Genomic DNA, 71,584 nt, shown 5'->3' on the forward strand with positions numbered 1-71,584 from the left:
ACTATTATTAGAACTTGCATTATCTGATGTGATTGTTAAAATCCTATCAATACCTAATCAATCAAGCAATTCTCTAGTGCTTTCCTAATGGTTTCATTCTTATGATTAAGAACTTGACAAAAGTTTAAAATCTTTTTATACAAGTTTAATCATTATCCACCTAATGAGTTATGACACACATTTGATTGATATTTTGGACAAAATTCCAAGTGTCACTTGAAAGACACTCATACACACATACTTGTTTTTAATGGTTTTCTCTAACTTTTTTTTTTCCAGCATAAAGATTTAAGAAATCTACTACGATAATGATTTGCAAGGAGATAAAAATATAGGTTGCATGACTTAATAAAACTGTTTAAATCCTAAACCTTTTACGATCCTAAAAGAAAACTCACCACAAATAATCATCCTACAAAGTGATTTTTACAAACTTCAAACTAATAACCTTAAGAAATACTCATTTACATCTTTAACTCTCTCAAAGATTTAATCTAATGTCTTTTATTATGTCATCAAACTCAAACTTAATATGAAACTATTTATATAAGTTATATAAATGTGTCCACAAATTACTATTTTTATAAGTTTTTGAAGTACATGTATAATCTTATTGATAATAATTACATGCAAATTTTTTCAATGATGGATCAAAACCCTTTATTATATTAAAATAATTCTAAACTTTAGATATAGTTTTAAAGGTCACATTCCTTTTCTTGTTACCTTTGTTGCATATAGAATTTGTAGGAGTAGCTTAAACAAGTTTGGTCTTTACTAAACCAACCACATTATTTTCCAAAAAAGCACTTAATGGAGCAACATTTATTTCTGGAATAAAAGGTTTTGTATGCTCCATCTAAAGCAACAAAAGTTCATTAATTTCAGTATAATACGTATACAAAAGGATACAAGAATTACTAACATACAACCAAGTGTAAGCTTATAAAATTTATGGTAAACAAAAAAAAAAATAGTCATAAACATGAAGAGAATTAAGAACAAAGATTACATGGCATGATGTGCATAACCTAAAGACTTGCTTACATTATTTTTAAACTTTGACTTGACACTAGGCTTTCCATAAAGAGAAAAAAAGACATGATCTGATTCATGTATTTTATTTTTGTATGCAACCTTAACCTAACACAATATAATAATAATAATAATAATAATAATAATAATAATTTGATAACAAGAAGTGATGAAAGAAGAAAATAAAACAAAACCATAAAAAACATAGCTTAAAAATTAGTTGAACATCAAATAAAGTTAAAAAAAATATAGCAACATATAAATTAAAAAGAGAATAACTAAGGATTCAAGTGTGGTGTTAAAATAAAAAAAAATTAAAAGGGAAAATGAGAGATTTGACATAAGAAAAAGTTTATAGTTAGGGTTTTAATTTTATTAGAAGGTTTTATTGTCAAGTGTATGGTGAAGATTTGTTGAAATCAAGTTACGTGTATGGTGAAGATTTGTTGAAATCAAGTTGGAGCTTTTGGTTATAAAAATAAGAGGAAGGGATTGATAATTTTATTTTGTTAAAACAATAGCTAGAAAAGGTTACTATTTAGATTTAGGGTACATGAGTTGAGAGGGAGATGAGAGAATGTAAGAGATAAAAAAATAAAAAGAAAGAGAAAAAAAATAAGAATATTCATATCTATATATACGATATACAAATTAAGTTGAGTTGATCAAATTTTAAAAAAATTTAATTCATCACTTGACTTATGATATCTATTTTTAAAATTTTTGACTTATTATCATATATATTATTTATTTTATTTGACTTTAATGAGTTAAATTAAATCAAATATTATAAATGAGTTAGTTTTTTAAAACAAAAGCTGATATACCTCCAATCTTAAATTCTACCACATTTTGATAAATGACCTAATAATTCATCCTTTGGTATACGGATCCAATGTATGGTGTTACTTGTCACTCTTATCATATAGTGAGGCCCCTAATAATACAACGTAAACATAAACTATGGTGGAAAAGCTAATTAAGAAAACTTGAAGGGTAAAGAGTGTTTGCACTTTCAAAAGTCATTAAAAAAATAAAAAGAATCACCACCTCCTTTCTCCATTCCCTCACGTACTTTTATGCCAAGAAGAGGATAATATTTTAATTAGGAATAATTAAAAAAAACTGAAATTTTGATTAAATTAAGAAAATTAAAAAATTGAATCATAAAAAAATTGAAAAATTAATTAGATTAAAAAAATTAAATCATAAAAAAAATTAATTAATTTTTTTAAAAAATAATTGGTTCTGTTTCGGTTTTATAAATTTGAAATTAAAACAATCTAGTTAAACTAAAAATATCAAGTCAAATAATAAAAATTTCGAGTCAATCCGAAAAGTATCAAGTCAAACTTATTTAAATTAATTTTTATTTTAAAATAATCCAACTAAACTGAAAATAATTGATTTTAATTTGGTTTTTTTTTTTTAAAAAAAAATAATTTAATTAATTTTTTAAATAAAAAACAAATCAGACGAAAAATGATTATACCTGTCTCAACTTTCAAGCACTATTGAGAATTTTCTTTCAATTATGTGCGGTTTATGTTGTTTAACACCTTTGAAATCAGCTCCAAACGTAATACTACCATGTTCCGATCCTTAAGTACGCCTAGTTTCACCTAATCCACTTTTACACAAACAAACTTAAAAAAACCCTTCAATGTTGAGTGCTCAAAGACCCTCCTCCTCCAGCACCACAACCAGTGGAGATCAAACCAATCAAGACCATGGCCCCGATAATGAAAATGAACAAATCCGTGACATCCATGCTCTAACCCCACCTCATCCACCGCCTCGAAACCGTTGGGAAACAGGCAGCAGTCATCATGGATCATACTCTATGTCCATGAGTGGTGAAGGTGCTTCAAGTGAAAACTTCACTACCATGAGTAGAGAGTTTAATGCTCTTGTGATTGCAGGGTCTGCTATAGGAACTAGTAACACCACCAACAATAGCATCTTTGATCACAGTGATATTGTAAGCAGCGCCTTGTTGTCTAGAATTGGAGAGGATGATCATGACGTGCCTGAAGAAACTAACCCGTTGGCTATTGTGCCCGACAACAACCCTTCAGACCCCGAACCTAGCTCGAGAAGGCTCGGATCCGGTCGTGTGGGTAGTGGTAGCCATGGTGGTGAAGTGTCGGTGATAAGAGTGAAAAAAGAGGAAGTAGAGACTAAGATAACTGCATGGCAAAATGCAAAGATTGCAAAGATCAATAATAGGCTCAAGAGAGAAGATGCTATAATTAATGGGTGGGAGAGTGAGCAGGTGCAAAAGTCTACTTCTTGGATGAAGAAGGTTGAGGTACGTATAGGAGAAATTAATATTGATTAATTTTTGATTATTTGCATGGTGGTTTGGTAGTTAATTTGCTTCTTGTAAACATTTTACATTTTCATGCAGAAAGGCAGGCAATTAGTCTTGTTGTGATGCTTATGATTATGGTGATACTTAAGACTAATTGATCATTAATTTAAGAGACCAAAGACGTAATTCAGACATAATTAGCTATGCAAAGGCTTGATGATGTGGTCAAAGTGCCTCTTATAGCCTTTTACTTCATCAATGCCTGTATTTACCAAGTTACAATGTATGTTCACCACTGGTTGATGGTCAAATGAGCGGGTGGATTTCTTGATTTATATATATTCCAGCAATTATTGTGGTCTAAATAATTGCTGACACTATCTAGTTTGTGGTCTAAAGGGTTTTTTTTTCTGGATTAAGACTTTCTACATTTTGCAATTATTGCCCCCAGAAAAGCACAATAACTAACCTTTTGTGTTTTTGAAGCTTCAAGCGCCAAGTAAAAGAGATAAGCATGCGTGACTTTTACATGTATTCTCATGTGCTGAGGAATTCTATATTAGCTCATAAATCACTATGTTCATTCATTCATTATTTTGGTTGATTTTCAGTCAACTCTCAGTTGATTTGATTACGGGGATGATCTTTTTTTTTCCGCTTAAAGTAGCTGATGTAAAACAATTAACACGCCATTCATTATTTAACAACAAATCTTCAATCTGTGTAGAGGAAGTTAGAGGAGAAAAGAGCAAGAGCCTTAGAGAAGATGCAAAATGAGGTAGCAAAGGCACACAGAAAGGCAGAGGAGAGAAGGGCATCAGCTGAAGCTAAGAGAGGAACCAAGGTTGCTAGAGTTCTTGAAGTAGCCAATTTGATGAGAGCTGTTGGCAGAGCTCCTGCCAAACGATCCTTCTTTTGAGCCATAATTAATAGCACCACATAATAGTACTCCTTGAAACATTTTCAAACAAAAAACAGTGTCCACAATAATTGCTCCAAACTGCTAGGGCCCTGCATCTTTTGAACAGCAGGGCACCCTTTCCAAAATGGGGCATTGAAGAGTAGCACTCGAAGCTGCAAAAGTATTGATTTGGGTAGTTATTATGTGTCTTTTTTGAGTCTTGAACTTTGTAAGTGTGCTAAGAATTTTGAGGGGCCTGTTGGTAATAGTGGTGGAACAACCTTTGTATCTTGTGCAGTTGTATTACTTCATGTTATTGACAGAAAATGGTGCTTAGTTAATAGATATACTTGTTCAAAGATGATTGTAAAGTTTTGGTTAGTGCATGTACTCTAGAGTGTGTAATTGGATATTATACAGAAGAGCCAGCATCTTTGTGTGAATGTGTCTTTTCAACGTGGAGATACTGTCTCTAATGTTTCATACACAACAGATTAACAATCTTGCTCAGCAATTCAGATTTGATTCTTGAAATCTTCAAGGAACATTTTCTGCAAAATCAAGTATAAGCAAGCTCAAAACAACTCTTTGGGAAAAAGATAACAATACCTAGAAGAAACCACACTTGAAGTTTTGAAAACAATCAGTGTTTTCTCAATCTTTATTCCGTTGTCTTTACTTCTGGCGATCGAGCCTCCCCGAATTGCTTAAGTTAGGAATATAACACCAGACATGGAAGCCTTTAACCTGATATCTCAGTGGAAAAACGGGCATGTGCCGAAAAATATCCAAAGTGAAGCTCAAGTGTTTCATGGAAATTAGTGTAGTTATAAACCAGTAACACTATGAAATCTGATGCACCAGAAACCAGAAAAATGGAAATTTTATGCAGCTTTACTAAGGCCAAAAGGCTTGGATTTTGTTAGAAGCATACATATCCAGTGGAAATAAAAGAAATTCCAGAGAGCACGATCTTGATTTATTTAGCGTAACTGATATCTTTACAAGCATGAAAAGCACTTTCTTTCTCTAATGCCATCTTCTTGATTAAAATACAAATATGAAAACCACTCGAAATAATTTTATCGGTGCTTACGAACCGTGATTTGCGTTAACTGCGTCTCGATTTGCAAGAAAAAGACGGGTCAAGATACTGAAACCTTGCCACTAAAATGAATGCTACAGGGAAGGAAGCATTAGCCTTTTTGGAAGAGCATGAAGCATTATTCTCTAGTAAGAAAGTGCCTAAATTTCAAAAAGCAAATAGAACAATAATAAAATAGTACATTCCCTGTCTGTGGGTGCAACGTCAAAAACACGGTACGCTTGTTTTGCCCAGAAAAGAATGGTTAGAAGTCAAAACTGTATCAGCAAGAAACTAAACGACTTTCCCTTTTCACATTTCTCGATAAGGAGGAAGAATTTAAACTTCATGTTCAAGAAATAAAAAGAAGTTGCTCAAAATCTAAATTTCAGAGGAGATTGCTTGGAAAACATGCCATTCTGGTCATGAAATCCTTCACAACAATGCGAAATAACAAACACTTTGATACATGATAGCATGCGATTTGACAATGACAGGGTTTGGTCAGGTGTCGAAAGTCTATGTCTGGCCACTGCTGAGGAGAATTCTCTTGCGAGTTTGGTTGTGAAGCCATTTTATTTAAGGCCTTGATTGAAGCATAGCAGATAACAGTGGATACGATTGACAAAAGAGTCTCAACTGCATTTATGCATACATATATATACATATCACAAGTTTCTTTTGGCCAACTACCTCACTAGACGTACAAAAGCAAAAAGTTCCTGCTTTTTTTTGGATCATCTATCCGACAAGTATCAATTCAAATCTTAGCACCTGCTCTCCAAGACCATTAATAACGCACATGAGTAAGATGGTATTGGGCTAGGAAGCTGTGTTATGGGATCTTGAATAGCAAACCTAAAGCTATAGATAATATAATAATCCAATCATATCACTTTGAAAATCCAACCATATCAATCCTTGTAGAGGGAGGTATCAAAAGCATTTAAAAGCTAGTCAACAGATTGTTCTATAGTTTTTGAATCCAACGATCATGTGACAGAGAACAATGGTCTCACATGCTGGCATTTGTCCAAACCAAATCACCAAGACTAAACTGTAGTGGTATGGTATAGTGCGCGTGAGTGCCCCTATTGTATTTCCCATGGAAACCAAAAATTTTACCAAAACCCTGGTTGACATGGTATTTTCTCCCCTTGACTTGGCTGGATTTTTTGGTTTCTTGTTTTTTGTGATACTTTTCCGTGAGTAGCAGTAAAAAGTGGTTTTCTAGCTTGGAGGTCCAGTTTCCAGTTGTGAAGTTCTCAATTATTTTTTGGTTTCTTGATTGTGTTGATTTTTTGTGTGGTTATTATATCTGAAGAAAATTGTGTAGCACACCTTACTGGAAATAATTATGCTAGCTACGAATCCCAAGGTGGAGTTATGAAGTCATTTGAATGGGTCTTATGGCTCCCAATGATCCCACCAAACTTGGTTCAGTTCATGGGAAGGAAGGGATGCCAAAGTTGCTTCCTGGCTTCGCAACCCCGCTGAACCTTGTATGATCAACAATCTTGGTGGATTAACTACTGCTAACATGATGTGAAATTATTTTTGATAAGTTTATTATCAAGATAATTTTATTTAAAATTTTTAATTGGAATTAGATATTGAAAACTATCATTGTAAAATCTTTTTATTGAAAAATTTTATTCTGAATTTTTTAAATTATGGGATAATTATTCTAGGTTGTTGCATTTTTAAGTCCTAAACATGCTATAAAGGTTCACCTTGAGAGCCAACAAGATAAATTTTTTATGAAGCTTTGATCCAAGTTTGAAAGTGCACGAGCTGTGTTAATCAATCTCCAATAAGTCCTATCTTTTAAGGTTTGTTTGGTTGAACTTTTGTGTGAAGAAAAACATATTACCTCTTATCTTGGGTCTTGCTCAATGTGTTGGTGTTTCTGAAATAATTAACATGGCTTATGTTACTCAAGATAAAGGATGGTCTAGATCTATACCACAGTGTTATAGTTACAATAAAAGTGAGCACATTGCAAAATATTTCAACAAAAACCCTGCAATTATTGTAAGAAGAAAAATCATATTATTAAGGATTGTCATGTATGCCCTTGAAATCAATCTATTTATGCTCTCCATGCTATTGTTCAGTTCATTTTTATGCCTAAACTTTGCACATGACTTGCTATTTCGGGTTCTTCTTTCAATATTACTCCCAAGCAGGTTCAATAAATGATTATTTTGTTTTTTTTGCTAGTGGTTTCTAAGGTAAGAAACATCTTCTTACTTCTCACTGTTTAATTGACTCTATGATTTTCAATCATATAAATGGTAGTTCAATTACTTTATATGATGTTTGTAAGTATGATGGTAAATAACATATTTAAATCGTCGATAACAATATCCTTTTTATTATAATGATTGGTAATCTAGGTTTTCTTTTTACTAATATATTTATCTCTCCTGATTTATCTATTAATCTCTTTTCAGTTGAACAATTAGTAAAGAAAAATTATTCTTCTGATTTTTATCGTTCTAGTTGTTATGTACAAGCTTAAATATTTAGACAAGAGATAGCGAGAGGGCCTCAAGTAGGACATCTTTTTTCTCATAAGTCATTTTCCTTTCCTCATTTAACTTCTATTGGTTGTTTTAGTATTGGTAATAATGATAGCCAATCTTTGCATAAGAAACTAAGTCATACCAACTCTGTAATTCTGACATATTTAATGAAATATGGCTATTTGAATAATTCAAATGAGTTTTCTTTATTGTCATTTGATTGTGCTTCTTGTAAATAGAAAAGCAAATCATTATCCTTTTCTTTACAGGGTAGTTGTGCTTTTACATGTTTTGAAACTATTCATTTTGATATTTGGGTTATGAGCCATATTCTTTCTTATGTTTAATATATATTTTTTATGATATTTATTGATAATTATAGTTGTTTTACTTTTATCTATTTCATTTGTTTTAAAGCTTATGTGTTATTAACCTTCCGAACCTTTATTGTCTATGTGGAAACTCAAATTTATATGTGTATTAAGGTCTTACACCATGATTGTGGGGAGAATACATGCCTTATGCTTTTCAATCTTGTCTCCAATAAAAAGGTATGCTCAATTCATATCCTTATACCTCTCAATAGAATAGTGTCATTGAACGTAAAAAGCATCATATTTTAGATGTTGTTCATACATTCATAATTGAATCTTCTATTCCTTCTAGATTTTTGATAGAAGCCTAATCTACTATTGTAGAATTTCTTTCTATAACTAGCTTTTCAGACGGTAATTCAAATCTTACTCCGATAAAGGTAGATTTAAAATTGTATAAGAAGAATGATGATCTTTTCTCTAACCCTTTGATGTTATAGGTTAACATATGTTTTTTGGTAATGCTGTAATTTATTAGAAAAGTTAAAAACAAGCTCATTTTCCAGAGTCATCGACCAAGTTTAAATATTTAGATATGTTGTTTGCTTGTTTTGAAGTTGTATAACTTCACAGCCTATTAGGTGAATTTTATATCTGATAGCTTACTCATATATATTTTTATGCTAACAATATCATTGCTATTTAGATTCATGTTTTTTTATAATTACACCAAGTATATTGTAATGGATTCTCATTCATGAAGCCTTAGCTTCATATTTTCATTGAATGTCAAACTACTAATGTTTTCACCAAGCTCTCTCAAATTAATAATCGTTTGATTTACAAGTTTGGTGCCACAACTATTGTAATGAAGGGGACCCTGCTCATTAACATATCAAGCTCTCGTGAGGAAGACATTCTATCTTGGTCCAGTTTGAAATGACAAGGACTTGTACTTCCATTAGAAGAAAGCAAGGGAAAAGAATGAATTTTTGAAGAGTGGGATCATTAAACTAGATAAGCTGGAGGGAATGACTCACAAACAAGAGTTTGAGACTTGGTGCCTTGACGATGTTGCGAATTGAAAGTTGCAAACTATCTTTCTTAACCTTATGCTTTTCAATCTTTTCTCCAATAGAAAGATATGCTCTCTTAGAGTTCATACCCTTATACCCCTCAATAGAATAGTGTCGTTAAGCGTGAAAATCATCATATTTTAGATGTTGTTCATACATTCATAATTGAATCTTCTATTCCTTCTAGATTTTTGATAGAAGCCTAATCTACTATTGTAGAATTTCTTTCTATAACTAGCTTTTCAGACGGTAATTCAAATCTTACTCCGATAAAGGTAGATTTAAAATTGTATAAGAAGAATGATGATCTTTTCTCTAACCCTTTGATGTTATAGGTTAACATATGTTTTTTGGTAATGCTGTAATTTATTAGAAAAGTTAAAAACAAGCTCATTTTCCAGAGTCATCGACCAAGTTTAAATATTTAGATATGTTGTTTGCTTGTTTTGAAGTTGTATAACTTCACAGCCTATTAGGTGAATTTTATATCTGATAGCTTACTCATATATATTTTTATGCTAACAATATCATTGCTATTTAGATTCATGTTTTTTTATAATTACACCAAGTATATTGTAATGGATTCTCATTCATGAAGCCTTAGCTTCATATTTTCATTGAATGTCAAACCACTAATGTTTTCACCAAGCTCTCTCAAATTAATAATCGTTTGATTTATGAGTTTGGTGCCACAACTATTGTAATGAAAGGGACCTGCTCATTAACATATCGAGCTCCCGTGAGGAAGACATTCTATATTGGTCCAGTTTGAAAGGATAGGGACTTGTACTTCCATTAGAAGAAAGCAAGGGAAAAGAATGAATTTTTGTAGAGTGGGATCGTTAAGCTAGATAAGCTAGAGGGAATGACTCACAAACAAGAGTTTGAGACTTGACGATGTTACGAATTGAAAGTTGCAAACTATCTTTCTTACGTCTTCTTAATCTCACCTGAAAAGGCCTTTACCACCGAAATAGTTATTATAATTACTTAAGTTGATCTCTTCTTTTCTCCCTGAAAAGGAAATGAATGGGTGAAGGCACTAAGGAGTCATGCTTATCATAGCGAAAAAAGAACTATTTCTACACCTTTCAATTAAGTAATCCAACTTGCAGGCCAAAAAGCAATTGAAAAACCAAAGATGGATGACCATAATCCCAACCTTACTAGCACCAAAGGTGTACCTTGGTAATGCTATAATTTATTAGAAGAGTAAAAAACAAGCTTATTTTTCAAAGTCATCCACCAAGTTTAAATATTTGGATATGTTGTTTTGCTTGTTTTGAAGTTGTATAGCTTCACATGCTATTAAGTGAATTTCATGTCTCATAGCTTACTCATGCTCTTTTTTATGCTAACAATATTAGTGCTATTTAGATTCATGTTTTTTTATAAGTACACCAAGTATATTGAAATGGATTTTCATTCTATTCATGAAGCCTTAGCTTCATATTTTCATTGAATGTCAAACCACTAATGTTTTCACCAAGCTCTCTCAAATTAATAATCGTTTGATTTATGAGTTTGGTGCCACAACTATTGTAATGAAAGGGACCTGCTCATTAACATATCGAGCTCCCGTGAGGAAGACATTCTATATTGGTCCAGTTTGAAAGGATAGGGACTTGTACTTCCATTAGAAGAAAGCAAGGGAAAAGAATGAATTTTTGTAGAGTGGGATCGTTAAGCTAGATAAGCTAGAGGGAATGACTCACAAACAAGAGTTTGAGACTTGACGATGTTACGAATTGAAAGTTGCAAACTATCTTTCTTACGTCTTCTTAATCTCACCTGAAAAGGCCTTTACCACCGAAATAGTTATTATAATTACTTAAGTTGATCTCTTCTTTTCTCCCTGAAAAGGAAATGAATGGGTGAAGGCGCTAAGGAGTCGTGCTTATCATAGTGAAAAAAGAACTATTTCTACACCTTCCAATTAAGTAATCTAACTTGCAGGCTAAGAAGCAACTGAAAAACCAAAGATGGACAACCATGATCCCAACCTTACTAGCACCAAAGGTGTACTAGTCAATGAACCCTTGAAATTGACTTTTTTGACAAAACCAATCAGACATCATGACATTGATATTGATTGATTATCAGATATCGATATCAGTTACAAGTTTAGATCACTAAATTTTCTAGAATTAAGTAGTTAATTAGATGAACACAAAGTTCAAAACAATATCAAACCTTTTGCATCTGATTATTAATATTGGGAGTAATCGTGTCTTCTAAGAGCATGGAGTAACATATTTTTGCTATCAGTTTATGATTGATGAAATTGATAGTTCTAAATAGAACACAATCAATTTGAGAGGGATGTTAGGAGAATTGACGGCTTAATATGTGTTTTCTTATTTAGTCTATATATATATATATATATATATATATATATATAGAGAGAGAGAGAGAGAGAGAGAGAAGAAATATATTGCATATAGGTATATAATTGACAGCTTTACTCTTATCTTGTATAGTAACATGTAATGGCTGATTTTCAGTGTGCAACAATTTCAATACATGAAGGCAATTCTCACAAGGTGAGCCATTCATGCCAAAACCCTTATTGACATCCTAGAGCTTTTTAAAGGTAATCCAACGATCGTAAACCACATACCAGATGAACTAATAATTAAACTGCCATGTACCGTTATGTCATGCCTGATGAAATCATGATCCAAATCAATTGCGACACAAGCACCCTAACTAGTAACAATGTTCTGATGCACGAATATAACTAGTTCAAAGAAGAACTTCCTGTATTTTAAGCACATACTAATTGAACTATAATTTGTAACCAGTAGAATTGTAGGTGATTCATCTGAAAATTCCAGTAGATTTGCTTTCCTTACACCTGAATTAAAATGTCAGTGTAATTACAGTAAAAAAAACTGGAACCGCTGGATCAAGTTTTTTTCTACCAAGAAAAAAAAAATTGCAGCAAAATGTGAGTCAGAATAAATCCAGCATCTCTTAATCCAGTCGAGGCAAGAATGACAATGGTTATAGTCGGGGGAGGTCCATCGGTGATAACATCTAGCATGTTCTCGTCTTTCTCCACAATTTGAACTCTTGATTTATAGGTGCAGCATTCTGTAACTGCTTCATGTATGCAATGTAGTAATTTAAGGGCAGATGCCAAACTGATACCGACCCCAATGAATAAAGAGAACTCTACAAGTGAGATGATTCTGTTTTTTTGTAGTCACACGAATTCTTAAATTAGATTGAGATCAGCTTTGTTATCATATGTCCCTCTCATTTCATTCCTTAATAGATCCAATCTTGCATAAATTTCTATACTTTCTGGATGGTCTGTGCCACTTGCCACGAAATGATGGACCATGTTATCAATCTCAACCCAGCTACTGCCTGCTTCTTTACTCAACTTCAAGTCTTTCATAGTTGTTCTAACCTTCGATGCCTCATCTATCATTCCTTCACCAGCATACATATTTGAAACAAGTACATAAGAACCTGCCTCATCAGGTGACAAATCAAGTAAATGTTTTGAAGCTAACTTGCCAAGATTCAGATCCCCGTGCAACTTACACACATTGACCAAAGCTCTCCAGAGCAAAGTTGACTCTGAAAAGGGACTTCTGTTAATAATATCCATGGCTTGTGATAAATAGCCAGCCCGGCCCAAAAGATCAACCATACAGGCATAGTGCTCAAGCAATGGCTGAATCCCATATTTTGATTCCATTGTGTTGAATAGGTGTAATCCATCTTCAGACAAACCCGAATAAGTGCAAGCTTGAAGGATAACCAATATCGTGATCTCATCAGGAGTAAACCCTTTCTCCTCCATCTCTTGATATAGCAATAAGGCCTTTTCACCTTGACCATGAAGAGAGTAAGCCGAGATTATGGCATTCCAAGATATGCAATCGTTAGCGCTCATTGAATTAAATGCTTGATAAGCATCTTCAACAACTCCACATTTGGCATACATGGTAATTAAAGCATTGGATACTGAAATATCACCTGCAAATCCTGTTTTAATAGAATATGCATGGAGACCTCTCCCTTTTACTAAAGAAGCTCGATTGGCAGATAAACATAGAAGCCGTGAAAAACTCACTGAATCTGGTTTAATACCAGCCAGTCTCAACTGACTAAGAAAAACCATGGGATCTTCTTCGTTGCTATCATTCTCAATAAATCCCACTAGAATGGCATTGAAAGAAGCAGTACTCCTTGGGGAAAGCCCATTAAAAACTGTTCTTGCAGCCTGCAAGTTCTTGCATTTGGCATATAAATCTATTAAAGCAGTCCCAATATAAAGATCACAGGGATAACCAAGCTTGATCACTAATCCATGAATTTGAGTTCCCAATTCCAAGTTTTTGCATTCTGAGCAGCCATCAAGAATTGTAGCTAACAAACCAGAATCACATTCAACACCACAACCACGCAATTCCAGAAAACCATCAACAGCCTTTTCACCATATCCATTCCTTGTGTAGCCTGATATTAAGGCAGTCCAAGAAATCAAATTCTTCTTATTCATCACAGAAAACATTCTTGCTGCCTCCTCGACCATTCCAATTTTCCCATACATAGTAATAACTGCATTTGCCACCGAAGTTTGAAGCAAAACACCATACTTTACGGCAAGCCCATGTAGTTGCTTACCCTCCTCTACATTGCAAGTACTAATTATGTTAGTGAAAGTATAATCATTAGGATCCAAACCAATACTTATCAGATATATAAAAACCCCAATAGCCCTCTTCTCATATCCAGCCTTTCCATATTCCAAAATCATACAATTTAAACACCGAAGATCTTTACAACCCACACCATTAAACACTTTCTCTGCCTCATCAAAGTTCCTGCTTCTCGAGTACATAGAAATCAATGAAGTGCTAACAAAAACATTCTCCTCAAAGCCACTTTTTATTACAAAACCATGAATTTGTTTCCCTAATACCACATCCCCTATCTCGCTACAGGCCTGTAAAATCACCACGCAAGTATGCTCATTGAACTTCTCTCCAAATTCACACATATCACAAACAACACTAAACCCAGACACAAAATCTTCATTCTCTAGACAACCTTTTATTAGTGAAGTCCAAGTAATAGTGTTTCTAATAAGCATTTCATCAAACACCTTCCATGCCAGATCCAATCTGTTAAATTTCGCATACAGATTAATAAGATTATTGCCTTCAAATGGGTCATTTTGGGAGGCTATTTTTACTAAGTAGGCATGGATTGCCTTGCCTAGCAAGAAATCTTTAGACCCAATTGAGATTTTTAGGAGCTGAGGCCAGTCATTAGATAGAAGGGTCTCTTCAGAAGGAGATGCCAAAGAGATATTAGTGCAGTTCTGAGTTGTTTTTAGTTCCGGGGTTTGTGTTTTGTTGCTGTTGCTGTGTTTTAGGGGTTTAAAGGAGGAGGGGAAGGCGGTGCTGGGTGGTTTTGGTTTCAATGGCGGGAAAGGTTGTTGGGATTTTGAGAAACAGGGAAGGGAAATGGCGGGGAGAAGGGCATTCATGGGATTAACTGATGTTTGAAATTTTGGGTACGGAGGTTCTAGTTTCTCTGTACAGCCTTTATGATCCTATGCAACTCAAGGCCCATTTGAAATTAAATTTTCTTTCTCGAAAAGCAAAAATAAAATAAAACAAAAGGAAAAATAAAAATTATCTTTGCATGGAGAATTATTTGATACATTGAATATTTTCTTATTTTTTAATATTATTGACGTTCTCATATCTCACTTTTTCCATTCTTTAAATTAGGCAAACCATATATTTTTTTTAATATAGAAACTCTTCCAAATGAATTATTATTACTATTATTATTGGGAATGAGAAAAAAATATTTTCGATTTATAATAAAACTAAATTACTTTTAATGAGGTCTTAGACAAATCATCTATGTTGATACTCATATATTTATGATAAGTTTTCAAATATAATTTAATAATAAAGATGTGAATCACTTATTATTTAAATAAATAATAAAAATTCAATTGCATAAAAAATAAATTAAATAATTACATCCATAAATAATCACAAATTTGATTTTCTAAGCTAAACTCCTCTTCCTAGCCCTAACCCCACCTCTTCACTTTACTACAAAAAAAATCCAGCCCTAAGGCTCAAATTAAGCATCTTAATTTTCCAAGTTGGGCTTCACTTTACGGAACCATCGTCGACGTGGCCGAAGGAAGGCATCCTTTCTTTCTTCTTAGCTCCATGCTATCACGACCTCTCAAATTTATCGTTAGTTTGTTTCAAAACTAACGGCAGCCGTATAAGTTATAACCTCTCTCTCTCTCTCTCACACACACACACACACGCACACTTAGCCATATTCATTTCTCTTCCACACTCACTGCGAGAGAGAAATGGATATGGCAATTAACATCCGCAGCAGCAGCTCCTCCTTCTCTCTTATAAACCTTAAAACACCTCTGCTTACCAAACAACTCTTCGGTAGTTCCTTCACCTTACCTTCCTTCCCAAACACCTCCAAAACGACATCAACCTTATCACTCCGCTGCCGCCGTTCTCGTTTTTCATTTCACTCTCCGATAAAATGCTCTGTTTCCACCGAAACCTCCACCACCGGTAAGTTTAAATGAATTTCATTTTTATTTTATTTTCCTGTATTTATTTATTTTTATTTGATATATTCAAATTTGTAGAGAAAAAGAGCCAGTTGATGAGAAGAGGAGACATACGGAATATAGCAATAGTCGCTCATGTTGATCATGGTAAAACTACCTTAGTTGATGCCATGTTAAAGCAATCTAAGGTAATTTATTTATTTTGATTAATTAATTATTATTGCTTAACTTACCGTTGTCTTAATAGATAAATTTTGTTTTTAATAATTGTTTAATTTTTTTTCTGCGTAGGTGTTTCGCGATAATCAATTTGTACAAGAGAGAATCATGGACTCCAATGATATAGAACGCGAAAGAGGAATTACAATTTTGAGCAAAAATACTTCAATTACTTATAAGGATACAAAAATCAATATAATTGATACTCCAGGTCACTCTGATTTTGGTGGTGAAGTTGAAAGGATTCTTAATATGGTCGAAGGAGTTCTTCTCGTGGTACATTTTCTCAATTGTTTATGTTGATATTGTTATTTTTATGCTAATGTGTAATGTTAGTGCATTTATGTAATGACTAATGGAGGTCTTGATATTTGTAGGTGGATTCTGTTGAGGGGCCGATGCCGCAGACGAGGTTTGTTTTGAAGAAGGCTTTGGAGTTTGGTCATGCTGTTGTTGTTGTTGTTAATAAGATTGATAGACCGTCTGCACGTCCGGATTTTGTTATCAATTCGACTTTTGAATTGTTTATTGAACTCAATGCGACGGATGAACAGGTATTTTGATGATTGTTATATCATAAGGATTTGCGAGTGTAAGGTTCACACTGAGATGTTCTGCAGTGATTTTTTATAGTCATTGTGGAGAAAGACAGTAATAGAAAACTTACCGAGCCTCAACGAGAATTTGGTGAATGATAATTAGTAGAAGTACTTCTAGACATAGTCTGTTTGAGATTTTTACTATGTTGTTTCAAGGTTTTCTTTAGCCTAGTGCATGCTTTAATATCATCAAAAGATAGCAGTTTAAGGCATGGTCTGATCGCATCTTTAATTTCTGTTGCAGTGTGATTTCCAATCAATATATGCGAGTGGTATAAAAGGGAAGGCAGGATTATCTCCTGATAATTTGGCTGAAGATCTCGGCCCACTTTTTGAGGCTATAATGAGATGCATACCTGGACCACGTATTGAGAAAGACGGTGCTCTGCAAATGCTTGTTAGTGGCCATTCCTTGAATTGATTTTTTTCAAATTTGTTCTCATGCTTTGCTTTTATATTGTTTGGCTTTTGATTTGGAATCTCTCGGAATTGGATGGGACTTTATGGCATAAACCATTAGAAGAACTACATGCCAGCAATATGGGTCGATCATTTACCACTAACCAATAAGATTTTACATGCAAATACCATCACTAAAATAGGCTCTTTTGTGCTGTAACCTATGATGAGAAGGCTCACCGTGCGGTGCAATATTTTAACCAGGGTCAAAGGGATAACTGATTGATGGGGAGTGGCTTTAGCATCAGCAATCACTTGCTTTCTGTTGTTTCATATGAGTGAATTTCATCGAGTTTCTGTCCCTCAAATTCCAGGGTGGCAGGACATAAAAAAAATATTATGACAGATATACTAGCTAAGTTTTTCTTATAAACAAGTATCTTTGGGTAATGCTTAGGATCCTTTGATAATTCTGCAGTAAAGTTTCCAGAGCTTTCTAGACCAAAGTTCTCATTCTTTATGTCCTCAGTCTTGGCCTTTTCTTAACTAAATATGATGTTGCAGGTTGAATGCAAGGATTATTTGTCAAGTTATTATCGTATGCATTGCTAATACAAGTCTTTAACTAATGACAATAAAATTTGAGAAGAAATTTGTCTCATTGCTTGAATTAAATTGAAAGCTGAAAATCCTTGTCAAGAAGATGAAGCAGATCCCATGAGTGGCAATTTTAAAGATGAGCTTTAGTTAATTCATGTATATTATCATCATCTAGGTAGTTGACTCTGTAAATTAAATTGATACATAGCTCATCCTTTTGTTTTGACTTTGATTGGATTTGTTTGCATTTCCTGTATGAACTTACTATCACTTGGATGTGTGTTTATTGTTGAAATTGACATATTGTAGGCCACAAATATCGAGTATGATGAACATAAAGGACGAATAGCTATTGGACGGTTGCATGCTGGGGTTCTGCAGAAAGGAATGGATGTGAGGGTGAGTGCCCTTTCTTTTCTTGTGGCTTCAACATTCTATTTTCCATTAGCATACATGTTGGATAGTCCTGTCTTGATATTGGCAGTTTTGAACTGTAATTGGTAATGCTTTCATACTTTCTCAATCAATTTCTGTTGCATGATGTGGTTTGCTGATGTAAAGATTTTGTTCTGATGATTAATGATCAATCTAAGTTGCATTTGAATGGATAAAGGCTAAAATAATCTGAAAAAAAATAAATCTATAGTGTTGCAAACAGATAACCGTGGTATGATCTCCATATGTCATTTGTTGCTGAACTTCAGCTTTTAGACATTGTAGGTGCTGTACTGTTGTACTGCAAAGCGGCGCCCTGATAATTACTTGAAGAAGTTATTCCAATACAATTGATTCAAGAGCTATACAAAAATACAGGAAAATAGATTCATTTATAAGATATCCTTATTGCTGTAGATGACTGAGAGATCAATCATAATCATTTATTTGATGACTGCCTGCAACACTTAGTTGTAGTTTTCACATATCAAGTATAAGCATAGACGTGTTTCTTCTTTTAACTATGATGATTTGAAGTTAGAGACACCAGTTTCACAGCAATTGTTGAAGTTGAACAAAGAAAGAAGCAAGCAAACCTTTTTCTTAATTTTGTGTTGAGTTTTTTGTAGGTATGCACATCAGAAGATTCGTGTAGATTTGGAAAAGTTAGTGAGCTTTTTGTTTATGAGAAGTTCAGTAGGGTTCCAGCCACAAAAGTGGAAGCTGGTGACATTTGTGCTGTCTGTGGAATTGAGGACATTCAAGTATGCCTTTGCTCTCTTCATTCCTTCATTTTGCTCTATCTTCGTAAATTAAATTTCAGAAGGGGACATTCTTAACTGCTTATACCATGATTAATGAATGTTAGTCTCTTCAAACAAGTGTAATGTTGGAAGCGCATGATTTTGAATGTTACTTTTAGAAACTGTACAAATAAACTGGAAAATATTTAAATGGAATATTGTACCAACAAAATAGGAATGAGGGACTATCAGTGTTCCATGAATCAACTGTTATTCTTATTTCGAGGTCACCTGATTTATCATATGATCTAAATTTGATTCATGCAATAGAGTTGTGTTATATTTATCATGACTGATTTAATTTCATTGTTCAGATTGGGGAGACAATCGCTGATAAAGCATTCGGGAAACCATTACCATCTATCAGAGTGGAAGAACCAACTGTGAAAATGGCCTTTTCCATAAATACATCACCTTTTGTTGGCCGAGAGGTATGTCTATTAAACAGTGACCCAGAACTGTCAGAATCGCATTCTTTCAATAAGTACTTCATAGTCTTTTTTCTTTTTCTTTCTTTGTGAACCTTCACCCAACTTCGTTGGTCAGGCAAGTGGCAACAGTATGCATCCCCCCAACAACCTTAGTTTTCACCTTTGCTTATGATTATTTGAATCTATCCTTGCAAAGTAGCTCAAGTGATGTTTTGACTGAGTGGTTGACTCATCAATTGACTGGCACTGAGATCTCCTTGCAAAGATCTTGTTTACCATGTGTTTTGCTATTTCTTCTATATGTAAGCCATCAATAAAGAGGCTTTAGCTGATATTAGCATATGTATAACTGTGTTAATGTGAACTTCCTAGCATTTTGGTGGCATTGAAGCCTTTGGGTTTTTTCATTTCATTTCAGGGAAAATATGTTACCAGCAGGAATTTACGAGATCGACTCTACCGTGAGCTTGAACGAAATTTAGCTATGAAAGTTGAAGATGGTGAAACTGCTGATACATTTATTGTCAGTGGGCGTGGTACTTTACATATCACCATATTAATAGAGAACATGTAAGTATAACCTATTTTTTCCTTCCTTCCATATCTTCAATGTGGCATGTCTGTGTGTGTTGTGACATACATTCATTTCAGGCGACGAGAAGGATATGAATTCATGGTGGGACCTCCAAAGGTCATCAACAAAAAGGTCGATGACAAAGTGCTAGAACCATATGAGGTGATTTACAGATTGCAATTTTCCTTTCCTTTTGTTTTGGGTTTTATAAAGAACATGAGATATATATGTAAATGCTTCTTGATTGAAAAAGGTGTGGGATGCTTCGATGTTCTTTTCATGAGCATGCTTGTGCTTCTTTTTGTTTATTCTCATGGTTTATTTTAGTATACTATGTTATGTACATATATTTTTGTGTGTGTGTGCGTGTGCGTGCATGTGGATTATTTTAGGAAATAGATAAACTGATAGAGCTCAACCTGTCAAAAGAAGTTTAAATTACTCAAAGTATTGATAGAATGCCCCTGGTCTAGCAACCTTAGTTGGTAAACTCGCCAGTTATCATTCTAAGAAACCTACAATTGAATTCTGCTCACACCTTGTATGGGAGAGATGAAAGTAGAGGGTAGGTAGTTACCCTGTAGCTCCTATTGTGTATCCCAATCATTGGATTGAAAAAAAATGGCCCAGGAGTCTTGCAGCTTCATAAGAGAGCATGCCCTATAGCTGAATTTCATGAGCTTCCATACCATTTCATTCAAAAGCATTTTGCACTGCTTGGGTTTGTATTGACAGACAGAAAAAATGAAGCCCAACATGATTGTAAATTGTAACTGAATGATAAAACAATCATATGATGCTGTGTATTTTGCTTTAGCGTTATGCTATTTTAATTGGTATGAATTTTGAGTGCATATTTTGCTATTAACTGATGATGATGTCCTTGATTTCTTAACTGATGCCAGTGCCCATATATTATGCATAAAAGGTCATACTTTCCATTGCATTACATCAGTTATTTCTAACAATTGATATGCTTGCAGATTGCCACTGTGGAGGTTCCAGAAGAGCACATGGGGGCTGTGGTTGAACTTCTTGGTAGAAGGCGTGGACAGATGTTTGATATGCAAGGGGTTGGGTGCGTAAAATGTTCTCTTTGCTTTAATTTTATTTTTAATGTTCTAGTTGAAGTATTTCAAAATCTTAATGTGCTGTTATGTAAGATTTACTATATATCTATCTTTATACAACACAAATACTGGATAGTTTGAGGTGCAAGAGGCATGGAACTTGTGAAGAAATATGTTTGCATGTGTTCAATCATCCTGTTGACCATAAATAGAAAAGATGAAACTGCTCATATAATAAAATCTTAAGCAGAGATGCCTTGACCTGCAATATCTATATGATATTGGTGTTTCTGTATTTCTACAAACCAACCCTGCCGGTCCTAAGGATCAACTAATACACAACAATTATTTTATACACTTTCACTTATCAAGACAAGCACAAGCATGGTAATCTCTCTCTTAAGTTGTCAGCATGATTATTGAATTCATGTATCTTGAATAATGAAATTCTGTAGTGTTGGTTTTGTTTTCCCTCGCTTTCCTAGGAAGTATTCTACATTTAATTAGCATGATGCGATTTTTCTCACATTACCAGTGTGTGAATAAGCTATAAAGTCAGTTTTTGTTTTTCATTAATGTGCACTTTGGTTATCTGACATTGATGTTATGGACTTCTTTTGTGCTTAGGTCGGAGGGAACAACCCTGCTTAAATATAAGATTCCCACCCGTGGCCTTCTTGGATTGCGTAATGCAATTTTGACAGCTTCTCGTGGCACTGCCATTCTCAACACTATATTTGATAGCTATGGACCTTGGGCTGGTGATATAATTACACGAGATCAGGGTTCATTGGTAATTACCAACTTTCAGGATTTCTTTGAGATCAGACTTTTGAATATAAACTATTCATTATATTTTAGATAAACAATTGACATATCTAAAATATCTCAGGATAAAGTAATGTCCAGCGACTCAACCAAAAATGCCTGCATGTTTACACGTTTGTTCATCTATTTTCATTTTATATACGGCAAGAAATTGATTTTCAGGTTGCCTTTGAGGATGGAACATCTACTTCTTATGCCCTTGCCAGTTCACAAGATAGAGGGCAAATGTTCATTGGACCTGGAGCAGGAGTTTATAAAGGTCAAATAGTTGGCATCCATCAACGAACAGGGGACCTGTCGCTTAATGTGTGCAAGAAAAAGGCTGCTACTAACGTACGTTCAAATAAAGAACAAACGGGTAAGAAACAGCTCACTAAATTGCTTTAATAACTCTCTATATACTGTTTAAATGGGAAATGGGGGATTCGTAAGGCAGTTAAAATTGCTACGATCTAAACCCCACAGCAATTAATAATGTGCATTCATTTATCATATATTCTCCAGAAAATGGATCTTTTATTGAGCTGATCACTAGGAGAGACACCAGGAAAAGGGATGAATGAAAAGATACATTTTTAGTCAAAATAAAAAAGGAAACTACTCTAGATGATCCCCTGCATGCTCTTGTGTATGGCCTAAGCTAAAGTCGTGAACTTGAATACCAAGGAAGTGATTAAGGTGTCAAGAATTAATATCTTTGTCTCCTTACCTTCGTGCAATCTGCCTGCCCCATGTTTACATAGCGATAGAATCATGCTGGAACTCATTCTGCAAGTCATGTCCACGCAATTGGCCATCCTCTCTCTCTCTCTCTCTCTCTCTCTACACACACGCGAACGCACAAACACACACACGCATATATGCAGACGTCTACCACAGTGCCTTGCAGTTAACGATAGATATTCATCTTTTTAATGCAGTGGTTCTTGATACCCCGTTGGATTATAGTCTGGATGACTGTATTGAGTATATTCAAGAAGATGAACTAGTGGAGGTTACTCCCTCAAGCATTCGAATGTGCAAGAATCCAAAGCTTGCAAAAAAGACAAGGTGAGCTGTGTAGACTTGCATCCAGTGGATTCGCCAGCAGAGCATCCTCGTGAACTAATGCGAATACAATAGAAGCCGCACAATTCAATAGTTTAAGTTCAGCCTTTGATGCCATTCTTTTTCTGCACTCTCGTGAAAGTATTTAAAGTTCCCTTCGAATGGCAATTTTACGGAGATTTTGTTTCCTGATATATGGTTGTATATAACTACATGGGACATCCCATTATTCTAGTCTAGAAGATTTCTAGATGTAAGTTATACTGCTAGGAAATGAGCACGTGAAGGTTGTCATTGACTTTGTAATTTGGATCATGTCTCTCCCTCTCTGGAAGGGGTCGAAGATGATACATGTTTTAGCATAATGCTTGTCATTTGATCCGAGCTTCATTCGTTGGCTCGATATTTTTTTTACTAATAAGAAACTTGAACATGCTTTTTCAATGTGTTTTTTTTTTTATGAAAAGATTTCCAAAATATAAATCTAAAATTTTTTATATATATTGAATTAAATAAATTAAGAATTATTTGTATAAATAAATAAATAAAAGTTATTAACAATAAATAAAAATAAATTTGATAAAATTTAAGAGATAAATATAACTTAAGATATAGGTTATTTATCCTGTTATATTAAATGAATTTATTTATTAAAATTATATTTTATTAAATCAAATTAAATTAAGTTGTTTTTCTTATCTTATCCTCTCTCTTTTTTCTTCTTCCCCAACTTCCACCCTTAGCTCTCTTTGAAATATCTAAGTGGAGATCTAATTTGTTTTGATCTCAAATTTAGCCTAATTATTTTAATTATAATTTTTTTTAATATTAGATTGGTTAAATATTGAGCTATTATAGTTTTATATGACTCGAATTTCAAGTTTGGTAAATTTATTCAAGTTTATTTAGGTTTTTTTTTTTTTTTGCTTTTGTTAATTGGTTTCATTTTTATTTTTCTATATTGTATTGGTTGAGATTTAAGTATTATTATTTTTTTAATTTTTTTTAGTTGAGTTATCTTAATCTTGTTAGCCATATTATAGGTTTGACAAGCAAGTTAGGGTGTCTCTAATAATTTTGTTTTTATTTTTAATTAATTTTTTAAACATTTATTGTTTTAGTTTAGTTAAAAATTGAATTATCAGGTTTTCTAATTCAAGTAATGTATTTTACGAGTTATTTACTTGAATTATTTTTTTATTTAGAATTATAAAAATATTTTTAAAATATTATCATATGTTTTCTATGAACACCGATTGCTTTTTAAAAAATTAGGTTTATTAATAGTAGTTGTTTTTTAACATTTAATTAAATAAAGTGAACTCATCAAATACATTTGGATTCATAACTCAAATTGCATATTTGTTTTCTTTTAAAAGACACGCTAACACTGCCTTACTAGTTTTTCATATTAAAAATTATTTTATCCTGCTTTCTCTTCATCGCCATCTCTGGCCCTCTAATTCTCTTGGACGCCATTTGTCTTGGACTAGGCCCGAAGCACTCCTGCCACGTGTAGCTAGCTAGGTGGACAGGGGAGAAGACACAAAATGGAAGCTTCTTCGGATTCCATTCGATGACCTGGGTGGTGATGATTTCAGCCAACAGGATCGAAGAGGGTCGTGCTCATAGGGATTTGATAAGTATAATTAGTACGAGGTGATTGATGACAGCCGTAGACTTTAATGTTAAGATGCGGATTCAACTAAGACTAAAATTATTATTTTTGTCTGCTCTTTTGTTTCTAGAAAGACAATACAGGTGGACCGTCGTCGTTCATTACCTGGGTACATGAATCCTGCGTCTGGCATGTTTCTTCAGCCTAGTTAATTAATTGTCAAACTATATGCGCAGCGACGGCAGATGTCAAAAACAAATTGAGGGATTTGGTGTCATTATTTTAAAAAATATTCTATAAAACAATAAAAAAAATTTAAATCAATTTCTTTACTCCCTAATTTGGAATATATGTAAGAAAATGAGGGAAAAGAAAAAAACATAAATTGGGAAAGGGCAGGTTATGTTCCAGCTTTGTACTCCAGGTACAACATTTTAAAACTAGTATATTTTTCGTTGTAGGTTTTTTAAAAAAATATATTTTTTATTTTATATATTAATTAATACATTAAAATAATTTATAAATATTTAAAAAATAATTTAAAAAACAAGGGGGGCTAAGCCAAAAAAAACAAATGGCTTGTTCCAAAATGCAACTAAAATTATTTTTTTAATATATTAAAATATTTTTTTTATTTTTTTAAATATTTTTTTGTCTTACCGGGAGTATAAAACACCATCAAGGTCTGTAAGCAACCCGATGCTACCACCTATGCACTGATTTGAAGATTTCGTGTGATGGCAGTTCATTGCATTTGGAATAATCAACGAATTAATTATTCGGGGCAAGTCTAGATTACTATATATATATATATATATATAATAGTTCGTAGCACAGGAAGAATTTATCAAATTCAAATATTATAGTTTGGCCTAGCAGTGGCATCTTATGATGCCAGCATTGCAGCAACCCTCTTAAACTCAAATGTTATGAATCCATTACTTAATGATTTTCTTGGAAATCAGTCATAAACTTAAAATATTATTTTTTGTGAATTAAATGTAAGAGCACGAACGCTTATAAAAAGCAATTATAGAGAGCAATCTCGAAAAGAAGTATCTGGCTTTACTTCCACCTTTGACTTTGATTCCTGAAAGTGAAAAACATATAGAATATGTAACCAGATCTTTGACCAATTTGGGATTTTTATTTTTTTTATTTTTTCAAACTGAAAGGCTTTCGCAAAATAGAATTCAAGTATTATATGATTTTAATTCTTGCAATCAAATCTTTCCATATGGGTTGTCTGTTCCCGATGTATATCTTTTTTTTCCTTGCTATGTCCTCTGAAATTGAAATATATATTAAGTTAAATGATAAAATGAAGATTAACAAACTCATTTATCATCTCAGCATATGCAAGGAGAATTAGGGTTATTTCTTTTATGCAATATGCTACTTTTTATCGCCTTGCATGCTGAATCACCATTGTTGCTCTGTACCCCAACCAGAATTCAAAAGTTCATGTGCACTTCCTAGGCATGATGCCGCCTTGAGCCCCCTTTCCTTGCTTATTTGAGCTTGCACTCCTTTTTGCATGGTGACCCGACAAGAATTATGTTTCCTGCGCTGGTTGTAGAAAGAATGTCCCAGAATTGTCTTCAAAGAAACAGCAGCTCGAGAGGGAAGTGACCATGGGTGTCTGTGTTCAATGCTTGATCGTTGTAATTGAGTAGTCCATCGAGAAAATATCTTGCAGTTCCATGTCAGATGAAATATGATTTGTCTTTTAGTAATTAAGTTTAAAGAATAATTATGATTGTATCATGGTGATATGTTTTGCATACAATATAATCACAGGATACAAATAAACGATCGTAATTTAAAAGGAATTAACGTGCTAATTGATTTTATAATATATTATTCAATATCTCAATCTTGATTAAAAAGAATCTCGAAAAACATCATAAACAAATTATTAATAAAAACTCTTAGAACAAAAATCCTGTAATTTGCTTAAGTTAATAACTTCATACTAGCTAGAGTTATTAAATTTTAAAAACATCAAAAACACATAACTTACAGTTAAAATTATTAAATTTAAAATTAATTTTTTGGTTAACTCAATGATATGTCAAGTTAGAAAATATAATTTGTTGAGCTGAAAACTAGTTGAGTTTTAAATTAAATTAAAAAAATTAATTTAATATAATCCAGTCAATCCAACATCTCTACTTATAATTTAGTAAAATCATAGTTTGATTTTTATATAAAAAATCAAAATAATAATATTTTAACTTTAAAAAAATCTAAAAAATAATGTTATTTTAAAAGAATTTGAATCAATTTAAATTGACATGTTTAATTCATGACTTGAATATTTGATTGGATTAAGTAATGATGCATCACTCACTCATATATAGTAAAATTATGTATCTTAAACACTCTGAGTTTCAGAACTGTTTTTCACAAAGAAGAGGAAGAAGACATGTAGTTTGATGCTATACACAATACTAAGAACAAAAAAACATGCATGAACATGGTGATCATGCTGGTAATCACAAAAGTTACTTGCAAAGAAATTTCGATGTTAAGAGAATAATTAATAATATATTATTAATTATTTTTTAGTAGGGAAAAAATGAGACAGATACAAACAATAATTATTTTTTAAAATTTATTAAAAAACACAAGTAGGGAAAAAATGAGACAGATACAAACAAAAAAAATAATAAAAGTTAAGATGCATTAAAAATAATAAAAATATTTTTAACTAAAATTTATCTTTTCTTGGCACCATAAAATAAAATTAGGATTATTTGGGAGTGTTGCTAGTTCATACTTTTAAAAAATTTTAACTTTGTAAAAAAAAAATTAATTAAATTAATTGTTTTAATTTACTTCTAACTTTGTAAAAATATGTTAAAATATTTTAATTTTGATATTAGTACATTAAAAATATTAAAAAAGCATTTATGATATTTTTTAAAATAAAAAACAGATATTATTATAATATATTAAAAAAAACAATTTAAAGTACACCATCAACCACCTTTACAAGCATGCATCCAGAAACGAGGATTATCCATATTCTAGACGTTACTTTCTATAGTCAAACTTGTCTAGTTTGACCGATAATCTAAAACTGGGATTGATGCCTTGTCTAAGGCGTTCTGAAATTTGATACGACAAAAATACCCTTCTAGACCCTCGTGGAAGCAGATGCCGTGTGGGTGTGTCTTTTTTATTATCATTATCAATTTCAATGACGGATCTGCCCTTTTGCAGCGATATCAACGAGATGAGACGGTAAATAGGTATTTATGCCCTTTTTTCTTCCTTACCCATAAAGCCCCCACAACATGACTAGAAGAGAGCGACGGTGTATTTAAGAAAATAAAATTAATTTTAGGTTTGAATTAGAAATTTAGAATGTATATCCTTTTTTTTCTTGGGCTTTTATGTATCGTGTTTTAAAAAATAATTTTTTTATAAATTTTTTAATTTCAAAATATATAATTTATCTTTAATCAAATTAAAAGGATGAATTAAATATCCACCAATAAATCTTATAATTAAAACACATGTCTTTTAATTTAAGCTTGTAAAGCTTATAAAGATTATAAAACTTCAAGATAAGTTTATGAAGTGGCTGGATTAAGATTCAAGTTTAAATTTATTTAATTATTATAAATGATAATAAATCTTTTTAATAAATGGTATATATTTTATTATTTTTATTTAATTTTAAAGTATTGGATTTCAAGTTGCTTGTCTAATAATCATTAAGTAACATTAATACTGTCAATATGTTTAGAATCCTCTGAAATAGATTCATTTTAGAGATTTTAATAAAATTTTATGTTTGACATTTTTTAAATGTTAAGAATTAAATTTTAAATAGAATTTAATCTCTAAAAATACTATAAAAATAAATCACGGATGAACCTCTCTAATTTACAATTTGAAAAAAAATATTTAAAGTAACTTTTCTAAAATATTAATCTATCTTTTTTTTTTGAAACTTTTGAAGAAAAAAGAAAAATGCAATAAGAATAAAATAGTAAAAATATAAAATAAAATTTATTTTATCTAAACATACGAATTCAATTTATTTATTAATTAACTTTAAATCAAATATTATAATTAATTTTAATTACAATATCAAAAAATTAGTCCTCAGCATGTCATAATTTCGTGAGGAGAGAGAACATTTTATCAAAGGAAAATTGAAGCTAATTAATTCCTCGAGGAGTAATTTGGTGGAATAGAATGGGGGGTTGTTTTTGGAAATATGATATACAGAAGAAATTCGTGTCCTTTTGGCTGGCTTCTAGAAGACCATGTCATAATTAAAAGGACAGGACCGTAACAAGCAAGTTTGGCAACTTAAAACTTGAAAGCCCCCACTTGTTGGTAAAGTCGTTGACAAAAGCCAAAGTGTAGGGTGAATGATATTTGATTTAGGTTTCTTTAAGTTTCTTTGTTTTCATGTTTTAAAATTATTTTTTAAAATAAATTTTTTGGTGTTTCAAATAGTTTTTAATGTAATAATGTTAAAAATAAATTTTAAAAATATTATTTTAATATATTTTAAAATAAAAAATATTTTAAAAAATAATTATAATATCTTTATTGAACAAGTTATTTATCTAAATTGATTATTCTTGCGCAAAAGTTCATGTGATTCATGAAAAACAAGGTGACCACAATGAATGAAATGATGTCTACAATGTTGATGATGGCGGTCCAGTTGATTCTTGAAGAGGATCATGAGTGATGAATATTGAGGATGATGGTCTGCATAAAGTGAGATGTATAGTAATTAACCTAATTATAGATGTCTTGTTGTCAAAATACAGTACATTGCTATTTCTTTGTATGCATAAAAAAAATAAAAATATATGCTACCACAATGCATATGAAGAAAAAAAATATTATTGCTAATATGATAATTATTGAAAATTTATATAATTATTAATTTTAAAACCTATAAAATTAGTTAAAATATATAAAAATAACTTAAATAACTATATTGATAAAAATACAGTAAATAATACAACATTATACTCATAGTAGAATTGCAAAATTAGGAGTGGAATTGTTGAAATTTTTTCACTTCATTTTTCATTTAAGGCAATAATTGATTGATTGGATACTTTTTTTTTTCTAGAACTATTTTTTGGGTCAATTTTAAGATTGTTTTTTAAATAATTTATTGTGTTTTTAGAATCAACTGTGTAAAGTTATTTTTTTAATATAAAAAATATTTAAATATTATTAATATATTTTTCAGAAAAAACAATAATAATCATAAATTTAAAATTTAACACACGTTAAATAATATGATTTTTAAATATGAAGATAATTCATACAATTCTCTCTCTCTTTTTTCAATTAACATCCAATAATATTTTTTTCTTATATCTTAAACTCAGGAATGGAAAGATAGAGAGACTAAAGTTTTAGAATAATATTAATTTTAGAAAAATAAAACTACTAAAGATATGTCAATTGAAAATGACTAAAGTATGCTCGGGAGATATCAATTTGATTTTCTTAAACTTTCATTTTAGGGAATGGCTTCGTATAAGTTTTTGTAAAACAAAATTAAAATTAAAAAAATTATTTCTAATTCCTCATCCCATATTTTTCCTTCATATTTTTTCATTTCAAGATCACGAATTAAGCACGCGGCACATTGCAATGAATCCGCGTCCGATTCATTCATTATAAAGAATGATTGTTTTTTTTTTAAAAAAAACTTACCTTTATCAGCTTAATTAATTCTGATTACACCATCAAAAAAAAAAAAACTACACGCGTCCGATTCATTCATTATAAAGAATGATTGTTTTTTTTTTAAAAAAAACTTACCTTTATCAGCTTAATTAATTCTGATTACACCATCAAAAAAAAAAAAACTACAAATCTGAACTTTGTTGTGGATATTTCGGGAAAACATCAGACTACCCTCCCCTTTATTTCGGAAACTTGTCATAATAACCCATTTAGAGCTGCTATTCAACTTGGTTTTTTTTTTTATATGAAAATTTATTTATTTTTATTTTAATTAATTTTTTTCCTAAATTATGTAAAACAAAAGAGGAGGAAAGAAATGGGAAGGGATGTGTTGTCAAATGGGAAAGAGGTTTGACCTCTTTTGTTTTTTCTTTCTTGGAACCAAATCCATCCCATGAATGAGTTCTTGATTGTATAAAACAATACAACAGTGGTAGTTGCCTTGTAAATTCCTCTTATCAACCCCATCACCTTCCCTTTCCTTCCCATAAATCCCACCTTCCCTTCTCCTTTCATTTCTTGTCTTGAATTCCTTGTAAATTTTCTCTCTTGATCTATATTTCTTGGAAAGGCAACAACGTATTTGCAAATCAAAATTTTCTTTCTTGAATCAAGCATCACCCTTTATTTGTTGGATCAAATTCTGTTGAGAATTGGGTTTTCTATTTTGAGATTTCATCATTTGTAGCTTAAGTTTGGATCTTTCAAGCTAATTTGCAATACCCTCTTTTGTTTTGGTCTAAAAATCAGATTTTGATTGATCTAATAATCCAATTCCATTTTTTTTCTTGAAATTCGAGTGTCCTGCAGAAGGCCAGAAAATTTCTCTTTATTATTTTGTTTTTCATTCATGGGTAATTGTTGTGTAACACCATCAGGAAACCCTGAGAAAACGAAGCACAAGAAGAAACATAACCGATTTGCCTTAGATTATGGGCTCCATGATGGAGGCCACAAGCTGATTGTGTTAAAAGACCCCACAGGAAAAGAACTTGAGCAAAGATATGAACTGGGTACAGAACTAGGCAGGGGTGAATTTGGAATCACATACTTGTGTACCGATAAGGAGACTGGTGAGAATTTTGCTTGCAAATGTATCTCTAAAAAGAAGTTAAAGACAGCTATTGATATAGAGGATGTAAGGAGAGAAGTGGAGATCATGAAACGTATGCCTCAGCATCCTAATCTTGTCACCTTAAAGGATACTTATGAGGATGATAATGCAGTTCATTTGGTGATGGAGTTATGTGAAGGAGGAGAGTTGTTTGACCGGATTGTGGCTAGAGGACATTACACTGAGAGGGCTGCCGCAGGTGTTACAAAGACCATTGTGGAGGTTGTTCAGGTAAAGAGATGATCTTGTGGTTATTATTTATTTATCTTTTTTTTGAAGTTTTCATGATTGAATCTTTGTGAGTAGATGTTACTCTCTTTTTTTTATGTTTTAATTTTAAATGCTTGTACATAAATTTAGCTTTTGGATCTTGAATTCATGGTTGGTAGCTAGCGCTATTTGTGTGCCGAGGAAATATGGTTTTTTATTTGGTGAATAGAGGTCTAGGACCGTAAGCACTTGATAAAAATGCACTCTATTGCAAGTGATTAGTGAATATTATCCGGCAGAAAATAGGAGATAGTTTGTCTTGATGAGTAGATGTGGCAGATATTGATTCTGACAATCTGAAAATCTTATAGTTTTTACTGTGGATTCTCTTTATGTTGATTTCCTCCTTTTGCCCTTGCTTCTTGTGCTTACTGCTTGCTTTGAATAACCTCTATTGTTCATTAAATCTTGATTCCTCTCTTGGTACACTTTTTTTAATTTCGTGAGTTACTGTGCCGTTACTATAGAAATGTTTGGTTCCTCCCTCTTGGTTTTATCTGTTTCCTTTATTCTTCATTTGATTTCTCACTGCTGTTTTTAAACTCTGCTGACAATGGGATTTGCTTCACAGTGATAAGCTTTTGGTAATAACTTCTATGCTGTCCAAAATTAGATAAAGGGCCAAATAGGGTTCCCTTCCTTTCTAACATACAGCATGCGTTCTCAATTGACATTACTTCTTCCAAATTGCACGCATTATATTCAGTTAGCAGAGTCCTAATGCTTTTGGGATATGTTTTATCATGATCCAGATATGCCACAAGCACGGGGTGATGCATCGGGATCTAAAACCTGAGAACTTTTTGTTTGGAAACAAGAAGGAGAATGCCCCTTTGAAGGCAATTGATTTTGGATTGTCAGTGTTTTTCAAACCTGGTAATGTCTTATTATTACCCATCACCCATTGCATATTTTTTTATGAACAAACCTATTCCATTTTATAGTTCTACTTTTTAGCTTTCATCCTTTTTGGTACATTGGCTGAAGGTTTTACTTTCTGCAGGTGAAAGATTTACGGAGATAGTTGGAAGTCCATACTACATGGCTCCTGAAGTGCTCAAGAGGAATTATGGCCAAGAAGTAGATGTCTGGAGTGCTGGTGTAATACTTTACATCTTACTTTGTGGTGTTCCACCCTTCTGGGCAGGTTGGTATCTTGTTCTGGTTAAGGAAATTTCAACTGTATGCACAATTATTGTTTTCATTAGGTGCTCAGGAACAATTCTTAGTTATGCATGCATTATACACTGGTGCTGGTATTTTTCACTGAAAAACTCTACCTCCACTGCAGAAACTGAACAGGGAGTTGCACAGGCAATTATTAGGTCAGTTATTGACTTTAAGAGGGATCCTTGGCCCAAAGTTTCTGATAATGCCAAAGACCTTGTGAGAAAGATGCTTGATCCTGACCCAAAGTGCCGGCTTACAGCACAACAAGTGCTAGGTAATGTTCATTTCTAATGAAATGGTTTTCTCGTGCTTTTGGATCTTCTATTGTTTGGATAATACGGTGATGTTGCTTGGAAAATCCCAAAACTGCAATTCATGGAAACACAGGTCTTCTAAGTTGTTTGTTCTTGAAATGCAGATCACCCTTGGTTGCAAAATGCAAAGAAGGCTCCTAATGTTTCTTTAGGTGAAACAGTACGATCAAAGCTCAAGCAATTCTCTATTATGAACAAACTCAAGAAAAGAGCTATGAGGGTAATGTCTTTAGAATTTGCTGGATAGAATATGTAAACTAATGATTTTTATCTTTCCAGTTCAAGAAAACTTGGTGTTTGCTTTACTGATATTGTTTGGATGTGGTGTTCATTCTAGTTTGAGACCTGTCTTCCTTTATCTTCCATTGCTTACATTGTCAAATTAACAGGTAATAGCTGAGCATTTGTCAGTGGAGGAAGTTGCTGGCATAAAGGAGGGATTCCAACTGATGGATACTGCCAACAATGGCAAGATTAACATTGATGAGCTAAGAGTTGGATTGCAAAAACTTGGCCAACATGTCCTTGAGAGTGACCTTCAAATTTTAATGGAAGTGGTAAGTCATGAAATTTAGATTTTTTTCACTGTTTTTTTATTATACATTGATCTTGGATGGGGGGAAAAAAAAAACCCTCTATAACCGCTATTTTCTGCCATAAACTTGACAAGTTTCCTTTAACAGGGTGACATAGATCGAGATGGTTATCTGGACTATGGAGAATTTGTGGCTATTACTGTTCACCTGAAAAAGATGGGGAACGATGAACACCTTCGCCAAGCCTTTAAATTCTTCGACCAAAACCAAAGTGGGTACATAGAAATTGATGAGCTAAGAGGTGCCTTGGCTGATGAAGTTGATGGAAGTAATGAAGAAGTTATTAATGCTATTATTAATGATGTGGACACAGACAAGGTCAGTCCTATTTTCTTGTCAGTTGGGTTTGTTTCTGGATCTAAAAATGGCATGCATATTTTATGTTAGATGGAAATTGACTCCTCTGCACACACAGATGCACATTTTCCTTGTTTTATATACATGAAAAACCCCTTATATAATGGCTGTAAGCGTAGATACAAAGTGTTTTTTTTTTTCTGAAACTTTCGAATCCCACCTGGAAATGTCTGTCTTGATAGTGTTTTCATAACGTGCTCATTTCCATTAACTTTGGCATGCATGGAATCAAACCTGAGCCCCTTTATCGGAACTTGCAGGATGGGAAAATAAGTTACGAGGAGTTTACCACAATGATGAAGGCTGGAACAGATTGGAGGAAAGCATCAAGACAGTACTCGCGTGAGCGGTTCAACAGTCTGAGCCTGAAACTAATGAGGGACGGGTCATTAAAATTGGCCAATGAGGGTAGATAACTCAACAAGAGTTGACTATAGAGAAGGTGCTCTTCCCCCATATGTTATAGTATTACAATTGGTTTCTTTTTAAAATCTTTACAGTTAACAGGGACCTTTGCCCTAATTGAAGAAGTGATTTTTCCATTTGTTTGCTGTGAGAGTGATAGGAGAATTGAGCGGTGAAGGGCTGCTGGGGCTGTATTGTAAATAGGGGTTAAATTGTTAATGCCATTATCATTGCATCGCCTACCTTTTGTTAGGTGTAACTTGATCGAACCTTTCATTTCGATGTTACAGAGCACGTCGAGGGCAATTTCTCTACTCTGTTCCAAAATAACATCCAGGTCAATATGTTCTTTTTTCCTTAGTAAAACACCAGTTAAAATGGTTGCAAAAGGTGGTGAGACATGCCAGGAAACTTGGCACAGATTCAAGATGTATGTCCGCCTGTGTTTTTAGTTTTCTTTTCCGAGATAAAAAAAACCCGCCGGAGGTTCGCTTCCTAAGCCCTCTGCAGTCTGCAGCCGATGCTTAGAGCTATAAAGTGGCTTAACTAACAAAGCTGTTTCCTTGACGACTTGTTTTACCAGTTAGGTTAGTCAAGGTTAATTTAAAATGTTATTTTAATAAAAAATAGATTTTTTTACTTATTTAAGCTCGATTTTAAATTAAAAAGTCATCGTGTTAACTTGTTAAACAAAAATTATAAGTTTGGCATGAACGTGACATGATATTCCTTCTACATTCAAAGCTGTTGCGCTTTTTTCTTATAACTTGGAATCAGTTTGAATATCTTGGCAAAACCATCGTGATTTGACATGAATATTTTTCTTATTTATCAGAGACTATATAAAGCATAAATATTATGCTCGTTTCATTATCAAGCTTTAAATATGAAATCAGTTTAATTTCATCTTCAATCTCAAATTATTTAGTTATCAAATCTTTTTCTCAACATATAAATAAAAACTTAATTACAACATATAAAACTTTTTATTCTTATTTTGGATGGAGTAAATTGTAGTAAAATAGGAAACTAGATTATTGTCACTCATGTTATATAAATTAATAGCATGTTTGAAAATATAATTGGGGTTGCTTTTCCAACTATTTTTAGTATTAAAATACATTAAAATAATTTTTTTTTATTTTTTAATTATTATTTTTAAAATTAGCACATTAAAACAATCTAAAACATACAAAAAATTAATTTTTAGTAAAAAAATATTTTTTTTAAAAACATGGTTTGCACCGCATTCCCAAACGTTCTCTAAGTAATAAGATTATGAATAGGAAATAGTTCATTTTCTTGCATCATTTTCTTTTTTTATATAATTTAAATATTTATATCTATAGAAAAAGAACTAATGTTAGAAAATTTAACAAAGTTTGATATTACCTTAAATATGCTTGTATAACTTATTCTCTAGGAAAAAAATATTTTTTTAAAAAAATAAATCCACCTACCAATAAAACTAAACATCAATGTTTAACAAATTAATTAGAAATTAATTAATTAAATTCAAATAAAACATCATAAACCTCACAAATTATTGAGAATTTATATGGTATCAGAATAATTTGATGAGCCACGGAATTATAAAAAAATACTATAATACTTGATCCATAAAGACATGATAATAAAATTGAATCATTTTTTTATATTCAAAGTTTTAGTTAATATACAATGGATTATCTAACCATATTAAAAAAGCCAAGTTAATTTAAATACAAAATTTAAAAATAACTAAGTAGTGGTACGTAGCTTGTGAAGCCCTACATTTCTCGAACCTTCTAGCCTGGAAATATAGTCTTGTTAGTGAACTAGATTAAGGCTTGTGGCCCAAACCAAACCCATTCCATAAAAGGAAGGCAAAGCATTTGATGGGAACAGAACCTTAGTATGTATTCTACATGTAAAAATGGGCTCATTTTCAATATTTTTGTTAGCAAGTCGATATATATTAATAGCTAAATTGTTAGTGTCAAGAGAAGGAGGGTCGAGCTTAATATATGCACCATCATGTATAATCAGAAGAAGAACTAGAATTGGATCACCAAAAATATATATTCATCAAAATTAGGATAAACTCATGGAGCTAACCATTATTATCTAAATTCAAAATTTACCTGATTTTACAAGTTTATATATATATATAAGATATAAATTAAAATTAAAAATTAATAAAATTAAATTTAACTTGTATAGAATTGATAAACTCGAAAAAAAAATATTGCAATTATTGTTGGCCTGCTTCCACGTCTCTCAAAAATAGAAAATGTAAAAAAAAAAAACAAGGAAGAGTCCAAAATGTTAAAAATGTTTCCATGTCTGCCTAACTTTTTCTTACATCAAATACGCTTTATACAATAAGTCATTTATTTAAATTATGAGTTTTTTAAAATATATTTTAGAGTCATTTTAAGAGTTTTTCTAATCTCCAAACGAAAAGGTATGAGATCATGAATATGATACAAATGATATGAGACAAGAAAAAATAATCCTTTCAACTGTAATATATTAAAATATCAAAGAAAAAGTCATATTGAGATATTTTAACCAAATAGGTTGGAAAAAAATTAATGGAAAAGAAAGTTAAGAATGAAATCCAACTTAATTAAAATTAGAAAAATTAATCAAGTTTAAAAATTTAATTAAACTTCTAATAGGTTTAATTGACTTAATTAAGGATTTAATTGAATAAAAAAATTATGAAAGTCAATTTGATCAAAATTAAAAAAATTAATTAATTTTAAGGGCTTAATTAAGCTTATAATAGGTTTTGTTTTACTCAATAATCATGGATTCAATTGAAGAAACATTAAATTGGAGGTTTATGTCATGTTTGTTTGCTGGAAGTAGTTTTATTTGAAAGTGAATTATTTTTCAATGTTTGATAGTGTAATGAAAAATAAGTTGGAAAATAGTTTTCAATATTTGATTATATCATGGAAAATAAGTTGAAAAATAACTTATTAATATGTTATTTTTTAAGTTTATTAAAATAATGAGGAACAAATCTTATAAATTAAAAAGTTGAATGAAAAAAAAATTAAAAAAAAAATATAGTTTCATAAATTATCTAAATTGAAATAAATAATAATCAAAATAATAGATATTAAATCTAAAAAATAAAAAAATTGAAAGATGAAGAAACTAAAATAATAATAATTACCATTTTATAAATTATTTTAAATAAAATAAGTAACAATCAAAAGAACGGGGACAAAATTTGATAGATAAAAAATTTCAATTAAAAAATGATAAGAAAAAAAATAACAATTATGAAAATGAGGATCAAAATTAATATAAAAATCAAATTATAAGGGATGAAATTGAAAAATAAATATTCAAAATAAAATATATATAGCAATAAAAAATTTGAAAATCAAATTTGATATAATTAACAAATAATATGACATTTCTAATTTTTTCATAACTTCCATAAAGTATTTTCGGCCTAAAAATAAAAGAAAAATACTTTTCCAGAAACTAAATTAAATTTTTCTCTGATCGGAAAGTGTTTTTCATTGACCAATTTTCATAATAGTAAATAAACATATAAAAATTTAGAAAATAATTTTTTAGAAACCGCTTTTTAAAAAATAAGCACACCTTTAATACATATCATTTTGCAAAACATTGGAAGATAGGGATTCAATTGAAACTTAGATAGCTTACTTGGTATAATAAGCTTAATTGAAAGAATTGCAAGTTTAAAGGTTGACTTAAAATATGCAAGAACAAAACTATATTCTTTTGAAACCACTATTCATTTTCTTTTTCATTTCTCGTATAAAGAAGCTGGCTAGAGGTTTTTTTCTTTTTTTTTTTCATAAAGGAATTGGTTAAAAGTCTTTATAGAACTATATGATAACATTTAGAAATAGAGTGTAAATTATATTTTGTAAAAATTTTATTTTTTTATTAAAAATTAAATGTTTTTAAATATTTTGAATTGGTTTAAAATTCTAATTTTTAAAATAATTTTTTTAAAAAATAAAAAATATTATTTTAATATTATTTTTTTTAAAAAAAAAAACATTCTAAAAATTAATCACAACTATAATCTCAATCAGTCACTTCATACCCTCTCGCGTCTCAAGCAAGACAAAAGACACGGAAGACCTAACATTGTAGTCATAAGCCGCTGCAATACCGGTTCAAAGTCACTGACTTAACCAGTCTTTCACAATCTGGCTTGAAAGTATAGGTTGTTGGCTTGTCATCAATGTCAAGGATCAATCCAAGAAGGTTAAAGGGTTAGGATTTAAGTCACGAAAGTATCTCAGACACCTCTCTCGTCTCCTATAAATAAGAGCCCTGTTAGTTCAAGGAAGAGACCACCGGGACTGCCAACAACACACTGCCATTTCACACTTCAAGCTTTGGTTTCTAGCTTTTAAAAGACTTTGCACCTCACAAAGAAACAAGCCCTGACCTAAGAAAGGAATCACTGTAATCCCTCTCGTCGAAAACCCCCGGCTGTTGCTTTCTTTCGTTCATGCATGGTTCCTTCTCCGCTAAACACCAGCAGACCGACAACCTTTGGATCATCATTCTCCCTAGTTTCTTTTTTAAACCAGCTTTTCCACCACTTTAAGCAACAGGGAATAGATAAACGGGAGGGAAGGAGAAGGTCTGGAAGCGCTGAAAGCCAAGAGACCAGGAGGACCATTCCATTGCAAAATGAAGGTGGCGTTACATGGTTAGTAAGAATAAAAGGTGAACAGTAGTCATTTCCCACAAAATATGATTAGTAAAAATAAAACCAACGTTTCTTGGCATGATACAGCAAAAGGTTTGATTCCTTTCCATGCTCCTTTATTTAAACGAGTCACTGATGTTTTAGCACTGTCAGCACATGCATGTGATATTGTGTAATCAAATAAAGTTATGGAGTAATGGTTTTAATTTGGAAGGAAGAATGAAACTAAAGTTGCTTTGGGTTTCTAGAACGCCTGAATAATTCTGGATTTTGCTATGGCAGTACCTGTTTTTGATCTTCTTAGGGGTGAGCTGTTTTTTAATTTGCGTTCATGGCCTCTGCTCGATACAAAACCATTTAACTTAAAAGGCTTAAAGTCTTTGGGCTGTCTCTTTTGTTTTAATTCAAGCTTGGATGACAGGGCTTGAATTATATTTGGGCCAAGCCTCGAGCCCAATCCACATAGCTGGGCTGAGCTTTTAATGCCTAAGGCTGCGTTTGACAAGGCCAGAACTTGTAAAAAGAAAAATGCAATTTTTAGGTCCTTAAAGGTTTTTTGGCAAACGCGTCTCAAGAAAAATCCCAAGCCTTGTATTTCTATTTTTTGTAGTGTTTTTGCAAACATTATCTTAGTCTAATTTTAATAAATCGTAAAGGGTTTCATATGCATGCATCGTGATATTAATAATAATAAGTTTATTAAGTTTACAGTGAAATTGTAAATTTCAAAAATAGCAAAACAATTATTTTGTTTTGATAATATAGATTGTGAAGTTATATATAGTATATGTTCTTGATATTAAAAAAATATAAAAAATATGTTAGAATTCAAAATCACTAGACTCGACTCATAAAATTATTGTCTAGTCTATTAGAATGGACTTATTTTAACCTATAAACAGAATGATAATTAGAAAATATAATAATATTTTAGTTTATTTTAAAAAAATAAATAATACAATTTAGTTTATAAAAAATGTATTAAGATGATATTGTTTTTTTTATATACAAGTAATATTTTTATCAAGATTTTAAAAATCAATTAAATTTTTTATTAATAACAATATTAAATGGTGATTTTAAATTTTTTTAAATTGATAAAAATTAAGAATGTTTTGTTTTTTCTACCGGTAGTTCAAAATCTCAAGCTACAAAAAGGATTGCCACACGTACCACTATTAGGATCATAAATTTTATACTTTGGACCCACAAAGCAGTGAAGCAACTATGATCCCAAAAAAAATCAAGGAATATATAATACTTTACTATTATGGCACTCTCACTGTTCAATTATTGAGTTGTATTAAATCTTGACTATGATACAAAAAGCAATTAATGATTGGACTTCTAAGAGCAATAATTGTGAAACAAAATTTCTAATTGGACCCACAAAGAGGTCAAGTAACCATTATCCAAAAAATAAAATAAAAATCTTGCAATTGAGTTGAAAATGAAGCTGCTAGAATTTGGGCGAGGCTACCTTGGAACATAATTGCATCTTCTTCCATTTGTCTGGTCGAATTAAGGACAATGAGGCTTAGCACATTACGTTCGTACAAATAATTGTGTAGTTAGGTCAAAGCATAGCATCATCTTGTTTGCCACCCCTATTAAAATATGTGTGATCTTGCAAGTTCCTTCCTGCATTTTCATACCTCTCATCAGGGTACAGCCATATGCCTGGACTGGTCCTCCCTTCCCTGCCACACGATCTTGGCTTTGATTGTTTGATGGTGACCTATGACTTATGGATTTTTATCTTCTTCCCTTCTAGATCAATCTCTTTGATCAATATTAAGGTGGTCGGTCCACCTTCAAACGAACACGAGTTGTAAGACGCGAGCAGGTATGAGCTTGTGTCCCGTACCAAGTGGTCGGTCACTTGTCTGAAAGCGTCCTAGATGTTTGGACCCGGAATTTATCGATGCTATTAATGGACGAATAAAAGGGTTATTTTAAATTCAATTATTGATAAATCTATATGATTTATCTGGTATTATTGATGCTTCGAAAAGCTCAAAGATTGGAGAATAAAGAATATTGACGAGTTATTAAAAAACATAGGAGTCATGTTTTCATTTTTGAAAAACTGAAGTTAGAAAAAGAAAAATTAAAAATCATTTTTCAAATAAGATATTAATTTCTTTCATTTGAAGAATTATTTAAAAAAAAACTAGCTTTTTCAAATTTATATGAGTTTGAAAAACACATTTTCAAGATTTTTCACGGTTTTTTCTCAAATGAATAATATATATATATATATGAAATTAATTTTTTAAAAAACTTTTATATCTTGCTAGTTCATGAAAAAAAAAATTTAGTTAATAAGTACGACATTTTTTAAAGATAATTCTTAATTTGAATAAAATAAAATCAATATTTTATACTTAGATTATAAGTTTTTTAAAAAAACTTTTATATCTTGCTAGTTCATGATTTTTTTTTAGTTAATAAGTACGGAATTTTTTAAAGATAATTCTTAATTTGAATAAAATAAAATCAATATTTTATACTTAGATTATAAGAAATATGAATATTAAGATAATTATATATTGAAAATCATTGTCTCGATCTTTTATGAAAAGTAGTTATATATAATCTTGACATTTTTTTTTGGTGAAAGGGTTCTTGTTCGTTTTTTTATGTGAACATGCATGAAAAACTAAGAAGAAAAAAATCTGACAAGAAAATAGTTTTCTTTTGCTAAATATATCCTAAGTTTTCTGAATTTAAGTAATCAAGAATGAATCTTGGAGTTGATTGAATTCCTTGTTGGAATTTTTTTGTGCTAATACCTCCGAATTTAAAAACATGGACATCAAGAGAAAAAAAGGGCATGAGATTGATTGATGGAGATGAATTTCAAAGCCAGCACGATATTGATAAACATGGTGGTGTGGTAGATCCAAATCATTTACCAACATCGGTGTCGTTTTCAAAGCAAGATAATTTTGAGAACATCCTAAGAGCGTTGCAAAGTCATACATGAAGACAGACTTTGATACATTTACTCCCCATTACTAAGGGTGGAAGGATAGAGGCCAAAGCAATGTCGCTGCCTACTTTTCTCTCTTGTATTTCCTCCCTATGATTATATATCTCCGTTTGGTAAGATTTGATGTTTTAAGAGTGCGCAGAAGCCATATGATTGCATTTCCAGCTCCTTGTGATTATATAGGAAAGAACAAACCATGTGATTTTCTATTTTTTACTTCCTGCACCTTGCTCGTATGAGTGGTAGAATTGTAAGAGGAACATTTTGATAATACATCTTCAATATCTTCATCGTGGTATCAGACGAGAACATTCCGATCTCCACTCCACCATCCCCGATCAATACTTCATTGATTATTGCTCTCGATATTTTAGCCCAAATAAACGACAAGGTCACCCTTTCCACTTTTCCACAGCGGCGTGCGCTCTAGTTTGAGTCTTTTTTAATTGGATAGAGATGATATTCTAGATTATATCACTGGTAGCCATGCATCGATCCTCGTCCACAAACGGATGACACCCCTACGTACATCACCTTCAGAAAAATCACTCCTTTCATTTCAGCCTCCAAAACTTCAAAGGAAGCATGGCAGAAATTAAATACTTTGTATGCAAGCAAGTCTCGCTCCAGTGATATAGCGATTGAAAAACACGACGGGCTGATACCAGGTTATTTAGCGATTTTTTTTTTAAAAAAACAAGGTTATTCTGCTAATATATAGTTTTATTTTACTGTTCAAATTTTTTAAAACGTTCACAAATCTTACCATGTGCCGCCCGCTACATAATCTCGGATGGTCCCGAGAAATAACTGGTTTTGATGAATGTCTGCTATACATTTAACCATACTATATTCATTGTTGAAGCATCCGAATAAGATTTTAGGTGAAAGTGCTTAAATCACCATTGCAATAACTTCACATAACAGGGGGATCGGCAACTAGTTTGAAGTCTGAGGTCAATTAACAGCCAAACTCTAGGGTTTAGCCATCCAAAGTGGTATTTTAAAAATACTAAATTCAAATGGGTTTGTCATCATGGCGGAGACCACCCATGACCGGTCCTTTCTGATCGTGGCATGATTGGTAAGCACTGAACTATATAGTAAACATAATATATAACATATATAGTGAAGATATTATAGTGGGTATGGTATCCTATCATATCAACCGCTAAATATATATAATTGTAATCTCCAAATCATTGTCCTATTAACCGCCTTCGCTCGTGGAACGTTGTGCTGCTTTTGTTTGTGTCTTCAAAAAAATATATTATACAGAAGTCAATTGCTTTACTCTAAAGTCTAAACAAGAAAAAAGTTCTAGGTAGGTGAACTACTCGTTCTGTTTATAGTGCTTTCTTACACGAAATCATATGAGCAGCTTGTGTTTTTTCTTTGTTTAACGCACAGCCAGGGACACATCATGTAATGGCTTGAAAACAACTCACAAATCACTTGCATAGGCATTTCATTAAGGATTCGGTTGGTGCTGGATTGCAAATCACAAATGGAGTTTTGAGTTGAATTTTTATAGAGCTTCGAATAATTGAATTCTATTTGCTTTTGTGACTCGATCCAGTTGTTTCCTTATTTAATGCGATGTGATGCGAGACCACTAGCTAGGTTAGAGGGCAGTGATAGCAACTTAATGTGACTATGATTCTCCTTACCTAGGTTAGATGGCAGTGATAGCAGCTTAATGTGACTAAGATTCCCTTTCACAGAGTCATTTTCAATGGGCCAGGGCAACTTTTGAGTCACGTTTTTTTTTTTATTGTCAAATTAATGAGGAAAACATTTCCAGTCATAATTGCTCGTAGATGTCACATTGTTGGTGGAAAATGTGAAACCGAGAATGATTATGTGTCATTACAAACTAGTTTTTATTCGCATACACACAAATTAATTTTTGTATATATTTTTTTAAAATTATCAGATTGATGAAAATTAACATGTAGATGTATTTTGATGAATTTTTAAACATGATAGGTGAGCACACACCAACCCTAAATATGCCTCAATAGAGATGTATTAGGCCTAGTCACTTGGATTTGTTAGGTGCTGTCAAGTCCAATAGCTTGACCTAACATTTATTTTCTAAGGGTGTTGAATCTAAAGATTTTTTTACAAATGCACCACAAGCATGATAAAATACTCTATGTTCGTCTAAGTCCCACCTCAAATACTCTATGTTCATGCATGGTCGAATTCATTACACTCATGAATTTAAATAATCCATTACACTCATGAATTTAAATATAATGCTTGATGACAATGTTACATCTCCATAAATCTTAAATAAATTATTTTTTAATAGATAAATTTAATTAAATAAATATATACTTCTTTAACATCATTAGATGCAATATATTCTTCCATCACTTGTCATATTTTTATCTCTTAAATTGATAAAATATGTATAATACACAATATAAAATTAATTTATAAAAGTAGAATAATTTTTCATCCACTCCACTCTATAGTAAAATAACAAGATTAAAAGGTTATAAATATTGTTTGAACCACTAATGTAAAAAATTAATAATTTTTTAAATATTTTTAGTATATATATTTTCAGAGTTTATTTCTATAAAATATTATTATATTTTATATTTACTTAAATATATTAAAGTTCTCAAACCTATAAAAATAGTTTTTTTTGTGGATACAAGTAATTGACTACCTTGGCCTAACAGGTATGCTGCTAACTATATTAGTTAAAAAAATAAATTAAATTGATTTGATAGAATCAAGAGATTAATATACAGCACATAAACTTTCTTCTAAACTACTTGAGTTTTTGGAGATATATATAATTTTTATTAATTCTTATGAGTTAATGTTTAATACTATTTAGGACAGGTAAGGAAAAGTCTAACACGTAAAATGATATATCTGGAAAAAAGAATATTTCATAGTCCAATAAACTAAATTTTTTGCAAATGTTCTAATAAAAATCTTTTTTTTTTCTGTAAAATTTAATAACTCATTATATTTAATTGAGATCATTTTTGTATCTAAAAGTTGGATCAAAAGATGTTCGAGAATGTTCTTTGATTTTCTAGTTAAATTCTAGAATTTTATTTGATTTATATTTCATTACTAAAATTGATTTTATCATTCCTATTTGAATAACTTCACGTGTTATTTTTCATAAAAAATATTTAATTCAAAATTCATAAAACAAAGTTTTTCTTTCACAATTTATGGTTATAACCTAGGAATATTTGAGAATCCTCATTTTCTATTTTTTTTCTATACCTACATTACAACCACTGTTGAATTCCTTCAAATTAATCTCAATATCAACATGAATGTTTATATATATATATATATATATATATATATTATGAATGTGTTGATAGGACATAACTTTGCATGGGTGAGTGTAGCTGCTATATGTGCAAACAATATAGAGAAGCTTAAGAAACATCAAGAAATTAATTAGAGACGAAAAAAAATAAATTAATGAAATAACGCAAGGAGGGAAGGAGAGAAGATGCCAAGAGAGGAGATCCATCGTCAATCCAAGCACACTCAAAGCTTACGTGCCATGGGCCCCGCTCTAGTGACAACCACAAGACAGGAAAACTAAACTTAAGGAACAATACCACGTTGGTGGACCTCAATTCCACGTGCAGACGCGCTGCTGATGTGGCGAACTCAGCCACGCAACGATGTCTTCGTGTTCCTGACGAGGAATTTGTACGTATTGGGAGGCCACGGTTGTAGATGGGCCCCACCTGTCATATTCATGTGCCAGCACTTTGTTTAATTTTCTATGCTCCTGTGATTCTTGTTTGTTTGTCTAGCTTCTTTTTAGATTATTAGCGTGAATTACGCAAGTCCTTTAAAAATAAAATAAAAAATTATCCAATCTAAAGTATTTTTTAATATAAAAAACTTAGCTATAAACTCAAAATATAATGTGATGTTGTTTTTAAATAATAATATGATGAGATAATGAATTTTTTTTACTATAATCTTCATATAAAGTAAATATAAAATAAATTATAAAGGTTAACATGATAAAAAAATAACAAATTGCAAGAAAGATTGAAAAAAAACTTAAATTAACTTAGATTAACATGTTAAGTTCGCGACATGAAACTTGAAATTAAGATAATCTCATAAAAATTAAATAAAAAAATATGAAGCTCCATTTTTAACATATCGAATGTTGAACATTGAATTGAGAGAACAAGATAAATTTATGAGACTGAGATAATTTTATAAAAAAATTATAAGATATAATTCTCAATCAACCTAATATTAAAATAAGATAAAAATAAAAAAAAATAAGATTGAGTTGTTAGAGAGTGAAATTGAAAAAAAATATATACAATTAAAACATGACAAAAAAATAACTTAATCAACTCAAGTCAATATGTCAAATTCATAACTTAAATCATTAGATCGTGACAACCTAAAAAGCAAATTGAAAACAAAATATAAAGTCTAATTAAAAAAATCAATGAAAAAAGGCTTAAGAAAAATGAATAGAGCTAATCGACTGAGATAGTCTCCTAAAAAAAAAATAAAAAAATTATAAAACTTGATTTCTAACCCACTCAATATTAAAAGATGAAGTAAAAAAATCAATTATAAAAAACAAGAAAAAAAAACCCACTTAGATTAACTCATTAAAATCACAACATGCATTATGAGATCGAGATGAACTTGAAAAAAAAAACAATTATGAAACTCCACTTCAAAATGAAAATAATGTTAAATATTAAAATCAAAAAATAAAACTAAATCTATAAAACTAATATATAATCTAACAAAAAAAACTAGAAAGCATAGTTCCCAAATATAACCTAATATTTAAAATGATGCTTTTCACAATGGAAACACAAGTTGTGTTCACTCGCAAAACTCTTTTCAAACAATTTGTTTCCAAATAAATATTTATTGTCTGTTTAATATTATAATAATAGTTAATTTTTAAAGTTTTTTTAGAATTACATTATGGTTATTTTTTTAAATTTTTTTATAAATACATTAAAAAATATTATTTTTTATTTTTTAAAAATTATTTTTAATATGTACACGTCAAAATAATTTTCAAACACTTAAAAAATATAATTTCAATAAAAAATAATTTTAAATTTTAAACAACCAATATTTTCACCGCGGTCCAAACACCCACCTAAGCTCACTAAGTGATGTTTGCCATGCAATTATTCCTTCAAAATCTTGGTATATCCTAAGAAGATGATGACAGAAAGAATCAAACAAATATATATACGATCAGCCAATTGAAGTATGGAGAGACGTGAAATTAAACAGGGGATCAATCATCAAACTAGACACCACAGACAAAAAAATCAAATTTGATTTGGCAATTATGCATCATCAAAATTAAAAAAAAAAAGCAGCATCTTCGTGAGATGAAGCCTAAAAATCTGGTCTAGATATCAAAAGCCGCAAGGTAGGACTTCCACCTCCGCTGGCTCGCCTTGCACCGGTCAAACGTTTCAAGCAGATGATTCCACCTTTTTTTTTTTTATTTTTTCATGATGATATTCCAATACTTGTGCCTTCAAAATTAACACTGCTTTTTTTGGAGAAGGGAAATAAGTATAACTTTACAAAGCTAGGTAGAGTTGTTGGCCATGTAATGGTGCTTTAGTTTTATATTTTTGATTAAAAAAAATAATTGATGAAAGAGAGACTGTAATTGTAATTAACAATATGTATTTCTGTTGAACTGAAAAAGTAACAACAAATGTTACCAATTTCCAGTATTTACCAATTTCTAATTTGGGTTTCTATAGTCAAAAACCTTGAATGCTAGTGAATACAACTAATTGTCCACTAGATTTAAAAAGAAAAAAAAATAGATGACAGTTGAAACAAATCAATTCAGCTTGAGTTTGAGTTTTTATTTTTTAATTACTATTAGAATCTAATTTTTTTTAATAACTATTTTTTTTATCTAAATATTGATTTATATTATCTCTTTTATTTCTTAAACAAGTTGCATTAGCTTTGCTTTTAAAATACTGATTAATTTTTTTATATTTTCCTAGTTGCATGATGCTTCGAAAGATATTAGTTTGATCTGTATTAATTTTTTTCCTTTTAAATTTTATATGAATTAGTTGTATTTATATGAATCTTTTATAAAAACATAAATTGTTTGTTATTAGCAACAACATTTAGCCACTAAAATAAAATAAATGAAAATATTTAAAATAAAAAAAACCTCCAATATAAAATATTTGTATGTGCATCCATATTTTATTTCTGCTGTAAATATTAGCTTCATGCTTTAATATTTAATTAATATTAATAATTTTTATATTTATTAGTTCATATATTTATTAGTTTATTTCATAAAGCACAAGCAATATCTTTTCATTTCTCAATAAAAAAAATCATGACACGTTAAAACATATCTATAATGTAGTTATTAATTTATTTTTATGTTGAAATTCTATAAGCAATTTAAATAATATGCTTGCATTTCTGAATTAAAAAAATTATATTTTAAATACATTCATGACATTAACAAATTTTTTATTATATTTGAATTTAACTTGAAATTTTATAATTAGCGTCGTTGTCTATAAATGTTTCTAGCATTTAGTTTTGGAAGCTTATATCGTTTTCAAATTTCAATCCAAATGAAAACCACTACTTGGTCAATATTATCCCAATGGATATGCCCGTTGCCTTTTATTATTTTCAAATTTCAATCCAAATGAAAACCACTACTTGGTCAATATTATCCCAATGGATATGCCCGTTGCCTTTTAATGCATGCTGTAGTTATTATTTTGAAAGCAAAATGGTATTAACGTTGACAAGTCATTGAAGATATAATTTATATGCAACTCGTCATGGTGAATTAATATTATTTTAAAAAATCTGAATTACTCGGATCATCTGAACCGATTCGAGCAATAAATTCTGAAATGTTTTGAATAATAAATAATTTCAAGAATTTGGGTAAAACAAAAATAAAATAAAATCAAGGCTTTCAGAATTACCCATATTATTATTTTTATTTATTTATTATCCTATTTATTTATAAATTTCTAAAACTAATGGACTTTGTAATGTTCTTACACCTAATTTTGCAAAGTCAAAACTTTCATTGGACCTAATTTTAGAGTTAATTGAATTTCTTAAAGAGATTTCAGGTAAAAATAAAAATTAATGGGGTAATGGGCACAAAATTTAACTAAATATAATTCGGAGAATCAAGAAATTATTAAGTTTTTGTCCAAATTATCCAAATACTCACCCATATAGTTGATTATTAAGTTGATAAAATTATTGGAAATTTATAAATTTACACCAGTATTAATAACACCGATAATCCCTTTAATTTAAGATATAATTTTATAATTTCAAGCATGCAAATATTAAGCAAATTTAATATATAGTTTCTTTTCAAAACCCTTTTCTAAAATTAAAGATTCTTTGATTGAGCGGTTAAGTTTTTTCTAATTTTTTTTGGCTACTGATCGATGAGCGTCGTGCATGTGCATCTTTATAAATTAATGGGATTTGTGTTGGCATCTTCTCGTTAAAAGATTCTTTCAGTGGACTTGAGCATCCGAACCCCATTATGTATTAATTAAGCATAAAATACTTTGCTTTTGCGTACGAATTATTTTCGAGGTGATGATCTCAGATGACTAGCCAGCTTCTTCAATCAATACCTGTCTAGAGTCGGATCTAGCATTTTTTTTTTAATAATTTTAATATATGATATTAAAAATAATTTTTTTACAGGCTATTTAAATATATTTTTAAATAAAAATAAATACTCTAAAAAAAAACGCTTAACTGACTTTAAACAAATGGATGGTAGGTAGTCTTCCAAAAAAGTACACAATTCCATATATATTGGCAGCACTTTTCGTGTACGATATTGAGGTCTCATGCTAGGCCTCGATAAGAGCTCTTTTCATTTTGATCCATACACCTTTAAGGGGAATCTCCCTTCGAACCCAAATTGGATGGTGTTAGCAAGTGAATTTTCGATAAGATAACCCCTAGCTAGTTTGTATTTTTGACTTGAATTACAACAAGAAGAAGAAGATGGCGTGCCTGCGTGGTGATTCCAATATCCCATGCTAGCTAAGATCGTAGTTGTTAGAATTCAGTGCAACTCCGCCAGTTCATGTTCATGATCCAAATAATCACTTCAAAGACTAATTCTAAGTGATTACTTTGAATATTATGGATTTGTAATGCTATAAAATGTCTGAAGATAGATAGATACTCGTAACTTTAATGTACGTACGTAGACGTTCATGAAGATTCTCTCTCTGTATATATTTCCAGCAACCCTATATGTATTGCTGCAAAATTCTTGCTGATTCATCTTTACATTTTAGAACTCGTCTTCCATAATTTGCATGTATTGCGATTAAATCCACTTTTTTCGATTTTTTATGTATAAAAAAGAAGAAATCAAAGGGAATAATATTATAGAAGCCATCGAGAGAGAATGGCTGGAGAAAATAAAAAACTGCAGCGCACACTCTCTGCAACTCAATGCAATAAATAGGAAGACAGCTGCAGATGCTTGATGCCAGGAACAATAGTAGAGAAAAGGTTAAATTCAACGAGGAGGGAGGAAACAATTTACTCACCTTGCTCCTTGAAATCGCCTATCAAATCTTAAAATAAAACATGTATTGAGAAACTCATGCTAACATTTTTTAAGAAAATGGGAAGTTTCTTGGTAAATTCAATGCTGACAGGAGTCAGGAGCCCTTAATGAGGTTTCGAACATGGACAGCCCTGCTCCTGCAGAAGGAAAGGGTTTGTACCAATTAATTGGTTAAAATTTTAAAAACTTTTCTCAACTTAATAATTTAATTAAATAAAATTTTAAAATAAAATTTATATTATTTTTTATATTTATTTTTAAATAAAATATCTTTAATCTTAAAATTTATATAAATTTATATTTAATTTTTATCTCAAAAATAACAATAATAAGATTTGAATTTATGATTATTTATTAAAATTTTAAAATTATATTAAAAAATCATTTTAATCCAATAATTTAAATTATAAAATAAAGTTTTAATATTGATATATTATTTTAAATATTATATATATATATATATATAATTCTTTAACATGAAACTGGGAATTAGAGCTTGAAGTGGGAATTGCAGATGCATTGAATTTGGCTTCAAATGTCCTTTTATTCTCTCCGCAATTTCCAAATTTATGTATCTCGTCTCTTACTTCGAATTGATGCTCCTTCCCAGCTTGGAGATCTGCCTGGTTCAATTCTACCCACCAACTTTGACCAGCAGAAGGCAAAAGCTGCCACAAACATCACATGATTATACACGTTTTGCCCTTTACAAAGAGAAAAATCTTGCATCTGAAATTGTGTTTACAGTTATTTTTTAAAATATTTTTTAGATTTAAAATATTATTTTTATTTTTTAAAAATAATTTATAATACCATAATTTAAAAATATTAAAAAAATTTAAACTTTTTCAAAAATATTTTCACCACTGACTATAGTCTCCTCAGTAAAATATTAGCTATGCCATTACATTATCGACAAGTGCAACATCATGCCAAATATCCAATCTATCGTCACCAACTGCTGGTTCCGAAATCAAGATTCCGGCGTCAAAATTCTTGACCTGGGTCAACGATATATATGAATCCAGTTGCTTACATGTTTATATCAATTTTCTGTTAAGACGGTGGGATCCAAATATTTAATTATTCGATTCAAGACAGCCAGCAATTGTAATCTGTCTTTGGTAATGTTGGATTGTTTTTGTAAGAGTTTTTTAATTGGAAATGATTTTTTTTGTTTTTTTTCATATTAAAACAAAACCAATGATTTATTTTAATTTTTATTAATGTGAAAAATACTCTAAAAAATAAATTAAACAACAAAAATAAACACACCCATAAATGCATCACTACAAAATTTAGTACTAGATTAAAATTGATCGTTGTTAATCCCACATAAACAAACTAAAGTAATAAAAGATTTATTGAATGTTTAATTTTGTATTATAATTTATTTTTTAAAGTGTTTTTGAAATGTTTTTGTTTGAAAAGATATTAAATTGATTTTTTAGGTGTTTTTATATGATTTTAATATGCAAATATAAAAAATGATGATTAAAAATTATTTTAATATATTTTGAATTAAAGAATATTCTACGTTAATATTAAATAGAATTGAAGCCTTCTACAGGACATTAACTAACAAACTAAGCAAGGTTAAACAATTAATATTAATTAATGTGAAATCAACTTGTTCAAATATTTTATTAGAATAAAGAGGAAAAAAGGGGCTTTCTTTGGATGGAGGTCATAATTATTGCTAATTTACAGCCCTTGAACACGTACTGGAGCCTCCAGCACACCACCCTGTCGATTTTCCCTGGAAATTACTCGAGGCTCCCTGGTTGGCCTTTCGTTTCGTCCATCATGCATGAAAGAATAATATCCCAATTATTTTAATTCCATAAAATACCAAAAAGACAAAAAAAACACGACAATCAACTTCCTCGTGTCAAGATCTTGAACCATCCATTAAACCCAACTTGTTCGACCTTTAACACCTGACATGGTATAAAAACCGACTTCCCTCCTCTGTCTTACCATCACCGCATATCGCAATAATTATTTGTACGTCTCCATCGCTACAAGAAGTTGCTTCGTGCTCCTCCTTACGAAGAAAGCATTCCTCCTGGAATGCACTTCTGTTGAGTCCGCAAGCAAAAGCAAGGAAAACCCTGATTGTTAATCATAGTCTCTAAGCTCCTCAACGCACCTCTAGAAGTCTTCTCAAGACATTTTTTGGTGAGTTCTTTTTCTGTGTATTGAGAAACAACGAGAAACCCGGTTGTTTCTATGATCATTCTAGCTTTATCTTGTGCAGAATATCGAAGAGACATGGTAGCTTCACGGCTAAGATCTTTTAATGTTTGAAGTTTTTCTTCTTCTTTTTTTAGCTCCTTTTGCTCTCAAATCTTTACCATCAACTATCCTTTTTGGAGTTTTGTTTTGGATCGTTGGAAGTGGGATTTCATGTTTCTGAATCTGCAGACAAAATTTCTTTAGAGCTAAAAATGAACAAACAGAAAGTGTGAAAACATTGGAGCCCCCCCCTCCCCCTCTACTTTTCATATGTTTTTTTTTCAAGTCCTTAATCTATTTTATGTTTTCACTGAACTCCTTGAATTCTATCTAATTTCCGAACAAGATGCCCACAAAAATCTGTTTGATATTGTTCTTTTTTCACAGGCACACGAAACGTGAAACGCTGACTACCCCAAAACTCCAAAAACTTAGATTTATTTCAGTGTCATATACATTCATCCATTTTTCTAATACTGATTTTAACATTTATTTTCCTGGGAAATACTTAACAGTCCCTTATATTTGATTCTCTGTATTTTTGAACCAGTTCTTGGAAATTAAGGCTGCAAGAACAATTGGTGTCTAGTTTTTTTTTTTTTTTGAAAAAAACAAGTGAGAGAAAGGAAGAAAGACATAAATGCTGAGGATTTTAAGAGACCAACAACAACTGAAGTGGATACCTTGTAATAGTTCGTTGAAGTGGAGGGAGTGGAGAAGTTACAACAATTGTCGTAGAAACCATCAAACTAGCATCCGCATGAATTACCCTTTTCCCACGTATTAGCTTCCGATCCAAAAATCTCACAAACCCTTTAGGTCCAATATCTAGTAGTCAACCATTTTATACCCTGGTTTGGTTTCTTATTATGTTTGTTTTGTGTTTTTTTTTTTTTGGTGTGCAGAAACTAAGTGTAAGACAGCAACAATGACGGTGACACCAATGATTTCAATCAATGATGGGAACCTCGTGGTTCATGGGAAGACAATTTTAACTGGAGTTCCTGATAACATTGTTCTGACTCCTGGCTCTGGTGTTGGACTTGTTGCTGGTGCTTTTATTGGTGCTACTGCTTCTCATAACAAAAGTCTCCATGTTTTTCCTGTTGGGGGTTTAGAGTAAGCATTTTTAAGCCTTTCCTTTCATTGCTGATGATCTTAGGTTATGCGTTTTTTTCTTTCTTTTGCATTCTTGGAGATGCTCATTTTCAATTTTTGTGGCAGGGATCTTCGATTTATGTGTTGCTTCCGATTCAAGTTATGGTGGATGACCCAGAGAATGGGGAAGTGTGGGAAAGATATTCCACTGGAGACTCAATTCATGCTAGTGGAAAGCAAGGGTGGTGGTGAAGAAGTTGATCAAGATGATGCACAGACAATCTACACTGTTTTCCTTCCCTTGCTTGAAGGCCAGTTCCGTGCTGTACTGCAAGGCAACGACAGGAATGAGATGGAGATTTGCCTTGAGAGCGGTGAGTAGATTATGGCAATTAAAGTGTCCGGTGCAACGCTAATATGTACCCACCCATGAGCCTAATCTCTCATTATTGACACCACATCACAGACTTGTGGGCTGTACCTGTCATTAGTTACCCTACTTCACACGGTCGAAACGACTGTTAATTCAGTCTCATCCTGTCGGTCACTAGTGAAGGAGACTTAATTCTGAAATTCTGGGTTGGGGCTGTCATTGATGTGAACGCTATCAGGCTGGAGAACCAATCAATGACTCCACCATCCAGATGAATCGTTTTTTTGGAGTTCCTTTCATTTGGAAGAAATAGATAGAGAGGATCGAGTTTGAAAGAAACCGAAACGATGTGTTTTTTTGTGTGGTTGATTTGGTTTTGCAGGCGATAGTGCTGTTGAAACCAACCAAGGCCTTCACCTGGTCTACATGCATGCTGGGACCAATCCTTTTGAAGTCATAAACCAAGCTGTAAAGTGAGTTCTCGACTTTATCTTTATCTGCACTTGCATTGAGTTTCAATTTTAGCCTGAAATTACAATTTTCCTAACAACTTTCATGAAAACAGGGCTGTGGAAAAACATTTGCAAACCTTTCTTCATCGGGAGAAGAAAAAGGTACGTTACATGTTTCTTTCATTTTGTATATGTTACCTCAATTTTTAATCAAGAAATTTGACCATGAATGCAGAAAATTCTGAAGTGCTTTTCAATCTTATTTTGTGTTCTGTTGGATCTTGAGCAGATGCCCTCTTTTCTTGACTGGTTTGGCTGGTGTACTTGGGATGCCTTTTACACAGATGTCACCGCTGAGGGTGTTGAGGAAGGCCTTAAGAGGTAATTCAGAATTAATATGGAAGAGTCAATTAGATCCTATCGTGAATGAAATGTAGACTTAGATCTCCAAATACTGAGATTGAATGACTGGATTGTGTTCCAATTGCAAATGCAGTCTGTCAGAGGTAGGGACTCCTGCACGATTTTTGATCATCGATGATGGTTGGCAACAGATTGAAAATAAAGCAAAGGAAGATGCTAATGCTGTTGTACAAGAAGGAGCACAGTATGAACTCTCTTTCTCTATCTCATACAGGCACGCGTGCACACACACACATGGAGACCGCCCAAGTGTCCATAGACATAATGGGCATTAGCTGGGATACTTTTCTGGATTAATATTTCTCCATTTTCGTTTTATTGGAATTTTGTTGATAATATCTGAAGACAGAGTGCTTGCAATTTTATTTATTGCAGATTTGCAAGTAGGCTTACTGGAATAAAGGAGAACTCTAAATTCCAGAAGAATGATGAAAAGAATGAGCAGGCCATAGGACTGAAGCTTGTTGTGGACAATGCCAAGCAACAACACAAAGTGAAGTGAGTGATCTTAGTTCTATTTCGTCGTTAACTATTTGCTGCTGTGCTAGTGGTGCATTTTCATGAAAATATTTACCTTAATACAGAAGGTTTGTCCATGATTCCTTTTAGTGTAAGGGAACTTGGCATCATGCGTACGTGAGATGAAGGGAAGAGGATTAGCTGAAAACAGTGTAGTTTTTTTTCTTCACACTTTGCTTTATCTTTTTATCGCAGGTATGTTTATGCGTGGCATGCTTTGGCTGGTTATTGGGGTGGAGTTAAACCAGCAGCTGCTGGTATGGAGCATTATGACACTGCCCTGGCTTATCCAGTTCAATCTCCTGGCGTGTTAGGCAACCAACCTGATATTGTTATGGACAGCCTAGCAGTTCATGGCCTTGGTTTGGTGCATCCAAAGAAGGTCTTCAACTTCTACAATGAGCTCCATGCCTACTTAGCATCGTGTGGAGTTGATGGAGTGAAAGTTGATGTTCAGAACATTATTGAAACCCTTGGTGCTGGCCATGGTGGAAGAGTTTCTCTGACCCGTAGCTATCACCAAGCACTTGAGGCATCAATTGCCCGAAACTTCCCTGACAATGGATGTATTTCCTGCATGTGTCATAACACTGATGGAATCTATAGTGCCAAGCAGACTGCTGTAGTGAGAGCTTCTGATGATTTCTATCCTCGGGATCCTGCTTCCCACACCATCCATATCTCCTCTGTGGCTTACAACACTCTATTCCTTGGCGAATTTATGCAACCAGACTGGGATATGTTCCATGTAAGTGGAAATGAATTAATTCTCCTGTTAGTCCATCATATATTTTTTATCCTGTTTGTTTATATATAACCTATAGGGAGGCTGAAACTAAAGTTTCAACATTGTTTTCATATTTATAACATGTAATCATTGGTTGCAGAGTTTACACCCGGCTGCAGATTATCATGGGGCAGCTCGTGCTATAGGTGGATGTGCGATCTATGTCAGGTATTTTTCTTTTTTTAAACTAATTTCTGTATCCTATTAATCTTGACATGAATGCATGAAACATATCACAAATTTCTGACATGGAAATGTACTATCTTTCCATCCTGTGCAGTGATAAGCCAGGCAACCACAACTTTGATCTGTTGAAGAAGCTGGTCCTCCCTGATGGATCTGTCCTTCGTGCACAACTTCCTGGCAGGCCAACGCGTGACAGCCTCTTTGTTGATCCAGCAAGAGATGGAATGAGGTGTGTTGCTTTTTTCCTCTTTGCATGCTAGTCATCTCTGTTTTAAGCATGCTCCTTCATTTAAAATTCTCATTCTGAACATCATGTTTTGCAGCTTACTCAAGGTCTGGAATGTGAACAAATGCACTGGTGTGGTTGGTGTCTTCAACTGCCAAGGTGCGGGTTGGTGCAAGATTGAGAAGAAGACTCGCATTCATGACACAACTCCGGGTACTCTCACTGCTTCTGTTCGTGCCAGCGATGTTGACTGCATTGCTCAAGTTGCTGGTGCAAATTGGGATGGGGAGACCGTGGTGTATGCCTACAAATCAGGTAATTAACTTTCCACTCCTTCCTGTAAAATATGAACACTAAATTTGCTCTGGAAAAAAAAAAAAAAAAAACACAGGACGAGAAGGGAAGAGAGAGTCTAAATGTCAGTCGTGCATTAATATACTAGCCCTGGCCCTCTCTATATAGCAGGAAATCGAGCCTTAATGTGAACTTCTCAAGTCGTGCATTAAAAATCTTGAATTTCCGGTAGATTAAAGCGAAGTTTTCTTTAGTGTTGGTAAATAATGCCATTTGAGCTTTCGGATTTATATAATGTTAACGTGATCCTATCTTTGTTGAATTACAGGAGAGTTGGTTCGGTTGCCTAAAGGTGCTTCATTGCCAGTGACATTGAAAGTTCTTGAATACGAACTCTTCCATTTCTGTCCTATCAATGTGAGTCTTTCTCAAGCTGGTTTCTTTCTTTGTTGCTGCTGTGTTTAATGAGACATCTGTGATTCACTGAATTGATCAAACTATTCATGTGCAGGAAATCACTTCCAACATGTCATTTGCACCAATAGGCTTGCTTGACATGTTCAACACAGGAGGTGCTGTGGAGCAGGTTGAAATCCAAATGGCTTCTGACAAGTCACCGGAGCACTTTGATGGTGAAGTCTCCTCAGAGCTGACCACTTCTCTCAGTGAGAGCCGGTCTCCAACTGCAACCATTGCGCTGAAAGTCAGAGGATGTGGAAAGTTTGGTGCTTACTCTTCCCAAAGACCTCTGAAATGCACTGTGGGCAATGTTTTTACCGACTTCAATTATGACTCTGCCACTGGGCTAGTTACCCTGACTCTGCCTGTACCAGAAGAGGAAATGTACAGATGGCCTGTGGAGATACAGGTTTAAGGAGAGATTTAAGTAATGACATGTTTCTAATATCAAGTGGAATGTCACCATTGTTAGGAGGGTTTCCTACAAGTAGGTAGGGATGGTGGTGCATGACCTGCAAAAGTGATGGATTTGTATTGCATAACATGGAGTGAGAGAGACCCCTCACATTGTCGAATAACCAATGGCCAGCGATGCTGTTGTATTTTATTTATCAGCAATAAAAGCCCCTTTCTTTTTTGTTATATCAGTTGCCAGATTAAATTGCTGCTAGGCCCATTAGTTGCTCAAAAAATGTGATAGAACAGGGGCCACGTGAATGTGCATCAAGAAAATTAACAATCCAATGCTATACAATATGTACCTGGCAGGACTCTGAAACAGCAAACTTTGACATTCATACAATGGCGTTTTGGCGTCTCGCTGTTTTAGGTAGCTTTTCGTCCAGTATAGAGGAAAAAATAATATTGTTAATAGCAGAAAGGAAAGATAAGCTACTGGTGTTATTTGATCTCACCTTCTGAGGATCTCAAATTCGAGCAGACAGATTCATTGCTTGGACTGTCTGAGGATCTCAAATTCGAACAGACAGATTCATTGCTTGGACTAATTTCCCTGTATGCTATTTTCAGCCTGCGCATACGAATCAGTTATGAATAGCGAGGTTTCAGGAAACACCATTCTAGTAATCACTAAATATCCCTCGACTCACATCCACAGACTTGCTTGCCCGAAACACCAAAGATCCGAAGCCTGGGACATCATATGCTTCATAAAGGAGATAAAGGCCGATTAGCAGCGAAATATAACTCCGCTTGAACAGATTCAAGTTTACAGATTTGCAATGTGCTGAATATAATTAAAATGAACTAATAAAAATGATCAAGAATAGATAATTATAAGAGTGATTGTTTTCTGGGCCAAACTTGGATTCTTTAGAGCTTAAATATACGGACAAGGTAATTGATGTGATTCACACCCTGAACAGACAGCGGTTGCCTGATTTTCCATATTCCAAAGGAATTTCAAAGATCAGGAGTACCAAACAAAAAATGGTAAAAAGAATTGTCGGAGAAAAGCTCTGGTTTCCTCGATTGTATATATCTCTATTCTTGTCCTTCCAGAGGACAGCCTTTCTATGATACATGTCAAAGCTTCAGACTTGCATGGTCACCAAACGCAGAGGATACAGAAAAAATTTTAAGATTTGACATTCACCTGTTTGACGGAGCACGCTTTAAGTGCAAAAGCTACGAATTAGCACTCGGATACCCTCTTTTGACCATTTTCTCGAACTAATTAAAGGGTTCCTTTGACGGGTTTTAACTCAACAAACAGCCCCTTATAATTAAATTGTAACAAAAGTACATTTGGGTTTGGGATTTGAGCGAAAACTTTGCGCACATAATCGATGCTTCCAATAGGAGAAAGAGCTGAAAAGGAAAGGATTTTGGAAAGCAAGGAAGAGATGCTGGGGAAGGGGAAGAACAGCGTGAGGACTGTGGAATCGATTTGTTGGAGAATACGCATGTTGGGACATTTTTGGACCATTTGAAACGAATCGTTTTGTTTCCTTCTTCTTCAAGCTCTACTTCTTGTTAGGGCTTCAGACAGGGTTTTTCGGTTGGTTTTTTTTGTGCCGTTGAGCTTGAACCCGGGAAACGTAACTGATTTTTTAAAATTAGTATGTTTTAACTGACAAGGACAGGTAAAAGATCAGGCCTTTTCCACTTTAGTCTTGATGGGCCGAAAAGGCCTCTGAAGATTTTCATGAATCTAGCTTTATTTTATGAGGCCTGGAGCTATCACATATGATTATAAAATTTTGAGTAAATTATTCTTTAGTCCCCCAGTTTTGAACATGGGTATAACTTAATCCTTCATATTTAACAATATACAATTTAGTCCCCTAACTCTTGTTGATTTTAGATTTTAAGAGGTCCATTAGTTTTTCTGACGTGGAACGTTTAGCAACATTTATGGTCTCGATCAGTAGGGAAGTCCAAACGAGTTTATTAACATAAACAAACATAATTTTAATTGATTTTTGCATCAAGCAAAAGTTTTGTGAACATGTTCTATAAGCATGTCATTTTTAGATTTTTTAAAATTATTTTCTTTTTTATTTTTGGGTTTCTTTCTGCTCAGGTCTGGTATAATTATTTAATTTGGATTTTACTACTTATGTTAATTTAACTCCGACATTCAGAGTTTATTAAATCAAATTTCCCTTCACAGTTTAGTTCTAATTTTAGGGTTCATGAAACTCTAGCTTTATTATATTATATTGAAAATGACTTTGGGATAAAATGAAGAATTAATCCAATCTATTCTTACATTTCAGGCTCGGTATTTATTCTATGCTTAGAAGTTTAACTGCTCTTAATTTGTAATTATATTTTATATATTTCTTAAATCTACCCTTCTAGTATATATTTCTATACAAATTTTAAAAATGAGAAAATTACAATTTGAGTGTCCAATCTTCGATTTTTTTATCTTGCTTGAGTGTCTAGTCTTTTATTTATATCTATTTGAGTGTCCAATCTTTAATTTATGAATTTTTTTTAGTTCTGTTGACAATTGATTTTAAAAATGATAATGGTATTAGGATCAATTGAAATACGACATTGAGACATGGGAAAAAAAATAGGTCCCGTATTATTCCAAAAAATTTTGTAAAAGAAAATAAAAAAATAAAAATATATATTGTTTTTATTATTTATAAATGAAGTGTGTGTATATATATAACACTAGTTGGCCTGTGTTATGCTGCGAACCTATTTATTTTTTTATGGTAAAACAATTATTAAAACAATGTAAATATTTTTCAAAGAAAAATCTAATATTTGAGTCATGGAGTGGATGAGATTAATAAATTCAGCTAATTTAATAACATGGTTATAAAATAACTTATCAAAAACAAATAAGGGGAAAAAACAACAAGAATTCAATGTGAAAGATGAACTCTTTCTAATATTATAAAAATATATTTATATAATATCTCAATGATTTTATTTGTATACTATTCATAAAACATCTAAGCTCTAATTTTTTTAATAAAAAAAATTTAGGAGACGATTATGCTTTTAAAGAGATAAAGGAAATTTGATAGCTGAGTTCAATCTTATTTAATTTAATAATATGATTAAAATATAAGAGCAACAACAAAAAAAAAAACTGAAAAAAATATTGAACAAAACTGGAAAAAAAAATCAATCCATTTTAATTTTTCAAATTGCATGAATAAACTAATAATAAAATATTATGCAAAGTTGCACATATTAAAACCATTATACAAAAATTAACTTAAGAAAAAAACAAATTCAATTTATATATTAAAAAAAACTCACAAATGAATCATATCAACCTCTTTAAAAATTAAACACACTCATCATCATAAACAAAATATTTCAATCTAAAACAAAGCTACATAAGAAAAAAATTAATCATAGAGAATGGATATTAATTAAATTATATATCAAAAAATTATTTTAAAAATTTATATAAAATAAAGCATCAACTAAAGAAATACTTTAAAAAAAAAAACAAATTAGACCAAACGTTATTAGACCTGGTATGTTACACCCAACACTTGGCCCATGAAACTACAACCCATGCATATGCCTTTTTACTTTTTAAAGTTTGATGAGAATGACAATGCATTGTTTGCCTCAATAATTTTCAAAAAAATTAATGCATTGTTGCTAAATTTAAAATTTGATTATTAAAGGTGATTGGAAAAACAAGATTTTTTTATCCAAAAATCAATTTTTAATCTAAAACACTTAGGAAATACTATAGGAACCTTGTTAAACTAATGTATTGCCTCTAGAAACATAAAAAAGCCATTCCAAAATCTAAAATATTTAACTCGTAACCCAAAAATTTGTCCAAGTCCATATTTGTTTTTTGATGTGTTTTCAATATAAAAATAAAACACATGATAATAAACTTCCTTTATCATATGGGATCATTTAATACAAATAATTGTTGTTTTGATGGCCGTAATTATCACCAACAATAATTTTCTCTATTTATACGAAAATTTAATGACTCCCTCCCTCCCTCTTTTCTAATAAAAATAAAAATTGAAAAATTATAAAAATAAAGTTAGATATCAAAATTTATTTTTTTTAAATCACAAAAACCAATAACCTAATATCTCAAAAAAATTGGAGATGAAAATGAATTTTCACAGCAAACTTCTAACACACCTTTTTTTTTATCCTTTTTTTTTTCATTTCAGTCCCTTGTGTTTTAATAAAATAATATTCCAATCTATAATGTACTGTGACATGATAAACAATTAAAAAAAAAAGTTAATCTGTTTTAGTGCATTTTACAAGAATAATATATATGCCTGTGCTTGTTCATCAAGTACCCAGTACCTGTTAAGAAATATCTAAATCAATCTCTGCTCCATACCGTACTGTGACATGATAAATAATTAAAAAAAAAAGTTAATCTGTTTTAGTGCATTTTACAAGAAAAATATATACGCCTTTCCTTGTTCATCAAGTACTCAAGTAACTGTTAAGAAGTATCTAAATCAATCTCTGCTCCATACCGTCCCAAATCTCTCAGCATGTAACCTCTTGTTTTCGAATTGAATTCCTCACACGAAAGGACTCGGCAGCCAACCGATCAATACAGATGACAATCGTAGATTGGACGCTAAGTTTTGTTAACCCAATAAACTCTTTAATAGGGAAATCATCCCCTTAAGTTGATTGATCATTCTTGGTAATGAGAAAGATGGTTGCTCAAGCACAGAATTCATCATGGGCGCGAGGTCTTGCACTACATCAGGCCACAGTGACTAAACCCCAGAAAGTTCAGCAAATCCATTCCCCATTCCCACTTCTACTCCAGACAAGTAGATTACGGAAAAACTTTGTGATGGCAGCGTCAAGTTAGCCAAATTTACACACTTTTGAAGGTCTAATGGCGAGCATATCAAGATTCGACAGATTTTCATCCTATAAAAACACAAAAACCTATTATCTACGCCCAATCCAAACCCTAGCTATAGCCCCATATGGGGATATATTGTGACGAAATATATAAACATGTACGATTGCTCAAAATCCTCAATCTCCCCAACTCTTTATAATAACCCTATTCTCGTAAACTCACCACACATGCAATGAACCATGTGATGTCATTAATTCATCTCATCATACATTAACACAGGAGTAATTTGAGAAACACTAGTGTATGGCACATCGATAAAATAATGAATAATATTTACGTGCCTCCACTGTTAAGCAGCCGCAAAATCTACAATGATCGTGTTGAAAAGTGAGAATCCTATATTTAAAGTTTTTACTCTTACAAACCCTCGAGTAGAATCCTGACCACGCAAGGCGGGATCATGCATGTAATTAATCACACACACACACACACATATATGCAAGACGTTCGCGCGCGCGCACACACATATATATATATGCAAGACGCTAAATTTATCGTTTTTAATTTTCAAGTTTTCTTCTAAAAAAGCACAAAGGGGAGAAGACTCTTGTACCTTGTTTTTGTACAATATAGATGCAAAAGAAAAATTAGAAAATATATAAATCAGAGGCTATCAAAGATAATATATATATTTTTTAGGAGAGATCACTTGTGAGTATTTTATTTGCTTAATTTTTCTTGAAAACCATCAAGAAATCCGTTGCTGCCGCAATCTGAGCCACTTGTTCTAGACTTCCATGATGGGAATATTGTTTTTCATGATTACCAGCCTTGATTAATTTGCTTTTGCAAATGAAAAGCTCGTATTAGGGTTGCCCATTAATGGCAAATCCCAACATATATAAGTAGTAAAGTTGTGCATTAAAATGATGACATCAAAGAAAATGATGGCTATATAATTAGTAAAGTTGTGCATTAAAGTCAACAAATATTGATTTAATTTTTGATTAATAAGTGCAACATTATTAAAAAGAATACTTTGATTTAATCAGGAAATAATTTGCTATTAATTCTGAGATATGGATCACGCATACGTACACAAATCATGAATGCATGGAGATTATGCTAGGATAGATCCATCCGTCTCAGTCTCTCGTATCTCAAGCCATACCTCAAAAGCAATATTGAACACCTACGCATCGTTTCTCTCTCTTTTCTTTTCTCTATAAATTCACGAGAAACATCATTACCTAATTCCAAATCTGTAATCATCCATATCAATATTCTTTTGTAACTTTCAGATTATCAATCCTCTTTCTTTAAAAAAGAGGAAATATACATATAATTATGGCCTTACGAGGAGCACTAACTGTGTACTCATTCTTCACGATCTTCCTCTCCATTATTCCATCCTATAATTGTTTGCAAGAGGACCCACTTCATAATTATCTTGAAGAAGAAGCATCAGGCTATGATTCTCGAGTTTACCCTTCGCACTATAGCACGATTAGTCAGGATGGCGAGTTGAAGAACTTAGTCAAGCTGAGAAGTGATTTTTTAATTAGTTCGCAAGCGTTTAGCAAAGTGGGTGGCAAATCAACTTCAGTTAGAACTGTTAATGTAAAGGATTTTGGAGCTAAAGCTGATGGAGGAGATGACACAGAGGTACATATTTTCTTTCTGACAGGCAGTATCATCGAACCTTTCATGTCCACAAAACACGATTAATAATAATGCATTAACATTAGTATAGCATGCTTTTATATATTCATATTCTATATTCTATAAGAAGCATATAAGACAATTTTACATAGACATAAACAGTACAAAAAATAAAATACTAACACGTAGCACAGAATTACGTGGAATAGAATTAATATATAAAAATATTAATTTAAAATTCTATTACCGAATATATATTTTTTCTTCAATTAGTTTGTTTCTTTAGGAAATTTACAATCCCTTAAATCAATTTAAAAAACTACATAATAAGATAGGAAACTATTTTAATTTAGAAAAAAAAACCCTAAACAAACTAGAAAATTCAAAAATAAAGATGAAAAATAACAAAATTGACCTAACAACACTTTCTTAATCTAATTTGTAAACCTTCCAAATTTTGACTTGTTATAATTAGCTGACTTGTATAGAATAGAATTAGCATGTAGAATCTCACGATTAAATCTAAGCATGATCTAAATTTCTGATAAAAAAATAATTTTTTTTAGGCTTAGCTCTATCTTATCTATTCATAAATATCCTATTTACATAGTTATGACAAAGCTTGATGTCTTTTTAGGCTTGGCTCTGTCTTATCTATTCATAAATATCCTATTTACATAGTTATGACAGGTGAATAATCAAAACAGCCTACATCATATATTTGTACACGTGTTCCATCTATTCTTAATTACATTAATTAAGATATGAACTGATTATGCCTTTAGTGTGCAGAAACTTGGGGAATTCATGCCATATATTCTAATCCAATGATCAACACCTTAATTTGTATGTAAATATTTTTAGCAGTCATCAGTTATTTGATTTTTAAATCTTTAATTTAGTGACAAGAACAGGACACGTACTCATGTGAAACATACTTAATTTCTTAGCAATCCCAGTCTCTTGCCGTTTCTTTTTCAAGGCCCTTGATTGATTTCTTTTCTTTTCTTTTTTGAGAATGCTTAATTCCTCTCTTGCTTTGTAGAAATATTGCATACCTTCTACTATATTTCTTGCAAGTAATAGCTAATAACTTAATTCTCTCAGACAATTGAAAAGGCTTGGAAGGAAGCTTGTTCTTCCTCTGAAGGAGCTGTTGTTGTTGTGCCCCACTATACATATCGTCTTAAGCCGATTACATTCCAGGGTCCTTGCATATCTAATATCAAATTACAGGTGAGTTTCAATACGTACATATATGGATTTAAACGCATAAATATTTTTGGAGAGATAGATCATGCTATTTGCACGAGATAAATATTTGGCCATTTTTTGAGAAAAATCATCTCAGGTAAACGGAGTCATTGAAGCATCTGATGATCTATCGGACTACAAAGAAGATCGTAGACATTGGCTTGTCTTTGATAGTGTTCAGAATCTGCAAGTTGAAGGTGGTGGAACTATTGATGGAAATGGGAAGATATGGTGGCAAAACTCATGCAAAGTCGATAAAACCCTTGTAAGTCATATATATAAACTCTGTATTTCTTACTGTTAATCCTAGAAGTAATATAGACTTTCATCTTCTCATTTTTCTGCTGAACAATAGAAGCTGATCATTTTTCTTTCTTTCATGATTTTTGCAGCCTTGCAAAGATGCGCCTACGGTATTTATGCTCTTAGTCTGAAAAGTTTTGCAATTTTTTCTCTGGTTCTCATCTTGCGAAGCTACAAAATCATCATTTTGGGAAACCATGTATGCTTTGCAGGCAATAACCTTCTATGAATGCCAGAATTTGGTTGTGAAGAACCTCAAAATCCAAAATGCACAACAAATGCATGTTTCTTTCGAGAAAAGCAATGGTGTTCAAGTCTCCAACCTCACAGTAACCTCACCGGAGGGAAGCCCTAACACTGATGGAATCCATGTCACAGGCACCCAAAACATCCAGATTACTGATTCAGTTATAGGAACAGGTATATATATATATCCACGTATTTATTGCCCACCTCTTCAGATTCATACAATTTTTATTATGATTGTCTTGTGCAATTAATCACTTATGGTTGATGAAGGTGATGATTGTATCTCCATTGTAAGTGGATCCCAAAATGTTCAAGCCTCGGACATAACTTGTGGACCAGGTCATGGAATCAGGTCTGAAATAGTAAACATCAAACTCTAAACTTCTTTGAACTGACACTTCTTCTCTCATATGAATTGCTTGTTTCCTTAGCTACTATGAGTTTCTGTAAGCATTAACAACTATTGCTCTTTCAATTTCCTTTCTGTGCACAGCATTGGAAGCTTGGGAGTTCATAATTCAGAAGACTACGTTTCAGGAGTTACTGTCAATGGTGCCAAGTTTTCTGGTACCACAAATGGTGTTAGGATCAAAACATGGCAGGTAATGTTTACTATCCTTCATTTCATCAACAATATTGATGTGCATTATATATCATTTAATCAAGATTTAAGCTCAATTATGATCTTAATTAATATGCAGGGAGGGTCTGGAAGTGCACGCAACATCAAGTTTCTGAATATTGAAATGAACAATGTCACCAACCCCATTATAATAGATCAAAACTACTGTGACCAAGATGAAGCATGCGAAGAACAGGTGAAGAACTTTATCCCGGAGGACCTTAACAACAATTAGCATTTAAAAGCAGTGCCCATCCCCCTTAATCTAGTTGTTAAAACTTTTTCTTGATTATGGCATGCAGAGGTCAGCAGTCCAAGTGAAAAATGTGGTGTACGAGAACATAAAGGGGACTAGTGCTTCTGAGGTGGCTATCAAATTTGATTGCAGCAAGACTTATCCATGCGGAGGGATTCTGATGCACGATGTTAATCTTGAAAGAGAAGGAGCGATAAAAGCCATAGCTTCGTGCAACAATGTCAAATTAGCTGAATTGGGTGTTGTTTCTCCCAAATGTCCATGATGGGCCAAATAAAACTTAGAACAAGGTAAGCCAAAGTTTCCCAGAGCATCATCTTTGTTCTGTGATTAGAGAACTGAGTTTTTCAATTGGTTACCTGACATTAACATTTTGTTTTGGTTTAATTTTCTCAGGTTTCAATTGGACCGCATGGATTATTTATTAATTATACATAGTCAATCATTAATCAATGGTTGTATACATTATTACCAATAAAAGTTCAATGTCATTGTATATTGATTTATGACATGATTCGTATAGCTAAAAGAGAAAATTCAAGGTTTTATAAACCCTAAAATTACAAATGAATTGAAAAGAGCATTCTGATTTGATAAATTTTGAATGTCAATAATTCTTCTGCCAATAGCATACAAAAATGTTTAAATGGTATGTTAAAATGATCTAACTAATAAAACCTGAATTAAATAAAATTAATCTAATTGAAAAAAAATCATAAAACAACTAGTAAAATAAAAAATTCTCAAAACAACAACTAACACATGAAATTTGGATATAAAAAACAACTTTAATTGGTTACAGCAAATTGATCTTCTATAAAATTAAGCTAAACATATTAAAAAAATGAATTAAAAAATCATCCATATTTCTTATAATTTTTTAATTCTATAGGTAAAGGTCTATTGTTCACATGTTTTTCATAGTATTTTTTTTTATATTCCATTTGATATGATTTTTGAATTATATTTTTGTATTTTAACTCATAATTGAAATTTTGTTTTTCATAAATAAGTTGTGATAAAAATAAGTTAAAATAACTTTAACTTATAAACATGTTTGGTAAAAATAACTTAAAACAACTTTTTTGAAGACATAAAGGTATATAAGTTATAATCCACAAACAAAAAGTTAAAAAAAATTATTTTTGATTAAATCAAAATTTTGAATTAATTTTATAATAACAAGCTTTTAATTTAAACAAAAAAATTTTCTAACCAAATATACTTATAACTTTATTTAAGTTAAAAATTGTTTTACAAAAATCATCCCAAAGGTATATATCTAAAGCAATTTATGTAACTAAAATCTATGCATATTTCTCTTGCCATAAAAAAAGTTATATATATATATATATATGCTACCCAAACACAAAAATTCCTTTCCCATCTCATTTATTTAATGAATAGGTCTCATTAAAAAAATTAAAATTAAAAATTAAAAAATTATGTTTTATCCAAAATAAAAATATCGTTATCATTTCTAATGAATCCTAGAGAGTTTTTATTATTATTATTATGTATTTATCTCTCTTTCAAATAAATTAAAAAAAAAATTAATAGCTTAATATTTTAGATAAGTGATCAGTGAAATATATGGGCAAGACTAACTTTATTCATTGGATCATCTCATATCAATTATTGGCCCTAATCCATTATCATTATTATTATTTTCGAACAGCGAGGGGGAAAAAAAGGTTTAAAAAAGGCCAGTCTCAATAAAGAAAAATAAATTCAGGGCCATTAAATTGACCATTTAATCCCTTAGTAAACGTCACTACTTCGGTCGAGTCCTCGCGGTTAAAAAATCCAATTGATGTAACAGTTACTGCCAGCTCATCATTCTCATGTCAAACCCCGCCATTCTTACACACACCAAGCGCTTATGTAAAGCTAATACTCTCCATATCTCATTCCAAAACTCGTGGCATGTGAGTAAATTCACACAACCAGCGTGTCCTAAACGCGAGTGTATTAATTACCCTACTCTCGAGCGTAGTACTTACATTTGTTTGGATCTTGTCTCACTGCACAGAAGAGAAAAGGGACCGCCCGCAGGAGGCGGATGATTAAAAACATCCAATCATATTTTGCCACGTCAAAACTATCAACACGCTTAAGTGGCAAGATCTGATCGAAGAAAAGAACTGTAACATAAGCATCTCCAAACTTGCACTTCAAGTTCCACTTATACCTTGACATAAATTCAGATAAACATTTTCCTTTTTTTGGCAGCCTTTTTTTGATATAATCATCTCTGAATACTTTATAAAATGAAAATAAAATAAAAGGGAATGGGAATGGAGTGAAATAATAGAAACAGATACTGTGGATCTGTCGGTCAGTGTCGGTGTGGGACTTAAAGCTTTTATAGTCTAGTAGGCTTCATTTTTGTGTGGCATCATCGGGACTCCATTGGTTCATCAATGGAGGGTTGCCTTTAAAAATAGCTGCTTTAAAGATTTTGTGAACTGGGGATTGAGCATTTTGCTTGATTGCTTGAAGGGGCAGTAATGGATTTAGAAGGAGATGCTACTGGGGTTAGTCGCATTTTGATAACTTTGCTTGTTTTTATTGGGACCGATAGATAGAGAGTAGACACTCAATTGATTGGATTGTGATATGAAGGGTGTGGAGTTTGTACAAATGCATTGCTGCATGCTTTCTGGTGAATTTTTTTATTTTTTTTTGGGTTGGAAGCTTTGTTCTCTATTCCATCATGTTTGGATCCTTGAAAGAAAATGACAGGAAAAGTGGAAATGGGATTTTGTTCCCGTTCCTGTTTAATTTAATATATGATTGCAGATGAAACCATTTTATTGCATTTTATATTCCTTCTGCTTAGCGTTTTCAGATCCGAACGGGATTTAATGTCTGACTTGTTTATGAGATAGTTTTGGTTAAGTGTAGATCATGATTCTATATTCTAGATGCCAATAGCTGAACTTTCGCTGGTGTGATGATCCAAATCTGTATGCATGATTGTCAGAAGTTCTTTGTTTCTCGTTGGAGAATCTGTTTGTTTGCTGCGTTTAGAATCAAGGAAGATAATCTCTCTCCTTTGAATCTAATACATTTGAACTGCTCGGAAATTGTGCTATCTTAGAGATTTGCGATAGTGATTATGAAATCTGTTCCTGGGTCTTCTTATCTATGAATTTACTTTGGCTTTGGTTGTTTTGCTGGTTGTTCAGCCAAAAAAAATCCAGGTGTGCCAGATCTGCAGTGATGATATTGGCAAGACTGTAGATGGAGAGCCCTTTGTTGCTTGCCATGTATGTTCATTTCCAGTTTGCCGTCCATGTTATGAGTATGAGAGGAAGGATGGTAGCCAGTCTTGTCCTCAATGCAAGACCAAATACAAGAGGCATAAAGGTTAATCCAACACCATTTGTTTCTGCGTTTACAATTCATGCATGCGTAGATAATGTGTCAGTAACACATTTTGGTTTCTCATCAGGAAGCCCTCCAATTCAAGGTGAAGAAGTGGAAGATGCTAATTCTGATGATGTAGAAAACAAGTCAAATCATCATACATCAGGTGTTCAAGATGAGAAACAAAAGATAGAGCGTATGATGGCTTGGGATTCGGGTTCTGGTCGAAAAGAGCATCTTGCAACTACAAACTATGATAGAGATCTTTCTCTTAACCATATTCCTTATCTAGCTGGTAGACGCTCGGTAGGTGATGGAGCAATTCGTTGCTTCTAGTTTCTCTTCTCTCTTTAATATTGACAATGGTTGCTGATAATATTTGTATTTCAGGTTTCTGGGGATCTTTCAGCTGCATCTCCTGAACGTTACTCATTGGCTTCTCCTGAAAGTGGCATCAGAGGTATGGATGTATATCTGCTAAAATAAATATCGTTGAGTTCAGATTTTAATGTCAGTATTGGACTTTCTGCAGCTACTATGAGGGATCCAACAAGGGATTCTGGATCACTGGGGTTTGGCAATGTAGCCTGGAGAGAGAGGATTGATGGTTGGAAGATGAAGCCTGAGAAGAATACTGCTCCAATGAGTGTTAGTAATGCACCATCTGAAGGCAGGGGTGGCGGCGATTTTGATGCCAGCACTGATGTGCTCATGGATGATTCTTTACTGT

At 32.0% G+C, this 71,584-nt stretch overlaps 7 protein-coding genes across 9 annotated transcripts in view; 6 read left to right on the forward strand and 1 right to left on the reverse strand.

Moving 5' to 3' along the window:
• Positions 1-2,531: 2,531 nt before the first annotated feature.
• Positions 2,532-4,693, forward strand: LOC105122756 (remorin). Its single transcript, XM_011022044.1, has 2 exons — positions 2,532-3,346; positions 4,077-4,693. Exons 1-2 carry the CDS (start codon positions 2,699-2,701, stop codon positions 4,266-4,268), a joined length of 840 nt encoding a protein of 279 aa, XP_011020346.1. The 5' UTR covers positions 2,532-2,698; the 3' UTR covers positions 4,269-4,693.
• Positions 4,694-12,077: 7,384 nt separating this feature from the next.
• LOC105122757 (pentatricopeptide repeat-containing protein At2g33680-like) lies at positions 12,078-14,805 on the reverse strand. Its single transcript, XM_011022045.1, has one exon. It carries the CDS (start codon positions 14,762-14,764, stop codon positions 12,473-12,475), a length of 2,292 nt encoding a protein of 763 aa, XP_011020347.1. The 5' UTR covers positions 14,765-14,805; the 3' UTR covers positions 12,078-12,472.
• A 695-nt stretch (positions 14,806-15,500) lies between these two features.
• SVR3 (elongation factor family protein) lies at positions 15,501-23,254 on the forward strand. The gene is made up of 14 exons (XM_011022046.1): positions 15,501-15,845; positions 15,923-16,032; positions 16,136-16,339; positions 16,441-16,617; positions 16,907-17,059; positions 17,971-18,060; positions 18,726-18,860; positions 19,214-19,330; positions 19,749-19,900; positions 19,982-20,066; positions 20,888-20,982; positions 21,602-21,767; positions 21,965-22,160; positions 22,723-23,254. Exons 1-14 carry the CDS (start codon positions 15,623-15,625, stop codon positions 22,854-22,856), a joined length of 2,037 nt encoding a protein of 678 aa, XP_011020348.1. The 5' UTR covers positions 15,501-15,622; the 3' UTR covers positions 22,857-23,254.
• A 7,277-nt stretch (positions 23,255-30,531) lies between these two features.
• Positions 30,532-34,711, forward strand: LOC105122759 (calcium-dependent protein kinase 32-like). The gene is made up of 8 exons (XM_011022047.1): positions 30,532-31,554; positions 32,346-32,469; positions 32,597-32,740; positions 32,885-33,037; positions 33,182-33,297; positions 33,467-33,634; positions 33,761-33,991; positions 34,291-34,711. Exons 1-8 carry the CDS (start codon positions 31,060-31,062, stop codon positions 34,444-34,446), a joined length of 1,587 nt encoding a protein of 528 aa, XP_011020349.1. The 5' UTR covers positions 30,532-31,059; the 3' UTR covers positions 34,447-34,711.
• An 18,024-nt stretch (positions 34,712-52,735) lies between these two features.
• LOC105122762 (probable galactinol--sucrose galactosyltransferase 2) lies at positions 52,736-58,459 on the forward strand. Of its 3 annotated transcripts, none has more exons than XR_841747.1 (15): positions 52,736-52,948; positions 53,911-54,124; positions 54,230-54,477; positions 54,859-54,949; positions 55,042-55,090; positions 55,218-55,309; positions 55,425-55,535; positions 55,727-55,849; positions 56,066-56,618; positions 56,758-56,825; positions 56,938-57,072; positions 57,167-57,384; positions 57,692-57,780; positions 57,875-58,313; positions 58,344-58,459. XR_841747.1 is itself a non-coding variant. In XM_011022048.1 (14 exons), the coding sequence occupies exons 2-14, from the start codon at positions 53,934-53,936 to the stop codon at positions 58,235-58,237; spliced, it is 2,331 nt and encodes a 776-aa protein (XP_011020350.1). In that variant the 5' UTR covers positions 52,736-52,948; positions 53,911-53,933; the 3' UTR covers positions 58,238-58,459. The 3 variants fall into 3 exon arrangements, 1 of the variants encoding a protein (XP_011020350.1); XR_841746.1 differs by having other exon boundaries at positions 57,875-58,302; positions 58,336-58,459; XM_011022048.1 differs by having other exon boundaries at positions 57,875-58,459.
• A 6,024-nt stretch (positions 58,460-64,483) lies between these two features.
• LOC105122777 (polygalacturonase-like) lies at positions 64,484-67,747 on the forward strand. The gene is made up of 9 exons (XM_011022064.1): positions 64,484-64,801; positions 65,906-66,034; positions 66,150-66,317; positions 66,445-66,465; positions 66,568-66,775; positions 66,875-66,956; positions 67,098-67,206; positions 67,306-67,422; positions 67,529-67,747. Exons 1-9 carry the CDS (start codon positions 64,484-64,486, stop codon positions 67,745-67,747), a joined length of 1,371 nt encoding a protein of 456 aa, XP_011020366.1.
• Positions 67,748-69,712: 1,965 nt separating this feature from the next.
• Positions 69,713-71,584, forward strand: part of LOC105122763 (cellulose synthase A catalytic subunit 3 [UDP-forming]-like) — a 6,678-nt gene continuing 4,806 nt past the window's right edge. The window contains 4 exon segments of the mRNA XM_011022049.1: positions 69,713-70,019; positions 70,674-70,854; positions 70,940-71,160; positions 71,245-71,582. Of these exon segments, the coding sequence (XP_011020351.1) occupies positions 69,993-70,019; positions 70,674-70,854; positions 70,940-71,160; positions 71,245-71,582 (767 nt within the window). The 5' untranslated portion in view covers positions 69,713-69,992.

This window comes from Populus euphratica, unplaced genomic scaffold, assembly GCF_000495115.2.
Source record: "Populus euphratica unplaced genomic scaffold, PopEup_1.0 scaffold20.1, whole genome shotgun sequence".
Lineage (NCBI taxonomy): Eukaryota > Viridiplantae > Streptophyta > Magnoliopsida > Malpighiales > Salicaceae > Populus > Populus euphratica.

Excerpts from the sequence above, each read along its gene's own strand:
- LOC105122777 (XM_011022064.1), top strand. The coding sequence starts at position 64,484 with ATGGCCTTACGAGGAGCACTAACTGTGTACTCATTCTTCACGATCTTC. Across the intron at positions 64,802-65,905 it reads ATGGAGGAGATGACACAGAG|ACAATTGAAAAGGCTTGGAA; the intron begins GTACATATTTTC and ends TAATTCTCTCAG. Across the intron at positions 67,207-67,305 it reads TTAGGATCAAAACATGGCAG|GGAGGGTCTGGAAGTGCACG; the intron begins GTAATGTTTACT and ends ATTAATATGCAG.
- LOC105122757 (XM_011022045.1), bottom strand. The coding sequence starts at position 14,764 with ATGAATGCCCTTCTCCCCGCCATTTCCCTTCCCTGTTTCTCAAAATCC.
- LOC105122756 (XM_011022044.1), top strand. The coding sequence starts at position 2,699 with ATGTTGAGTGCTCAAAGACCCTCCTCCTCCAGCACCACAACCAGTGGA. Across the intron at positions 3,347-4,076 it reads CTTGGATGAAGAAGGTTGAG|AGGAAGTTAGAGGAGAAAAG; the intron begins GTACGTATAGGA and ends CAATCTGTGTAG.
- SVR3 (XM_011022046.1), top strand. The coding sequence starts at position 15,623 with ATGGATATGGCAATTAACATCCGCAGCAGCAGCTCCTCCTTCTCTCTT. Across the intron at positions 16,340-16,440 it reads TCGAAGGAGTTCTTCTCGTG|GTGGATTCTGTTGAGGGGCC; the intron begins GTACATTTTCTC and ends TGATATTTGTAG. Across the intron at positions 22,161-22,722 it reads TTCAAATAAAGAACAAACGG|TGGTTCTTGATACCCCGTTG; the intron begins GTAAGAAACAGC and ends TTTTTAATGCAG.
- LOC105122762 (XM_011022048.1), top strand. The coding sequence starts at position 53,934 with ATGACGGTGACACCAATGATTTCAATCAATGATGGGAACCTCGTGGTT. Across the intron at positions 54,125-54,229 it reads TTTCCTGTTGGGGGTTTAGA|GGATCTTCGATTTATGTGTT; the intron begins GTAAGCATTTTT and ends TTTTTGTGGCAG. Across the intron at positions 55,310-55,424 it reads GTTGAGGAAGGCCTTAAGAG|TCTGTCAGAGGTAGGGACTC; the intron begins GTAATTCAGAAT and ends TTGCAAATGCAG.
- LOC105122759 (XM_011022047.1), top strand. The coding sequence starts at position 31,060 with ATGGGTAATTGTTGTGTAACACCATCAGGAAACCCTGAGAAAACGAAG. Across the intron at positions 32,741-32,884 it reads TGTTCCACCCTTCTGGGCAG|AAACTGAACAGGGAGTTGCA; the intron begins GTTGGTATCTTG and ends CCTCCACTGCAG. Across the intron at positions 33,635-33,760 it reads TTCAAATTTTAATGGAAGTG|GGTGACATAGATCGAGATGG; the intron begins GTAAGTCATGAA and ends TTCCTTTAACAG.